The sequence below is a fragment of the Ochlerotatus camptorhynchus genome, unplaced genomic scaffold (assembly GCF_037179485.1).
Source record: "Ochlerotatus camptorhynchus isolate MF236.1 unplaced genomic scaffold, CSIRO-AGI_Acam_v1.1 ptg000241l, whole genome shotgun sequence".
Taxonomy (NCBI): Eukaryota; Metazoa; Arthropoda; class Insecta; order Diptera; family Culicidae; genus Ochlerotatus; species Ochlerotatus camptorhynchus.
In genome coordinates this window covers 1-72,089 of record NW_027040731.1, presented here as the reverse complement: position 1 = coordinate 72,089, position 72,089 = coordinate 1, and the positions used below count along the sequence as shown (strand labels likewise).

The 72,089-nt window shown below is 37.9% G+C and overlaps 3 protein-coding genes across 6 annotated transcripts in view; 1 reads left to right on the top strand and 2 right to left on the bottom strand.

Moving 5' to 3' along the window:
• Nucleotides 1–4,107, bottom strand: part of PlexB (plexin B) — a 122,689-nt gene extending 118,582 nt beyond the window's left edge. The window contains exon 1 of the mRNA XM_065225929.1: nucleotides 3,668–4,107. The gene's annotated coding sequence lies outside the window, so the exon portion shown is untranslated. The remainder of the gene's footprint in view (nucleotides 1–3,667) is intronic.
• A 2,594-nt stretch (nucleotides 4,108–6,701) lies between these two features.
• Nucleotides 6,702–8,257, top strand: LOC135704454 (uncharacterized). Its single transcript, XM_065225921.1, has 6 exons — nucleotides 6,702–6,763; nucleotides 6,934–6,985; nucleotides 7,046–7,304; nucleotides 7,398–7,693; nucleotides 7,751–8,089; nucleotides 8,219–8,257. Exons 1-6 carry the CDS (start codon nucleotides 6,702–6,704, stop codon nucleotides 8,255–8,257), a joined length of 1,047 nt encoding a protein of 348 aa, XP_065081993.1.
• Nucleotides 8,258–21,197: 12,940 nt separating this feature from the next.
• On the bottom strand, nucleotides 21,198–62,360 carry LOC135704455 (voltage-dependent calcium channel type D subunit alpha-1-like). 4 transcript variants are annotated; one of them, XM_065225923.1, is made up of 5 exons: nucleotides 61,441–62,360; nucleotides 61,074–61,366; nucleotides 42,134–42,846; nucleotides 21,871–22,004; nucleotides 21,198–21,806 (listed from the first exon to the last, which is right to left on the bottom strand). In XM_065225923.1, exons 1-5 carry the CDS (start codon nucleotides 62,239–62,241, stop codon nucleotides 21,594–21,596), a joined length of 2,154 nt encoding a protein of 717 aa, XP_065081995.1. In that variant the 5' UTR covers nucleotides 62,242–62,360; the 3' UTR covers nucleotides 21,198–21,593. The 4 variants fall into 4 exon arrangements, with proteins under 4 accessions (XP_065081995.1, XP_065081996.1, XP_065081997.1 ...); XM_065225924.1 differs by lacking the exon at nucleotides 42,134–42,846 and adding an exon at nucleotides 54,574–54,617 and having other exon boundaries at nucleotides 21,207–21,806; XM_065225925.1 differs by lacking the exon at nucleotides 42,134–42,846 and adding an exon at nucleotides 54,574–54,614 and having other exon boundaries at nucleotides 21,207–21,806.
• Between the last annotated feature and the right edge of the window lie 9,729 nt (nucleotides 62,361–72,089).

Here is a 72,089-nt window from a genome sequence, read left to right as displayed (position 1 = left end):
GTTGTAAAAAAAAGTACAGATTATACAGACGACAAACATATACTACAGTTACAAACGAAAATAACTAGGAAAGCATTGTCTAGTTACTAAAAATGTATAAGTCTTAAATTTTACACTTAGCTGTTGGGCATCAAGCGCCTTCGGTCAGCAAAAAAGGCAGAGAATCTTCGGCAAAGCATATTCCGTGTCAAGTGGAAATCGAACATCGACGCTACTCGGTTGAACACTAGCTGCAAGCCGTAAATAGCGCTCCCTATGCTATAATTAGTTCGAAGAAGTGGAAGTCTCAGCATAAGACTGTTGCGTAGTGATCGAGGTTGAACATTAATGTTCACTTGTTGCAGAATTGCTTCGCAGTCGATTCTTCCTTGCAGAGTATCGGCGACGGTTAAGGCTCTGAAAACATCTCTTCGGATACGTAAGGGCTCGATATTGATCAATTGGCAGCGATTCTCGTAGCTTGGAAGACGAAGTGGGTATCTCCAAGGCAGCTTACGGAGCGCGAAGCGAAGAAAACGTCGTTGAACAGATTCAATTCGCTCGACCCCATTATTGTAGTTTGGGCTCCAGACAGCAGAGCAGTATTCCAACGTAGATCGTACGAGAGAGCAATAGAGCGATTTCAAGCAGTAAATGTCCGTGAAGTTCTTAGTAATCTTGAAGACAAAGCCAAGCGTTCTGGACGCTTTGTCGACGACATACGATATATGGTGTGAGTATGTCAGCTTTGAGTCTAGAAAAACGCCTAAGTCTTTCACGCAGTGCATCCGTTCGATAGTCGTGCCTAGTAGTTTGTAGTTGAAAATAATCGGTTGTTTCCTGCGTGAGAAAGTAATAACTGTACACTTAGCTGGGTTGACCACCAGTCGGTTTAGACTACACCAGTCAGCAAAGATGTCAATCTGATTTTGGAGAGAACGGCAGTCGGCGAGTGAGCGGATGCGCAGAAAAACTTTCAGATCGTCTGCAAACGATAATCGTGGCTCTGTGATAACATGGTGAACGTCGTCGAAGTAGAGGAGAAATACCAATGGTCCCAGATGGCTGCCCTGAGGTATACCGGACTTTGCGCAGAAGCTAGCTGAGCGACAAGTACCCAAAGTTACTGTCAATTGGCGCTCCGTGAGGTATGAACGAAACCATCTCAAAAGATTTCCACCGATCCCTAGCCTATCAAGCTTAGCGATCGCAATTTCGTGGTTCAGCTTATCGAAGGCTGCCGTAAGATCTGTGTAGATAACGTCCGTTTGGGTCCGAGCAATCAAACTGTCTGTGATGTAACACGTTAGGCACAGCAGGTTCGTAGTTGTGGAACGCCCAGTTATGAATCCGTGTTGATCTGTACTTAGATATTGCCTGCAATGCGCATTTAGGGACTCTATGACAACCAATTCAAAAAGTTTTGATACAGCACTCAGCGACGTGATTCCCCGGTAGTTGTTTACGTCGCGTTTGCTTCCCTTTTTATGAACAGGAAACATATCCGCAGTCTTCCAGCAAGACGCAAAGATGCCGCTGGAAAGAGAGAGCTGGAATATGCGGCGCAGTGGATCTAAAAGACAAGTGATGTTCTTTTTAAGAATAATCGACGGAACACCATCGGGTCCAGCCTTAGTTGAAGTCTTAAGTTTAGATGCTGCTCTAGAAATCGTATCTGTAGTGGCTTCGACCATGCTGAGCGTTTGGTTGATCAAAGGAACATTACTGGCCGCGGAAGTAATGATATTAGCGGAGAGTTGCTCGGCTTCAAACACACTAGCAAATTTAGCTGAGAACAGGTTGCAAATGTTTTGTTGATTTCCAGCAGTTTCACCATTAAAAATCATGGAAGAGGGTAAGCCGACTTCCCTGCGTTGCTCATTTACGAAGTTCCAGAAGGATTTCGGGTGCATACTGAAGCATTAAGGTGATATGTGTCACTATAGGGAATCATCATCGTTGCAAATAGGGTAAATGTTGGCTTCGGCACCCATTGACTGTTTTCGGCAACCAAAATTTAAACGTTAATTTCACTATGTTTTCCCATCAACGCACTTCCCTGAATGTGTCCAAACGATTGTTTAGCCTTTCAGCTTCAATCTGATTATATTTGAACGTTCGAGCAATCCAGTAATGCTACATTTTTCTTCAAATAAAGCATACGCACTACAAAATGAGGTTGATTTCGAGTTGCCGATAATAGAACAGCTGGTTAACACGCAGTTCTAATGGGAAGGTTGCCGAAGAAAAAGAGACTGCCGACAATAGTCACACTCACCTGAGAAGTTTGGAGCGTTGTAAAAACGCTTTCAAAACGTTTTGAAAAATTCTGTCGATTGGAATGGATAGAGAAGCAAGCAGCAGATGAACAGACACATCATATATGTGCGTGACGCTGAGAAAATGCTAGTAGAAGTGCAGACGCTGCTTAGATTGACGAGAATACGTAAATTCCCCTATAAAGAAATTAAACATAACCCTTTGCTTCAGTACCGTCAACCTCCATGCCCATGGGGAGGGAATTTTGGGTAACTGTTACTTTGATTCTATAACATTCCCCAGAAAAGCATTCCACAGAATGTACCATTCCCCAGAAAAGATGATGAAATTAGTAATTTATCACTTTTTTGTCATTTGATATTATATATCAGTTTTATATTAGAGAACTTCCGATTACAAACTTATAACATAATTCCACACGTTACTATCGCAAATAGTCATTACCCCGAATCCGTTGCGAAAAGCTATTGATTATATATTTTCCTTATATACATATGAATAGAAAGGAATATTTCCTTCTTTATCGTATATCCAAATAATTAATTATTTCCTTTTGTTATATTTTCGAAGAAGGGAATATTCCCTTCTTTTTCATATATTTAACGAATTAATGATGTTCTCTTCTATATATTCAAATTCTTTATTGTGTATCCAAATAATTATTTCTTTCTTTTTGTTATATTTTCGAAGAAGGGAATATTTCCTTCTTTATCATAAATTTAAAGAATTATTCATGTACTCTTTTATATATTCAAAGAAGGGAATATTCCCTTCTTTATCGTATATCCAAAGAATTAATTATTTCCATTTCTTATATTGTCAAAGAAGGGAAAACCCATTGATCCATTAAGGTCTCCTAAAACCCCTTGACCCATTAAGGAAGTTTTTCTCTTCTTTTTATATACGCGAAAGAAGATTCCAGGAGTGACTATAATAAACAAAAATAGTCAATCTAATGCAATGTCATGGCATACTTTTCTGGGGAATGGTGCATTCTGGGAATGAGATTATGGGGAATGTTATAGAATCGTTACTTTTACTCATTTCTGTAGCAATAATTACTCACTTATACTTAGTTGTATGAGAAATTTCTAAAAACTGCAGTTACTCAGCGCTGAGTTCCCAGTTTTAAGAAATTTCTCCATACCTCTGAGTAGAAGTGATTCTCTGAGTTATTCTTATTGCCCATGTAGTAAATATTACAGTATTTTACGATCACCGTGTACTGCACAACACAAGGGTAGTTCCAATATTTCGAAAGTGCCTTACGAACGGCTTTTTGGACTCAACAGGACTCAACCAATCAAAATCATTTAAATAATTCAAATTGATATAACATAATCTAGGCATTTAAAATCGCGAAACAGTCTTGCCTTGCATTTGCTGAGTACCGAAGTTTGCTGCTCACCTTTCATTTATAAAGATCAATCCGGCGATTTTGAAAATATGTCTGCTGCCGACATATGAAGAAAAACATCACGATAATCTTTACCGGTTTTTTCTTCTCGGCATTTATACCACAATGTTTATATGCGAGATGGTAAAATTTAGTTCGATTGTTCTACACATTATTCATTAGCTTTGTATTATCATAGAATAGAATCACTCAACACTTTGTCAGCCATGTTGTTTTGATGGTTTTCCCGACGGTGATCAGCAAAGTTTAACAGAATTATCACACAGGAATCAGAATAATCACTGCACACAATACTTTGTCCGTCATGTTCATGCCAATCCAGTTTCTAAACACTGGTTTGATCTACAATTAAGTCTTTTAATGTTAAGAAAATCTTACAAAACTGCAAAAGTAAGTTTCTGCATTTTTCTTCTTTTTTTTCGACTCCATACGCTGCCACTAGTAGTGGGCGTTATGACATTGATTGAAACAAACATACGATGTTTTTTCTTGCGATGTATTGAACACGGAGATGAAAAACTACACAAAATTAAGTACTTTTCACTCAGAGCTTCTCCACCGCGGGGCGCTAATAGCAACAATCAATACGAAACTCGAGGGGGGCGACACATCTAAATCTCAAGTTTAGATGCTCAACAAATCTTACACTAGTGAAGCTATCCTCGAAAAATCTTCTTTCATTTGCAGCATCTACTTGCATCGCTCATCATCTTTTTGCAGGAAATCTTCAGAATCGTCATCAATCTTCTTTCTATCTACTCAGCGTGCGCGCAGCTAGCCACAGCAAAACACAATCTGTTTTGCATCTTAGATAGAGTCGTCCCCCTCGACGAAACTAACGATTTTAAATTGGCTCACTACACGGATAGAAATCTCCTTATACCTTTTGGCAAATTTCCATTGCTGATTATTCATAAAATGTATAAGTCAACTAATAAGCAGACGCCTTGCAAAAAGTTAATAAAGATCATGTGTCAAATGAAATGTATAAGCGGTCACACATACCTTTTATGCATTCTAATAGGACCTATGTGGTTTGTTTTATGGAATGTATAAGGCTGATGCTTTGGCAAAAATGTATAAGTGAAACACATGAATTTAATAATTGATTTTCGTTTTGTGTACCAGAGCTGGGCCAAAAAGTTGAGCACGTTATTTCGGGACCTTCTAGTCTTAGAGTTACCTCTATGCTAATAGCATGGACCCATGGGTCTATGCTAATAGCACAAACGAAGTGACAGACGACTATCTCGCGAAGAAATCCATTAAAATAATGTGGTTCACTGTAATAGAATTTTCTTGGAAGCTTGTGCCATCATCCACCAGATGGGTTAGTTTTTTTTGATTTGAACAAATTTGATTTTGTGTACAATGATTTTTTGACAGTGTGTATCATTTTGTCATTTTTTTTATGCATTTCAGTTTTGAGTAGAGTGAAAGAGATAGAACCAAAACATTCTAATACATTTGGTGAAAATGCTAGTACAATCCAGTAGTAGTGTTGCCATGTGGTACAATCCAGTAGTAGTGGTGTTGCCATGTGGTACACTGAAAAATTGAAATAGCAGGTTAGTCACCAAAGTTTTCGAGCCGCTCCGTCTGTCACTTCGTTTGTGGTTAGAGTACGGCAATGTGAAAATTGCATTTATTTATTTATTTATTTATTTACTTCATCAACCAACGTAGACTAGTACATATTAGAATACAGTTTTGTTTTCTTAAATTTATTTATTTATTTCGTCAGCTTTGGACAAAAGGTTAAAAGTATAATTTTTCCTTTAATAAAAATTAAGCAGTGTCAGCTTTCCTATTTTTTATGAGTTATAATGCCTTATGGAGTAAAAATATTGTTTTAGTTTATGCCGAGACATTGTAAAGTCAATGGTTTCGCAGTGTTTATTGTAAGAGGCCATCATGCGGTTTAATGGCCCATATTTTGCATAATTTGTGCGATGATGTTTTATGGCAAATACATTTCGATTTCGGAGTTGCCGAGTAGGTGCATGGAAATTTAATTTTGATAAAAGTTCTGTGGAGTCAATGCGCTGCGAAACGGTATCGTTTACAAATGAAACCATTGCATATTCACGACGCTCTTTTAATGTTTTTATGTTTATAAGCATGCAGCGTGCTTCATATGATGGAAGAGGAAATGATGTCCAACCTAATTTACGAAGAGCGTATAATAGAAATTGTTTTTGTACGGATTCTAATCTTTCTTCGTGCGTGATTGAAAAAGGAGACCATACAATGCTGCAATATTCCAGTATTGACCTCACATAGGCAATATATAGTGTTTTAATTGTGTATGGGTCCTGAAAGTTATAGCAAAAGTGCTTGCATGCTAGTAGATAGCGAGCTAGGACAACTTTTAAGGAAGGTGCAAATCGGTTTTTTCATCTCTCTTTACCAAACTCTCCCTTTGGAGAGGGATGGTGAGGGGTGTCCGCCCCCGTAACCACTGGCAAAAAGAGATGAACGCCGACCCGCTCAAGTACCAACGATGTGTTTGAAACAGTTCTACCGATTTTTACCGCACTTCAGTTGTTATTTGAAGAAAGGCATCCAGTCGTAGGTTTGGAAATTGCAGCTGTTGCTTACCCCTACCATGGTATGTGGACACCCCTCACCATCCCTCTCCAAAGGGGGAGTTTGGTAAAGAGAGATGAAAAAACCGATTTGTACCTTCCTTAAAAGTTGTCCTAGCTCACTATCTACTATCTATATGCAATTTTCACACTGCCGTACTATAACGGAACTATCATTTTTAGACTTTCATCTCCTCCATCTATCGTACACTACAAAAAAATCAATGTTTTTTTTTTATATATAAATTTCATGTGGGCTTTATAAACTACAAAATCGCTCAGATATGCTTTATAAACATATATAATAGGTATTACTAGCGTCCCATTTAAAAAATATGTGTGAGAACTAATGGTCAAAATCCATAACATCTCACACATAAATTTGATAACGATCGGAAACGAATCAAGAGAAGAAGCTTGAGGAACAAAACTATAAAATGGCAACTGAAAAGAGTTTTACGTTCGTCGTGCTTAACGAGTTGGAGCTTCCGGAGGATTTGTTTTCGATTTTTTAAGGTAATATTTATCCTAATGACATCAGTTTTTTGGTTTATTCTCATTATTCCGATTATTTTTAGGTCAAGGCTTTGATTTATTCTCTTTGGTCAATATTTCCAAAGACAAATTATCAGAAGCGCTATTGGAGACTCAGAGCTCATCTGGACAAAGCTGGAATATCGATGAAATATTCCGGCGGATAATTTGCTGGCGACAGAAGCAGGTAGATATTGCAATTTATACATTTTCAATATTTTGCTAACACAATCATTGCATCTTATAGGGTTACGATATCATTGGGTTTACAAAGATAGAAGTGCAAGAGTCTTGGCTTCAGTCACAAGAACTACATCCATCAGACGAGGAGGAGGAGGAGAAGGGGGAAGAGGAAGAAGAAGAGGAGAAGCTGGACCAGTTGGATGCGCAAGATCGACAGGCGGAAGAACTTCCGGATAGACTCGATGAGCTGCAGCCTATTGCCTCTTTCACTAAGAATTACTCTGGGGATATCGCTACGACCGGTTCTTCGAATAATGGTGTCGGTTTGAATGATAAACGAAAATTTTCTGCGTCAACTGGTAATTTTTTCATCGAACTTTCTTCTGACAACGCCGCTGTAATTGTTTTAATTCCAGCTGCGCCTAACACGTCTTCCGGAAGAGTGGAAATAGTCACTCAAAAGAACGCTGAGGATTGCCCATCATGTTTGAAACATTTTTCTCCTACGACGCTTTCACGTTTACTCGAATCCACTGTCACTGGAAAACACCTTCTTGAACGGGGAGCTCGGGGTCCTTTGTCCAAGGACAGCCAGAAAGAACTCGTAGCGATAATTGCAGACTATCACTGTCAAAGAGGAGCCGAAACAACCGAGTGTATCCTCGGAGAATACGTTCACTCAATCACAGCATTGTTCAAAGGCGAAAGCAAGGTAATTTTTTATAAATTTTGTTTAAAATTTAAAATATGACACCGTGTTTTTTTTAAGGATACATACTTTATTGCTCAAGGAGGATCGAAGAAAAATCCTGGTGGGAAGTTATATAATCGTATTGTCAACTGGAAGCAGAAAACGGCAAAGCGGAAGTGGAAGGAAGAAAAACATCTAAGCAAAAGTAAGAAGAAAGAAAATTCGCCAAGCATCGAGGACAAGGTGGCTGTCGATGCAGCTGTGTGGCTTCAACAAAATACTAAACCGTGGTCAACTACACTCGATAAATGGACCTTTTCGTTTCCGTTGAGAAAATCTTTTCTCATGAAATCCGATAACAAGGCAAGACTCTTCAAAGAATACCAGCATTACAGTGATGAATTCGGATACCAACTAGTAAGTAATTCTCAACTAATTTCAACTTAATTCGTAGAATTGTGAAAAGCTCAAAGTCGTTTTAATAATTCAAAAATCAGTGTAATGGTTTTAATGTTGATGCATACAGGAAATTGCGATACTTTCCAGATTATTTTCATCACCGATAATTTGCAGAATACTTTCTAGTTTGCTCTCGGCTGTTGCAATATATGCACCAACCGGTGAACACTCGTGTTTATTTCAGTTACCGTGTGGACGTAATTTGTGATGAGCCCCGGTCCCTTTCAAATTGTATCATTATTTATGTACGGTCCATATATTTGAAATGACGTTGCACATTCATCTAGTGATGGCCGATTTTCATTCGAATTATCGATTAATCGATTAACGAACCGAAAAGTAAAATATTTGTAATCGGTTATATCATGCCGATATAAGCATTAACTTCTCCAGAGGATCATCACCGATCGTTTCAAACATGTGCTGCACTCTCATTGGTGGAAAAATGGCAGCACAGTGAACAAAAAAAAATTGATTAGTTGTTAATCGAGTAATTAAAAAATGGGACATCTCTGATTTTGGTGTGTTTGTTTTGATAAAAATGAGCGCAAAATTTCATCTCTACCGAGGGGGCAGCAAAACCACAAAATTACCTTGAATACGAGGGGTATTCAATGGAATGGATGAAAGGGACCGTGATAGAGGACACTAATGGTGGTAAGCTCCAACCGGTATTATCCTCGGATTAAATCTCGATCAAGAATGTCCGGCTGGTTTGATGTCGACATCAGAGTTAATCAACATAACTCTGAGCAAACATTTTTCAGATCATACAAACAGGGACGGTATTAAAAGTTAATCCGAGTTGGAGCTTACCGCCATAAAATAGATAGTTTTTCTTCCGACAGTTTCATCAACCGGTGAACACTCGTGTTTGTTTCAGTTACCGTGGGGACGTAATTTGTGATTAGCCCCGGTCCCTTTCAAATTGTATCATTATTTATGACGGTCCTTATATTTGAAATGACGTTTCACATTCATCTAGGGATGGCCGACTTTCATTCGAATAATCGATTAATCGATTAACGAACCGAAAAGTAAAATATTTGTAATCGGTTATATCATGCCGATATAAGCATTCACATCTCCAGAGGGTCATCACCGATCGTTTCATACATGTGCTGCACCTTAGAGAAATAATTATAATAGAGAGCTCATTTCGAAGGAAACTTTGCATCACTGAAACAGCGCCTCTTTCGATTATGACAGCCAACGGGTGAACTAATTCACAGCAAGCGTGCGCATTTTACATGTACGATGCTGTCAACTCAAACAAGTAATTATTTATTGATACATTTGAAAACACTCCGGCTAAAATGGTCTACAAAAGGTGTGAAGTACGCGAATGTAAAAGTGTTTCAACGGGACCATGCTCGAAATCTTTTTTCAAAATATTATTGAAAAACAGGTACAGTTTGTTTTCGTTTACAAAATGAATGCGTTTCGAAGATTTTGTTTCTTACAGCAGCACGAGAGATTTGGATGCATGGAAATCATTTTGTGGCGTAAAACAGTTTTCTTCCGAAAGCTACATATGTTCTGATCATTTCTGTGATGAGGATTTTGCAAATGTTCTTAATAAGAGCCAAGGGTATTAAGTTGGAAACGCTATGAAATTATTAAAACAAAAAAATACATGTCATAAAAATACTCTCTTATAGACTCCGAACAACAGCATTTCCTTCATATGGACTATCGAGTGCAGCGTTGAACACTGCTTCATTTTGTGAGGATTTCGACAAATTGTTTGACATTTCAAATTCATTAAATTTCAACGATAAAAAGGTAAGTTAAACTAAAATACTTATACATAACCGCAGTATTAAACTATTCATATCAAGGTACATAAACGACCCATCAAATCGACTTCTCCACACTGGGTATTTTTGGATAATATGCAGAAGAAGCTCCGATCCCTTTACTTTGTTGATAAATGCTGCACCGATGCCAAACAGGTAAATAAAAAGACTTGAGTGATTGAGCAATAAATATAGTACATAATGATTATGTTATCTTTCAGGAGTCTCAATGCAAACCTCTTATGAAAAACTCGAAGCATCCTTATTTCGTTCAAGGATGGATTTTATACATAGCTGCATTGAAAGAGCTGTGGAAAGAATTGAACGCAAAGCATGGATTTTGGTTCTTGCGTACCCGAAATTTGTCTCAAGATTGCCTTGAGCATTTTTTTTCCGTGATCCGCTGGAGGAATGGAAACAACACGCACCCTGATACCTCTGAATTTTCATCTGCGTATAAGGCAGTTGTTATAAACCAATTACTTGTTCCCAAAAAAATTGGTAACGTTCAAGCAGATATAAGTAAATATCTAGTGTCCAGCGACGACATACGTAAACTCAAAATTGTTAACAGACAGTCATCACGCTTCAAGATTGAAAGGCAGGAGGAAACTTGTGAAGACGAAATCGATGAAAATCAGATATCGAGTGTACATTGGACTACCGGATGGGCTTGCAGCAAAATAAAACACGAAGCGTGTCTCAAAAGGGTGACCTCCGGTAGCGAAAATGTGCCCCAGAAGCATGCGTCCCTCTCAACGTTTAAGCGTTACAACGAACACGTTCGAATTAACACACCAGGTGAAAACATATTTAGGTATTTTCAAGGTGTTTGTAAAATTTTCGAGCGTTATTTCAAAATGCTGCTTACACTGGACACTGTAGGCGTCAAGGAAGAGCTGATGGATATCATCCAAGTGTCACACAAGTTTCCGAATATCCAAGTTTCAGCTGAATCATCTAACTGCATTTCTGAAGATGAATCCCTCGAAGACGAATGTCTTATAATGGATGTTATTTGCATTCCATGTGCTTTGAGAATCACGGATAAATACTTAAATATGCTGATTTTCTGCAAGCTGGCTCAAATGAATAGTGAATTCCATCACTTAAGCGACGAGAAGAAAAAATGCAGAAAAACTGATAAAGCTAAGAAACTTAACATCTCTAGACTCTCAGACCTGATGAATGAACCCTCATCGTCAATTAAAATAGAGCCTAAAAAGAAAACCGTAAGTTTTTTATCGTCGTTCTTAATTGAATACTAAACATTGTGATTCAATTTCAGCGCACAGTGACGAAAAATTCAAAAATCCGCTCGTAGCTGGTTCAACACCGAAGGAATCAAAGTACCGGGATATAATTTGATAATATTTATTTTTTTTAAATGCAAAAAATGCATTCAAATACACTTTTTTTTCCGTACAAGCAGAGATCTTTTTGTATCAATAATTACCACATAAATCTCGATGAACATTTTAAGTGGTCCTATCTCCTTTGATCGATTCTCTTCATCGACTTTCTATAACCTTTGCTCTGTAAACAGATTTTACGCTAATGTTACCACATAATTTGACAAAGAAGGTTCTTACTAACGTCAAATACAACAGAGAAAAGTTTTGTAGCTGAGTTATCTCGGAGTTATTAACGAAAGAGGAAATCGATGAAGAGAATCCATCAATGCAGATAGCACCCTTTGAAATGTTTATCTAGAATTAATCAAAAATGAGGAAAGCATAAAAAATTAAGGTTGTTTTTATTATTTTGGTAAAGACTTTTTTGACGTTTAATCGTCTTTCTCTATTTAGCACACAAGGATGAACGGTTGGTTTGTTTTCCCACTAATCTGTTTCTCTCTTGCTCACACTCCTTCAGTTTAAATGATGCAGTAGCGTGCGCAAAAAGCTTTATGGACGTGATAGCTAGATTGATTTTAGAATAGGTCCTATCTCCATTTTCGATCAAAGAATCGATTAAATTTATTCCGCGATGGATTTGCAATATTGACTCACGCAATCAAAAGCTCAAACCTTGAACTGTTGATTGCATGTATCAGTATTGCAAATCTATCGCCTAGATCGCGGTAGAAAGTGAATAAAATTAATAGATTATTGAACAACAAATGAAGATAGGACCTATTCTAAAATCAATCGAGTTTAACTTCCATCAGCTGATCAAGTTGTCATATCGGTTTTCATTGTCAAAGAAAATGCGCCGGTAATTAATATGCACGCGCACGGTACGATCACAAAATGCACAGGGCAGGAACAAAAAGCTTCACCCGTTTATCAATAGATAGCGCTCATGATAGTGTTGAAATTATTTTGTTCGGGAAATGATTAAGTGAGCTCTCTATTATAATTATTTCTCTAAGGCTGCACTCTCATTGGTGGAAAAATGGCAGCACAGCGAACAAAAAAAATCGATTAGTTGTTAATCGAGTAATTAAAAAATGGGACACCTCTGATTTTGGTGTGTTTGTTTTGATAAAAATGAGCGCAAAATTTCATCTCTACCGAGGGGGCAGCAAAACCACAAAATTACCTTGAATACGAGGGGTATTCAATGGAATGGATGAAAGGGACCGTGAAAGAGGACACTAAAATAGATAGTTTTTCTTCCGACAGTTTCATCAACAATCAATACGAAACTAACGATTTTAAATTGGCTCACCACTTTAGTAGCCTATTGGTCCCAAGCAAACGATTAACGTACCCTCCCTAATAAAAATGTTATGGTTAATTTGCTTAACGACGTGTTCGGGGTATCATACAAACCATCTGTGGAATAGTTCAATAATTTGGGTTATCGTTCGATTATGGTAATTTTTTATTAGGGCTATTCTAGTTGAAATTCTATTACTACACTATGTTTGTTTTGATTCGCTATGAAAGTTTGACAGATAACATCAGGGGTGTGTGGATTCATGCAGAACATGCAGGGGTGAGTGAAATAGCTTGGGACTGCTTGGGACCGTTGTTCTGGTACTGAGTGAGCCAAAAATAATAATGATTTTCTTCGGGACCTACTAGTCTTAGAGTTACCTCTATGGCTGTATTCTCTCTGGAGATTCTGCGGTTATCTAGCGATTGCCATCCGCAGCACAGTTCGACAGAAGATAGTGTTAGCCGTGTTAGCTTGCGCCTGAAACAACACACTGAATGGGATATTCTTTTGCAGTCGGTTTATTCACGAAAGAGAAATTCGATTAAGAGAATCGATCAACAATGAAATGCCCTTTTCTCGTGTTGCGCGAGCTATCTGCTTTGAGCAAACGACAGACTTTTCATGCTCCGTTGCGACTTGCGCATAGAGTGGCTCCAGGTGAACATCTCTTGCTCAAATTGGTTTTCCGGTGGAAAACTTGTGGCCACGTCAGGGGAGTACCTTACATCGCCGTAGCATAGAGATTAGTGACGTTTAACGCACGCACACTAGCGGGAGCATCGCCGTGTAAAGTTGTTTATTATTTTCCTTTGCCTAACCTAAAAAATGTATGAAAGTAGATCTGTCAAAATAAGTTTGACATCGATTTGTTATGTATTTTCCTCGGATATTCACTAACACACTCTCACATATCGCACCAATACAACCGTACGTGAAAATCTCTATTGAACTGAGGCGGCAGAAGACTGGTGAGCTGATATTGTTTGCCCCAACGGCTGTTGGGTCGATAACCTGATAGCTGCACGGTAACCGCAAAATACCCAATAATGACTACAAAGTAAGCATTTTCGAGGGAGACTGGGACTACCCATTAAATGAGTAAACATATTACCCATTTATGAGTATTTGTTACTCAAAAATGAATACTTACTACTTATTTTTGTAGTTGTAATTACTCATAAATGGGTAAAATTTTACTCATTTAATGGGTAGTCTCAGTTTCCCTCGAAAATGATTACTTTGTAGTCATTATTGGGTATTTTGCGGTATCCGTGTGGTATGCCTCGGTAGCCTCGTTAGCAATTTAACCTGCTTTCGTTGTTGCTATCAATGGGGTGATGGTGATGATTTTACAGATGTTGATGTTGCGATGATGATGTTAAAGCTGGACCGTAATCAAAGCGCTCGGCGTATGATTAACGGCTTCGTCACTCGCGCACTAGGGAGCCGGCGCCGGTGGTGTAGTGGTAAGCGTGACTGCTTTCTAACATCCCGATGGGTCTGGGTTCAATCCCAGCCGAAGTCGGTGGGATTTTTCTGAGGCATAAAAATATCTGGTCACGTCTTCCTTCGGAAGGGAAGTAAAGACGTTGGTCCCGGCCCATGTGTGTTGAATGGGTGCGATATCCTACGCAGGTGTGGAAGCTGCCTTCCTGCACATTCGATTGCCGTCAATGGATGACAATCGATGTCCGTCGGTGATTGGCACTAGATTGCGGAACAGAGACCGACGTTAAATAAAGGAAAGAAGACTCGCGTACTAGTTGTCTCAACACTATGCCAACTAAATTTAACGAAAAAAAAACCCTCGCGTGGGGAAAAACTCAAAAACTCAAATGATAGTGCCGTACAACGAGACCGATGCGACTTGACCGGCTCAGCGTGCGAGACGGAATAATAGAAGAACTCTTATCAAATATAAATTTTTATGTGTCTTCCCGACAACTGCGCAATGGGAATATTTTTTTTACAAACCACCATCGTACAAATTATGCTAAATTTGGACCCTTAAATCAAATGATGGCTACTTACAACAAGCACTGTGAAACTATTGCCTTTACAATGACAAAAACCAAACTAAAACACCACTTCAATTTAATTCGTAATTTTAACACGTAAAAATACAATATTATGAAGGCAAACGCTGCTTTATTTATTTTATATGTTTTTTATTCATTATTGCTATTAAAAAAAAAAGAATGCAAATATTAACGTAACAAAACGGTCTAAATATGATTGACGACAATAAATAAATAAATTCTTGGTTTTTGCCTTTGAGCTTAAAATTAAGAATATGTTATGAAGAAGTATGGATCATTATTATGAAATTACAATGTTTGACGATATATAAGAACAGTGCATTTGATGCTTCTGAATGTTTAGCTCTAGTTTGACAGTTCACACTGACTCCCTAGTGAAAAGCACATTGAGTGAAGGCTAGCGCACAATGCATAAGTTTCCGGGTTTTTTTTTGACAGAAAAACCTGAGAACTTATCCATTGTGCGCAGGCCTTGAGGCCGCAGGACCCAGGCCATGAACAGGTTTAAATACTGGTAAATCGGTATGTATAGCGACAGTGAGCAAGCATAAGGTCGTATACGCGATGATCGATAGTCTTCATCGATTTTCTCTTTGTATTGCTACAGCTAAGCGAAACAATTTTCTAGAATTTGTTCAATGCAGTGTTTTAACAGTTTGTATTGGCTATCAAAAGCAACAAAAAACGCACCGAGAAACGTTAAATCTAGCAAGTTATTAACAGAAGAAAACGGCGCCGGTGGTGTAGTGGTAAGCGTGATTACCTCTCACCCCAGCAGGCCTGGGTTCAATACCAGTCGGCGCCGCTACAGTTGTCAGTTGTCCAGACACAAAAGTTAGAGAGCGCAACAATTGTAAAACGGTCTACACTGATTGACGACAAATAAAAAAAAGTGAAATTTAAAATGCGTCCATAAGTATCTCCCATACAATTTCAAACGATTTGCGTGACAGGAAATTTATTGCTTTGCTGTGAAATGCACGCGCGCTTAATAGTTAGGAACACGATTGATTGTGATTTTGAAGATTTCCTGCAAAAAGGTGAAGAGCGATGCGAGTAGATGGGTTTAGATGCGAAAGATGAAAAAAGATTTTTCGTAGATTGATTCGCTAGTGTGAGATTTTTCGACCATTTAAAATCGAGATTTAGATGTGTCGCACCCCTCGCAATTAACACAGATTAATTGCACAATTATGCACAGATTAATATTTTGAAACTTTAAAACTTTTCGTATAACTACGTTTTATATCTACTCTGGAAATGTGTTAACCAAGATGTATTATGTATAGAAAAAGCGCGTGACAAGGAGGTGGGGAGTATTCAAGAATCCACTTTTTTGCGTTACATAATATTTGAACATGCCCTTACTGGGCTTTTTTAAAAGACTTATACCAACCGGTGAACACTCGCGTTTATTTCAGTTACCGTGGGGACATAATTTGTGATTAGTCCCGGTCCCTTTCAAATTGTATCATTATTTATGTACGGTCCTTATATTTGAAATGACGTTTCACATTCATCTACACGAAACGAAAATCAATTATTTAATTCATGTGTTTCACTTATACATTTTTGCCAAAGCATCAGCCTTATACATTCCATAAAACAAACCACATAGGTCCTATTAGAATGCATAAAAGGTATGTGTGACCGCTTATACATTTCATTTGACACATGATCTTTATTAACTTTTTGCAAGGCGTCTTCATATTAGTTGACTTATACATTTTATGAATAATCAGCAATGGAAATTTGCCAAAAGGTATAAGGAGATTTCTATCCGTGTAGTGATGGCCGATTTTCATATGAATAATCGATTAATCGATTAACGAACCGAAAAGTAAAATATTTGTAATCGGTTATATCATGCTGATATAAGCATTAACTTCTCATCATCACCGATCGTTTCAAACATGTGCTGCACTCTCATTGGTGGAAAAAATGGCAGCACAGCGAACAAAAAATAATCGATTAGATGTTAATCGAGTAATTAAAAAATGGGACATCTCTGATTTTGGTGTGATTGTTTTGATAAACAATGAGCGCAAAATTTCATCTCTACCGAGGGGGCAGCAAAACCACAAAATTACCTTGAATACGAGGGGTATTCAATGGATGGAAGGAACCGTGAAAGAGGACACTAAAATAGAAAGTTTTTCTTCCGACAGTTTCATCTAAGTATTCATCTTTGTTATAACTCTGTAGTCTGAACGTAATATCACAAACGAAGTGACAGACGACTTACTGGCGAAGAAATCCATTTAAATAATGTGGTTCACTGTAATAGAATTTTCTTGGAAGCTTGTGCCATCATCCACCAGATGGGTTAGTTTTTTTGTTTTGATTTGAACAAAGCTGATTTTGTGTACAATGATTCTTTGACAGTGTGCAAAGAGTGCGTATCATTTTGTCATTTTTTATGCATTTCAGTTTTGAGTAGAGTGAAAGAGATAGAACCAAAACATTCTAATACATTTGGTGAAAATACTGGTACAATCCAGTAGTAGCACAAACGAAGTGACAGACGACTTACTGGCGAAGAAATCCATTAAAATAATGTGGTTCACTGTAATAGAATTTTCTTGGAAGCTTGTGCCATCATCCACCAGATGGGTTAGTTTTTTTGTTTTGATTTGAACAAAGTTGATTTTGTGTACAATGATTCTTTGACAGTGTGCAAAGAGTGCGTATCATTTTGTCATTTTTTTATGCATTTCAGTTTTGAGTAGAGTGAAAGAGATAGAACCAAAATATTCTAGTACATTTGGTGAAAATGCTAGTTCAATCCAATAGTAGTGTTGCCATGTGGTACAATCCAGTAGTAGTGGTGTTGCCATGTGGTACACTGAAAAATTGAAATAGCAGGTTAGTCACCAAAGTTTTCGAGCCGCTCCGTCTGTCACTTCGTTTGTGGTAGTAGTGTTGCCATGTGGTACAATCCAGTAGTAGTGATGTTGCCATGTGGTACACTGAAAAATTGAAATAGCAGGTTAGTCACCAAAGTTTTCGAGCCGCTCCGTCTGTCACTTCGTTTGTGGTACTATTACCAACCGGTGAACACTCGTGTTTATTTCAATTACCATGGAGACGTAATTTGTGATTAGCCCCGGTCCCTTTCAAATTGTATCATTATTTATGAACGGCCTTTTATTTAAAATGACGTTTCACATTCATCTAGTGATATCCGATTTTCATTCGAATAATCGTTTAATCGATTAACGAACCGAAAAGTAAACTATTTATAATCGGTTATATCATGCCGATATAAGCATTAACACCTCCACAGGATCATCACCGATCGTTTCAAACATGTGCTGCACTCTCATTGGTGGAAAAATGGCAGCACAGCGAACAAAAAATCGACAGTGAGCATTCATAAGGGCGTATACGCGATGATCGATTCTCTTCATCGATTTTCTCTTTTGTTAATAACTCGCCAGATTTAACGTTTGTCGGTGCGTTTGCTGTTGCTTTTGATGGCCAATGCAACCTGTTACAACTCTACATTGAATAAATTCTACAAAATTGTTTCGCTTAGCTGTAGCAATGCAAAGAGAAAATCGATGAAGAGAATCGATCATCGCGTATAGGCCCTTATGCATGCTCACTGTCGAAATATTCGATTAGTTGTTAATCGAGTAATTAAAAAATGGGACATCTCTGATTTTGGTGTGATTGTTTTGATAAAAATGAGCGCAAAATTTCATCTCTTCCGAGGGGGCAGCAAAACCACAAAATTACCTTGAATACGAGGGGTTCTCATTGGATGAAAGGGACCGTGAAAGAAGACACTAAAATAGAAAGTTTTTCTTCCGACAGTTTCATCTTAGTATTCATCTTTGCTATTAGTATTCTTCTTTGGTATGAGTGCTCATTGCAAGACAGCCTATAGAGCTTTTTGACGTTTAATCGGCGCACACTACTGCACCATTTAAATCGAACGAGTGTGATCAAGAGGGAAACAGATTAGTGGGAAAACAAACCGTTCATTCATCCATGTGTGCTAGATAGAGAAAGACGATTAAACGTCAAAGGGTCTATATATATTACATGATATAAACCATAGTCTCTACGGGGTATTTCGTGAAAATATCCGATGAACTGAGCGGTTGATATCTAACAGGAGGGACAATAGGGGGCCTTTTATGAACCAATCTTCTGTCAAACGCGAACCAGCGCCTGATTGGTCGGGTGAACGTATTAGAAACGCGAGAATTTTTACAACAATGAATCTATTTTCTTGTATTTTGGCAGTTGACTGCGTCGCCCATAATGAAATAATTTTTGCACGGTCGCCTCCGCTAAAGAAGAAGAACACATCACAGACAAAAAAAAGTCAGTTGTCTCCTCTTCCTCTTAGGTTAATATCAAATTCGCTAACAAAAATATTAAAATTAATAGGGGAAATGCTCCTATAGTTGCAGTACGTTAGAAACGTTAGGTTCCTATAGTTGTGAATAGAGACTCAATACATTGGTTTTCAATAGATGAACTGTTGAAACAACAAGAAGATATATGGAGGAAAATAATGGGCACTCGTACAAGCTTAAACCAATGGTGACTATATTATGCGGACCGTTATACCCTGGACATACTATGGCTTATATCATGTAATATAGGCTGTCTTGCAATGAGCACTCATACATAGGATTTCCAGTGAAAACTAGATGTATGAGTGCTCATTGCAAGCTAGCCTATATTACATGATATAAGCCATAGTCTGTCCGGGGTATTATCATGTGTTTTTTTTATTTAAACAACGAAAAACCTTCTGGTGGGAAAACCTCACGCCTTCTTGGCCATATGATTACAATAGACTGGAACTGCAACATAACTGGGTTGTAGCGTGAGCGTACCCGACCAAAGTCGGTTAACAAAATGAAAGCATATCGATATTAATGTTTGCAGTTACTATCATAAAGAAAACAGATTTTGATTTTAATTCTGATTACATATTGTGCTTTCAGTTTTTTAAATGAAAGTAGCTTAAGTTCTGCTGTTAACGTCTTGTTGAAAGTTAAGCTAACGATTATTGTTTAATTGATTTGTTGATCACATTTAAGGTAATTCGCGACTACTCCAGGGTGAGATTTGAACTCAAGTCTTTCAGCGTGAGAAGCATGGATGCTTACCAGACTCAGTTAAATATTATGAATGTAAAATCAGTAATCAAATTGATTTCATTGAAAGCAGGATTAGTTTTCTGTTTGATTCAACAGTGTATAATTTTGCTCTCATTTTTGCTGTGTAAACCGTTAAGTCAACCAAAATGATATCAACTGGAGTATTCAAAATAAGTTACATCTTAACACCACATTTTGATTTCAATTTGTCCTCCAGCCTTGCTAATTAGGTTCTACAGCGTGACGTCACAAATAAACTGAACCTTTTTGACAGTTCAGTGGTACTGTTTACAAGCACTTAGTCGTTTTTTCGAAAAACAATATTCTAAAATTTCCGAATTTTAACTTGAAAATTGTCAAGGAACAGCGCGTTGAAAGGATGTTGGTCGTGGACATTGCAGAAGTGTGGTTTACATCTCACAGCAGTCTGAAAAATTATCGAGACAATCCACCCAAGAAAAAATCGACTAAGTCCACGTAAATAGTACCACTGAACTGTCATCAGATTGAGGTTAACCCCGACGGTGCAAAACCTAATAATACCTACAGTTAGAGTCGGTGTATAATGAGTCACGCCAAGAGAAAAACAGTTGAGCTCGCATCACGGTTTTCGAAAGATTCCAATTCTTTTCACTTGGCAACAGAGGACTTCTACAACAACTTCAAATGACTTCTAGCGAGAGAAAAAATACTGCGGCTGTAGTAAATCATTATATCAGTGATTTTGTCAAATTATCTTAACAAAAAATAGTAGAAATTCTCATTACTAATCATTACCGAGCGTATCCCATGACAATTTAACGCTCACTGCGTGTTTATGCTCATTTCTTCGATTATATTTTATATTTTATTGCAATACCTTTCGTGAACCTTTCATAGCATCGTAATGTTTATTTACTTTGCACGATAGGTAGCCGCTTTGACAGTTCAATAGGTAGACTTGGCTTCACTCTTGGCGTGACTCATTATACACCGACTCTACCTACAGTAAGTTAGAGTCGGTGTATAATGAGTCACGCCAAGAGAAAAACAGTTGAGCTCGCATCACGGTTTTCGAAAGATTCCAATTCTTTTCACTTGGCAACAGAGGACTTCTACAACAACTTCAAATGACTTCTAGCGAGAGAAAAAATACTGCGGCTGTAGTAAATCATTATATCAGTGATTTTGTCAAATTATCTTAACAAAAAATAGTAGAAATTCTCATTACTAATCATTACCGAGCGTATCCCATGACAATTTAACGCTCACTGCGTGTTTATGCTCATTTCTTCGATTATATTTTATATTTTATTGCAATACCTTTCGTGAACCTTTCATAGCATCGTAATGTTTATTTACTTTGCACGATAGGTAGCCGCTTTGACAGTTCAATAGGTAGACTTGGCTTCACTCTTGGCGTGACTCATTATACACCGACTCTACAGTAAGTATGTATCAAAATTTGTAAATCAGATTATTGCTGCGGTTATAGGGTATGATGAACTCTGGATTGTTGAAGTTGATTTACAGGTTATTACTAATGCTTTTGGTTACTTGGGCAGTTTTCAAAACCCACGAATATTGATCTTGCTTTCTCAAAACGCGATATTTTCTAATTAATTTAAGAATGAAAATGTGTGCCGGTTCGCGTTGAGATTTATTTTATTTTCTTTGCTCACCTCTCTCAAATCGAGTCTCAGGTAGTCATTTCTAGATATTCTATTTTACAGGCACTCTAGCAAAAATGAAAACAACAAGTTGTCAGACCAAATCCATTTGATAACGGTACACAAGTAAAAATAATAACGGAAATCATATGAAATATAACTTATGTTATCACTTTTAAATTCTGCTATAAAATTTGGTTGTCATTTTTTCTTTTTTGTTTTGGCTGTAGTTGTTTTGGCTGGCTATAGTTCCTGTTGAATCTTTCTTGAAGCATTAGTTCATGAGCAGCTAAATCCATTTCCTCCTGTGTCATTTCCAGGGCTTCTTGCATTTCCAGCTGAGCGCAATGCACAAATTCTGGATCACAATATTTACCTAATCCTTGTTCTAATAAAACCTGTTAAAAATAAATATTTTATTATTAAATATAAAAAAAATACTGCTGGTGTTTTAATATTTACTCGTCCAACGAGGCTTTCTGCTGATCCGATAACTTCAATAGTTTTGTTTCTTTTATCTTGTGGACTACTTGGCGTAGACTGAATCACTCTGGCTGGTATGAAGTTCCCTCTGCCAATGTTACCGCCATTTGTTGCTACAGGATAAAGAGTGAAGGTTTAAGCAAGGGTTTAAGTACAATTTTATGTTAATAGAAGTGAAACAAATTATTATAAAAGCTGCGTAGAAACTAATACAAAGCAGTTTTTCTCTGCTATAACAACACCAATATGCAATAGGGTGGATGTTCCTATAGTTGTGTAGCACTGACATTCACGTTGTGGTTTTTTTTAATCATATTCTGTGTTATATGTTTAATGTATATGTTGGTTTGTTTTCAATGATAATACACCAATGCACTGCCCATAAACGAATAATAGTTCCCTACGGAAAAGAGCAAGCCAAGAAAAACACAGTTTATTTTTTTTCTTTCATGGTTTCTTATGGCTGGGATCTCGTGACAGCTTATGTTGACTTGTGAAATTTCGAAATGTAATGCGAAGATGGTCGCTACAAGGAATCACCTTAATATCACTATTTGTTCTAGATTATGAAGTCATTAATAAAGTTAAATAATAATAATAGATTATGAAGCAACTTTTTGAAAGAGCTTAACGACACTTTTGGAGAGAACTTAACGACAAATGCAATCAAAGTATGGATTTTAACATTATCTACATATGTCTTTTACGAAAAAATGTATTGTCTCGTAAGAAACGCATGGGAAAGTAAAGTAAACTCTTTTCATTCATACGGGTCATTAAGTACCCCAGACTACATTCACAGACAAACAGACGCAACTCTTTGAATAAGTTTTTCTTGAAAACATTGTACCTCAAAAATAGGACCTCCGTAATGACATCTCTCTTCTCTTCTTATTCTTTCCTTTATTTAACGTTGGTTAGGTCATCCCTTATTTTCAGAAATTGGACCAATCTGTAAATTCAACCTCTTAAAATGTTTTTTTTTTTTTTGAAAACAAACATATCGTTCAGAGGTGGCTCATAGATATTTTCACCTCCGGTTGTATTGGTGCAATATGTGAGAGGAAAATAATAAACAGCTTTACGTGGCGATACATCCGCTAGTGTGTGTGTGTGTCAAACGTCACTAATCTCTATCGGCCCTAAAGCTGGGTTTAGACTAGGCAAGTCACTTGATCAACTCAGTTGAATTCAATTGGCTTGAAAAGTTGAGCCTGGTTCAACTTTTTTCAATTCAAGTGAAATGATCAAGTCAATTGAATGGCATGGTTTACACGTTCAATTCACGTTCAAGTCAGTTGAATTCAACTGACATGATCAATTGACTTGCCCTGTCTAAACCCAGCTTAAAGGAATGATAATGAAAGCAACCCCCCATGCCATGGTGAACACGCTACGTTCGTGTACGCTCCATATATATCACCATGAAAAGATACTCGCACACGTATGCTGAACGTCAACATAAAACCACAGACAAACAGACATAACACATTGAATATTTCTTACTGTAAAACATCGTCGCTAAAACATTACCGCCATCTGTTGAGTACACTGTGGTGGGCACTACGCTGAACAGATGGCGGTAGTGTGTAAACGTCAAACGCAAGAGAATTGACTATGCGCGCCACAGTTGGTAGTACCTGGGTACTGCGGAGTCGACCAATTTTATTTTTCAAGCCAATGGAAAACTGCTTGCAAATTTTCTCAAGTTTAAAATTGATTTGCTCTTTCTCAGTTGATTCCCGCCAAAACCTCTGAGCCAGGAGTGCTCGAGCCCCCATGACTCTATCAAAGTTTGTTTACATACATGTTTCGCCAAAGTATGTTTTACTGTAATTGAAAACTCAGCTGCCTCATAAAAACTATGCTGGTTTTAATACTTTCATCACTAAGCCTGTTGGTTTTTATCTTTGAGCTTAAAATTAAGAACGTGTTATGAAAAAGTATGAATCATTTTTATGAGATTACAATGCTTGACGGTAGATAAGAACAGTAACTGCATTTGCTGCTTCTGAATGTTTTTCTCCCGCTTGACAGTTCACACTGGCTCCCAAGTGACAAGCACCTTGAGTGAGTCCGCAGTACTCAGGGTAGTACCATAGAGGTAACTCTAAGACCACTGGGTCCCGAAGAAAATCATTATTATTTTTGGCTCACTCAGTACCAGAACAACGGTCCCAAGCAGTCCCAAGCTATTTCACTCACCCCTGCATGTTCTGCATGAATCCACACACCCCTGATGTTATCTGTCAAACTTTCATAGCGAATCAAAACAAACATAGTGTAGTAATAGAATTTCAACTAGAATAGGGTACGTTAATCGTATGCTTGGGACCAATAGGCTACTTAAGTGGTGAGCCAATTTAAAATCGTTAGTTTCGTATTGATTGTTGGTAGTACTACCAAAGATGAATACCAACTACGATACTTTTTAATGGTCTATTAAATTCTTGTTCGATGAACAACTTGCGAGTGTTATTTCTGTTTGCCTGTGATAAAACAGTATGTTACATAGTCACTCTTCTGCAATAAAATGTAAGAGTGTAAATGTAAGAGTGTAAATGTAAGAGTGTAAATGAAAGCACTCTCTCACTCTCTTTCTTGAAAAATAGGACAACGCTGTCATGCGTTGAATTTAGCGTAAAACCAGAGTTGAAAATGGTAAAAAGGTAAATGAATCATTAAGCAATGACGATGTTCCTCAATAAGTAAAAAAAAATCTCCTAAAAATAGATCGGGTTGCTCCTTAAATGATTGATCAAAATACGTTAAAAATCTTAAAATGCTCAGTAAATATTTGAAGTACGCTCCCTAAAATAGAGAAAACTGTACATTAAGCATTTGAAAATGCTCCTTAGTTTGTACCGCTTAGCACCATTTTGAAGTGTAATTGTACCATATATCATCGGAAAAGCTGCTGTAGAAAGGTTAATAAGTACCATGAAATCAGCTGAAATGTTCAGTAAAAATGCACAAATGCACAAAATGATTTACTGAACATTTCATCTGATTTCATGGTACTTATTAACCTTTCTACAGCAGCTTTTCCGATGATATATGGTACTGTTTTATTGAGCAAAAGTAGGGCTGCCAGTAGACAAACTGACTCTGTTGCGTGTGAAGTATTGTTATCGAAACTAGAGGAAACCTTCACAACCTGGTGAAGTCATCCGAGGTGTAACAAAAACAAATGTTGCCAATATTTAAAAATGCCCATTGATCGACATCAGAGTTGCAAGCTTCACTCAGCGTAACTCTTCTATTATCAACTCTGCGTAAAACGTGACAAAATTGAAAGTAGACGTTGCACAAGTAGTCATCTGATCCGAATCTTCTTGGTTTGTGAGAGGAAATTCCATGGCAACTAACAGTGCTTCGGAAACAAGTGGAAATTTAGCTACATTTTTTTCCCCTTGGTTTGTTTTTCGTCGATATTGTTTTCCGTGCTGAGCACCAATGCTACCGACGCCAGGAAGGCAGCTCCCACACCTGGACCCTACCTATCGACCCATCAACTCATGAACCGGGGACCAACGGCTTTACTTCCCTTCCGATGTTATGCTTAAGAACATCCCGGCGACGCCGACTGGGATTGAACCCAGGCCATATAAATATAGTTTACCAATGCCTAATGAAGTCATTCTTGTAACGAACTTTGAAGCAGACGGACTAGCAGCAACGAACTTTGAAGCAGACGGACTAGCAGCAGTAAAGGCTGGCGCACAATAGATACGTTTTCAGGTTTTTTGACAGTTAGCCCATGCATTATCTGTCAAAAAACCCGAAAACGTATCTATTGTGCGCCGGCCTTAACAGCAGTAGCAGCAACAGTAGCAGCGGCAACAACACAGGTAGCTATAAACCAGTTGCTTTTGTGTAGCCGTGACAAAGGTTTTACGCTAAATTCAACGCATGACAGCGTTGTCCTTTTTTTGAACAAAGAGAGAGAGAGAGAGCTTTCATATAAACTCGAACATTTTATTGCAAAAAGAGTGACTATGTAACATACTGTTTTATGTTGACGTTCAGCATACGTGTGCGAGTATCTTTTCATGGTTTATACCATGGATTCATGGTGATACATATGGAGCGTACACCAAGGTAGCGTGTTCACCATGGCATTGGGGTTGCTTACACTATCATTCCTTTAGGGCCGATGAGCAACCTCTAAACGTTAACTTCAAATTTTGATGTTTGTTTTCAAACCAAAACGAACATTTTAAGAGGTTGAATTTACAAATTGGTCGAATTTCTGAAAATAAGGGACGCGTCTTTCTAGACTGCTTTCTCACCCCGATGAGTCTAGGTTAAATCCCAGCCGAGGTCGGTGGAATTTTTCTGAGACATAAAAATATCTGGTCACCCCTTGGGAAGGGAAGTAAAGCCGTTCGTCCCGGCCCATGCGTGTTGAATGGTTGCGATATCCTTCGCAGATGTGGAAACTGCCTTCCTGCACATTCGATTGCCGTCAATGGATGGCAATCGATGTCCGTCGGTGATTGGCACTAGATTGCGGAATAGAGACTGACGCTAGGCCGCTTTAAAAAAAATAACAACAAAAATACATTAAAAAACAATGTAACAATAAGACGAAAATTATTGTCTTAATAATGATTTATTATTGTTACGTCTACAATAAATTTACCTTGATTTATGTTGAACAAAACAATAAATTTCATGGTAAATGGAAAATTTACAATAAAAAAGGGGGGTTGTTAAGTATCTTAACAATGAAATTTTCGTGATTTCCCCATAAATTTTTTTTTCAATAACATTATATATTATTGTTATTTTACTGTTGGTTGGCGAATTTATTGATTAAAAAAAATAACAGTGTACTTTAGAGTGTATGTGTTGGCTTGACAGATCTACTTTATCGACTTTAAAAATAAATCGAAAAAATAGAACATCGTCCCGGGAAGGGAAGGGGGTGGTATATGTCTGTTACGGGTGAGTCCTTTTTTTACTGGTTATGGATTGAGATTCGATCCGGAACTTGTGATAAATGGAGGCCAATTCCCCTGCACTCGATCTCTCTAGGTCACGTCTCCTTGGTGGTTGAGCGTCGCTGATAAGTTAATGCATTCTACTGGAGAGAATCGCCCATGAAATATGCTTCCACCTGAGAGTTCCTTCCTGACATCTTGAAGTGGTGGAATTTTTTATTATTATATTGTATGATTATTGACTGCACGGAAAAGGTCTGCATTAAGCGGGATTAAGATGAGGCAGGTGAGTTGAATTCAACTCAAACCAATCTGGTCGTAGGCGTTCAATTGACTTGGCAACGAATAGAGCAAGTCCGATATCGGTCAGATTCCTGGACGTTCATTTCGCAGTTCAAGTGAGTTGAACGCTGAATTGAACCATCTTAACCCAGTTTTAGAAAGGGTCTAGGATAAGAGATGAGCGGACGCGAACTGGCTGGTTTTGAGCAGGGGGCTGGCAACCCTATATCAATCCTATACGTTTGACAGTAGGCAACATCACGGGCCTTATTTAAATACGGCCCGCCTGACGTATACATGGTGGAAAGGGACGGAAAATCGTGTTATAAGGAGAAAGACAAGAGCGGATGATAGCATCAAAGACATTATTATTATTATTATTTAGCTTTATTTAGGAGGCTTTCAGCCTTAGGCTGGTTCGCCTCCACCATCAAAGACATGGCCGCTAGCCAGGCCCCTGGTTTTGAGCCAAACGAACTGTCAAAGCCAGAGCCATATGAGCAGCGCCTATCTTGATTACATTGGCAGTGTTGCTGACCCTCTCATAGTCTGCATACTTCAATCAGATTTATTTTCATTGTTCGTGAAGTAACCCACAATGAAAACACACCAATATTTAATGTAACAACAATTTTTATTGTAATACAGTTGTTCATTATTGTTCATGATCGAATCATGTTAACAATAAAATAAATGAAAAATACGATAAAAATCATTGTAAAAACATTTTATTTTGTACATTCATTGTACAACTAGGTAGCAGTTTTGCCGTTTTCGGAAGAGTACAACATTATAACAATCATTTTTATTGTCGACAATAAGTATTAATGTTAGAGCATTGTTTCCACTGAAAATTTCACTGTATTTTTTTTCGGGCAGTGAGTACGTTAATTTTTTCCTATAATCCGTCCAATTTATATCGAAAGTATTAATTATATAATTATTTTTCATTTCTGGGCCAATTGTTTTCAGACGACATGGACATTAAATGGCCAAATGCCACACACAAACCTCGTCCACAACAGCAAAAAGCGAATTTGTGCACGGTTCGCTACTGGGTCGCTGACCACGGCCAGGTTCTTATTTACTTTATATACGGACGCATGATGAAAATTTATGTTTATAGATTATAAATAAATGATTTGTCAAATGAATCTTCAGGTTTGTTGTTAGAAATAATAATTAATTAATCAATAACAATCATGTTATTAATGATTATTTCAGGCAAATTAAGTACAGCCAATTCGGTAAAATTATACCGAACGCTATATTGCAAACTTCACCGATCATTCAGCAAAATTTACAGTCCTGGTCAGTACATTTTGACAGCTCACAAGGGAACAAAATTTACCAAACGGATTGTAAATAAAAAAAATTACCGAATAGATTACCAAATGTTCAGCTGTTCCATATTCGGTAAAAAATTACGGTATACTGTAAAAAAATCTTAGTGTGTACATCAACTTCAAATGAAATTATAGCGGCTGTAGTAAATCATTATATCAGTGATTTTGCCAAATTATCTTAACAAAAAATAGTAGAAATTCTCATTACTGATCATTACCAAACGTATCCCATGACAAATGAATGCTTACTGCGTGTTAATTATCATTTCTTCGATTATATTTTATATTTTATTGCAATACCTTTCGTGGACCTTTCATAGCATCGTAATGTTTGTTTACTTTGTACGATACGTAGCTAGTTTGACAGTTCGATAGGTATACCCTGGTATACCTATAGACTTGGCTTCACTCTTGGCGTGATTTATTATACACTGACTCTAATTAATGTATTAACGCTGGTTACCGTCTAGGCGACGATTGTTCTTATTTGACAGTCACCTCCCCCCCTTGATTGAAAGAGCAGTGGGCAAGGGGGCTTTTAAAGTTTACCCACCCGTGTTTGCATTTTACTGAATGTTTCACAAACGTCTATTTTAATTGAATCAATGCTTTCAACAACAAAAAATCGAAATAGGACATTAGTAACCTTTTGTCATCTTTACGTATATCCCGAGAATTTCGATATTCGCGAGAAATCGGGGATTGCAGTGTTTGTTTACAAAAGCGATTACGCCCAAAGCCCGGATGTATGATCTGTATACACACATCTGTTTTCCTCCCTGTTTTCTTTGTTCAAGTGTTGAAAGTTGGTTATAGTGCTCCTACCTACAGCACATTCCTCTCAAATCGAAGGCCGCCCACACAAACCAACACCATCATCGTGTAGGTAGAAGTTTCCCCTATCCGATGATGGTGTTGGTTTGTGTGGGTAGCCTTCGCTTTGTGAGTAAAGGGCTTTGGAACAGTTTGTTTACAAATGCTGATGGGCCCTTTTCTATTGTTGATCCAGTACCATTTTCAATCTTGGCACCGACGTGGAAACAACAGCACTATAGTTTTCACCCAGATTGCTTTCAATACCATTTTTCACATCATTTAGATTAACTGCTTTTGCACACTCAACAATAATAAAGCCATTTTTGCCGTTCCTAAAATTACTATGTTTTTGTATGTTTTTGATCCAACTGTGTTATCAAAAACATACGAGTATCTTGGAAAGCTTGTTTGAATTTTTTCGGTTTAATCACAATGTCCTGACGAGTCTTACCATTATCCGGTTTGTTACTGTTACTAATATTTTTACTTGTACTAGCACGACTAGGTATTTATTTTTACAACATCTGCAAAACTCACATTTTCTTAAAAAACATCATTGTCACTATTTTAAAATTTAAGTTTTTGCCGTCTGGGATTTTGGTACGATTCAGAATGAATCTACTTAGGTGCACTGCGCTACATTCGTTGCAGCTATTTTTTTTCGTAATAATTTAAAAAAATTAACACGATAAGTAATCATGTAGAAAGGAGTCCTCAAAGCTGCTGATACCATTAGTTATTCAATGTCCTTTATCGTAGATTCAATTTACCTACGGTTTACGGTACTATCAAAACTTTCGTACCTTTCAACAATGATCCTAAGATACAACGTCCAAAATTGGTTCAGAAATATTCAATAATATCAAGAACTGAAAATTTGCCTAAACAATTGGGATACTCTAATGCAGGTGTTCTACTGGCAATTCAATCTTTACATATACGCAGGTCTTTAGTCGCAGTGCAGTGCAATTCCAATAATTTTAGACCAAAGGAGCTAACTGTAAACTTGGATACAACTTTATGTTTGGAATTTGAGCATTAACTAATTAATTAAGTAAGGAACTTTGAGCTTTTTTTCGCACTACTGGAACATCTTTCCTAATGTTTACATGATTACAGATGATACTGCATTTTTTGACAAAAACGGCGCCAATTAATTTATATGTTTGCAACAGTTTCAGTATAGTATATATTTTACTTAAATTATTATTATTATTATTATTATTATTATTATTATTATTATTATTATTATTATTATTATTATTATTATTATTATTATAATTATTATTATTATTATTATTATTATTATTATTATTATTATTATTATTATTATTATTGTTATTCAATAGACGGTTATATCTCCACAACTGGAACATCTACCCTACATGATTTCATTGAATCTATATTAAATGGTTGTACATTAACACAAACACACACATTTATGCAGTTTTTGTTTTTGAGATGTTGGGTGCAGTACTATTCGCAGCGAACTTGACTTGGCTATACACACCGGTTTAGCAGACGAAGTTCTTAAGACTTGTCACAAGTATGCACAGCGAGCCTAGTTTGCTGTAGATTGCTCTTATACCATCGACAGATATGATTGTAGCACCGTTGTACTCTTTAATCTAGTACCGCAAACGGCTAACTAGATTAAAGGAGTACAACCAGTACAACGGTACTACAATCATGTCTGTCGACGATATAGGGCCAACGCACATTGTATCATTGTACATTGCGGAAAACCTGAAACTTAGACATTAAATTTAGCTGTCATTTTGCCGTAACGTACCACTGACGGATGCAATGCGCGTGGGCCTTAAGACTAATTAAAGTTACGTGTAGCCAAGCAACATTCAAATGCCAGTTCGGGAGTTGACAACCCTTCAGCGCACGTCAATGTGACTCGTAAAGGTTGGTTCATTTGCACCAGCTACACCGCAAAAACGAAAACGACGATACCTAGGATTAGAAGCTCAATGGGACCATGGGCACATAATCATAATTTATTTACATGTGCTGAAGCACAGGAAAATATAAGCACTTATGACAAAAAACCATATTTCCTTTTTTTTCGCACATTAAACGACAATTATACATAATAGGGTAAAAGTGCATGATTTCTGTTTATTTTGCCTGTACCCAGAATATTTTTTTTATTTATCTTTCAATTGAATCTATTTGAATCAGCCCAGTGGCAGGCACGTAGGCAACATGTTGTACCGTGACAGCGGGCCCAGCACAGCAAAATAAATTATTTGAGCCCGGAACATGCTGCCTACTGTCAAACGCTGCTGTTGGTATAGGCCTTGTCACTGGCCTGATTTGAATACGTTATTTGCCATACTTCTCAAAATAATACAGTATCCTTATTCTATACCCATCGAGATACGTTTGTGAAAGTTTGGTAGAAAATTTTAGAATATGCAATGAAAGAGTTATTGAAGTCATCGATCAAAAGTTTGGGGTCACCCCACAGTATGGTTTGTCGCTGTTGTAAGTTTAATTGAAGTTCTAGTATACAAAAATGGGAAAATATGATGAGCCACATGCCAATATAGCATGTTACATTCATTGCCTTTCAACTACTGCAAAGGGAACTTTGGACAAAAAATGGCAGAGGCCGTCCTCAGGCCTGTTATAATGTTGTAATGAATTAGCCCATAAAAAATTTAACATTTCTACATTGGAATATTAAATAGAACAGCCTATTTAAGACCTTATTCAGGTAAAACTATGCTTCTGCTTCTTAAAAATATCATTTTAAACTTTTTTTTTAGAAAAATAGCATTTTTAGCTTTTGGTGCCCCTTTGCATTTTCCAGTGGTCAATTATCTGCTAAAAAACATATAATAACAAATCTGCTTTCCAATGTTTGCAGTGACGAAGCAAATATGGTGATGCAAATTTAAGGCCTGAAATCGCAATTATGCCCGAGATGAACTTCCTAGAAAACAAGAAGTGACAGTGCCAGTGTAATCAGCTCAAATTGTTAGGTTTTCTTCTTACTTTAGGGTGGAGGTGAGGATTTGAAGCATATAGACGAGTGCACGGGTGAACTTTTGTTCATCTACTGAAAAAAATGACACAACAGCGGGGCCCTGTTTACTAAAAATGAACATATGAATAATGCTTATGTCACTTTTTGTCGAGTGAGTGAACTCAAATCCATCCGTGCACTCGTTTATTAAATCAAGCATTATTTTACTATTGGGAGATTGCCGTAAAAGCTCACCACTGCATGATGATGATAATGTTGACAGACTGCATATAAAATTCGTGAAAATTAGCATTAAATCATAATTTTCATCAAGCCTGCGTAAAATTTTTCCAATATAACATTCGAATTGAAGAAGAAATTTTTTTCACGATCAGACTGATGTGCATCTTTGACTTCTCCAGATGAACTTTCATAAGATATATTCATTTTATTTCACAGTTCCATCAATGCTGCACGCAGAAAAAAATATTTTAAAAGTAATAATATTTGACGTAAAATCAATAAGAATTTCATTTTGTTTTGGCTGCAAAAAGAAATCATTATTGTTTCAACAATCCAGTATTTTTGTTTCTAAAAACCCATGGATTGTTAAATCAAAAAGAAAATCTTTTAGAATTTACAAGAGCTTAGATGGTTTTGACGTAAGCTGTCAAATTTGGCAGCTGGGTCAACAACAAAAATATGTTTGTTTTTAAAAGAGATTTCTTGTTGATTCAATCATATTTATTTTATAAAGTCTGACAATTCACGCAGTAGAAATAAAAATGTGTTTATTGATGTAATAATAATATGGCATTTTTTTTATGTTTCGTTTTCATTTTGAAACAAAATTGCAGAAATTGTAATTGAATTTCTGAGGCATAAAATAAAAGCCCCCGGTTCATGAGCTGATGGGTCGATATGTAGGGTCCAGATGTGGGAGCTGCCTTCCTGGCGTCGGGAGCATTGGTACTCAGTACGGAAAACAAGATCGATGGAAAAAAATAAAGGAAAAAAAAACAGAAATATTGATTATATTTATCAACTGCAGCTCGAATTGCAGCATACTTACTTAACTCAAGTCTCAAGATTTTCGAAAATCTTGCACTTATTTCCCGAAATTTACAATTAAAAACAATACTTACGTGGAACGCGTAGGTATTGTTATTGTTTACATTTTTGTCCGGGTGAAAACGAGGGAATGGTTGGTAGTTATTTTTGCTTTCATGGCCCAGAGAATGGACACAGCAAATAAATGCTAAATTAAAATTAACTATTGTTGGCTTAATAATAGAATATTGTTATTTTTACAATAGTTGCATTTGAAAAGTGGCTGATTAAAACAAAAAGAATCCTATTTTGAATTTATATGAATAAGTATTATTGAAACAACAAAAAGCAATATAATTTCAACTGGAATTGTTTGCTTAAATACAATAAATTAAAGATTTTTTTGGTTCAATGCAAACAATTTTCTGTCCGTGTGCATCGTAAATATGATGTAAACAGAAGTAAATTGCTCAATTACTCAAAATGAAGATGATTTGTCATCTTGTTATCACTTTATAAACCATTGAGCACCATTTTATAGTATGGTGCGTATTGAGTAAATCAAGTTCCGTTGCGTTTTCCGTCGAAAATTGTGAGTATCAATATGTTTACCTAAAAAAGGCCAAAATGAACATTTATTGAATATTGGCGTCCTACACAACCATTTCTCCAAGTAAATTCATTTAATATCTACTTTCATCCTAGTGGAAATCGCACATATTCACTATTTTCCGAAAAATGCAGCTGCGCAGGAGGTAACCTCTACCTGTGGGTGCAAACTTGTTATGCATAATTTTCCTTGAAAACATCTCCGATCCATACCGAAATAATAACAGTTAGTTTGCAAACACGTTTTCTTACACGATTCAAGCAAAAGTTTCCACCGGAAATTATTAGTTTTTCTTTATGTACCGATTTGCCCCAAAAATCGCCTGTTTTACTTGGAGAATTTGGAAACTATCCACCTTCTAGTAGTTCTCACTTCGAAATGTAGGTAGTGAAATCTTGGAAAAGTTTCACTGCAAGACGCCAACCCAGCATTTTACGATCGCTTATGGCCGCCGCAATCTGGCTGAGTTTTTGGTAGGGAACATATGATTTGTCGTTTGGGTTGTGTCGTTTGACGAGTAAACGTTCAAATTTGATCGTTTACACGTCAAACGACACAACCTAAATTTCAAATCTTATGTTCCCTACCAGAAACTCAGCCAGATTGTGGCGGCCATAAGCGATCGTAAAATACTGGATAGAGCTTCGTCAGGAGGCAAAAATAAGAACAGCATTTTTATGTGCTGTATTTCGATCCCTATTTGAAAACCAAAAAGTATAATAGGTTTAATGTTCTAGATCTACATTATCCGATCAAATTTTTAAATTTGTCCTGCATTTCAAATTTTTGCTTTCTCCTTTCAAAGTGAAAGAATAATACATTAAATTTTGAAATCTATAATTTAAAGTAGGGTTGCTTCTATTCACTTTGCTATAAAACTGTTTGTCGGAATTATGAAATAATAAGATGTTATAATGTACTCACCAGTAACAAGAAGAATTTGATACTTAAATCCTTTCAATTTCGCTATCAGAGTGTTACAATCAGCGATTTTACCAAAGAAGAATGCTACGATGAATCGGTAGGAGAAAAAACTTTAAATTACTTTTCCGTTTTCTTTTCAGCTACGTACCAGGCTTTAGATAAAAGAAGAGGTTGAAAGGCAAGTGTTTGACACATAAAACCTGTAAATTTCACTTCCAGGGTGCTACAATCAGCGATTTTATGATTCTTGAGCGTTCACTCAGAGTGAGCGCTCGCGAGTCGTAAAATCGCTAATTGTGTCTATCAGAAAGCGAATTTGACAGGTTTTATGCGTCAAACAATTGCCTTTAAACCTCTTCTTGTATCTTACAAGTACAACATATCGTTATAACATCTAATGATTTCAAAAATGAGAAAATCTTTTTTTAAAGCAAGTGAGTCGAAGCAAGCCTGCTGACCGGTTGATTTTACGGTTTGCTGAATGTAGCTCCCTGAAAGCAAAAGGTTATTTTTTATACTTAGGCTTAGAGCTCCACAATCGTATATATGTGTTTGTAGGTATGCGTGGAGCACTTGGCCTAAAGTAAAAGGTTACTAAGGTCACCCTGAAGAAAAAAAATTAGATAATAGTGCTTATTAACGTGGGCCATCTATACACCCTGTAGAGATGACCCACGTTAATAAGCACTATTATCCGATTTTCTTCTTATAACATTAAATTTTACACGGTAACAAACTATGAATGATCGATGGTGTAGCTGGGGATTTTTTATGCTCAACATTTTATGAAATTTTGCCCACAGGTAGAATTTATTGTTATATTTTCTTTTGGTTTGTTTTCCGTCGATCTTGTTTTCCGTGCTGAGCACCAATGCTACCGACGCCAGGAAGGCAGCTCCCACACCTGGACCCTACCTATCGACCCATCAACTCATGAACCGGGGACCAACGGCTTTACTTCCCTAATGTTATGCCTCAGAACATCCCGGCGGCGCCGACTGGGATTGAACCCAGAATTTATTGTTACATAAATTAAAAAAAAAAATTAAAGGGTTGTGTCCTAGACACGACCGCAGTATGACGTAGAACCACATAAAATTGATGTTTTTCATGCATTTTTGACTATTATACTTTATCTTTTAGGAGAGGTATTTGAGGTGTGGGGGGTGTTAGGAAAGGTTGTTGATGAGGGGGGGGGGGTAGGAGAGTGTTGAGGGGGGGGGAGAGATTGTTGTGAAGGGGGAAGGGGGAGAGATTGTTAAGAAAGGGGGAGGGGGTTTACATCATTACTTTTCCTCATTGTGGTCACGCCGTGATCCACGTTTAGCCGCTGCTTTGGTCCTGCTTACTGCAAACGCATGATAGCAGCGCTGTTTTATATCTTTTCAGGTTCAGAACCAGATAGGATTTCCCACCGTTTTTTATTAATGGGGCGGAGCAAAAAGTTTTTTTTTGTGCAGAATATGTAAAAAAGGATGGATGTTAATATAATTGCATATATAGAGGTAACAGATATGTTTTACAGTTAGTTGTTGGTAATTCATCGAGTGTATGTCTCCTATTAAGCAATATTTTTTTTGAAAATGTTGGCTCTGCATGTAAAAAATTAATTGTTCATACATTATTAGGGTTTGCTTAAAATTTATTTCCCGAAAAAAATTATCGTTAAAGTACATGTCTTTTTCGGGTTATTGTTAAGGGGTCGGGGGAGGGGGTTGTTAAGCGGGAGGGGGTTTTACATGCACGTTTTTTCAAGTCTCATTCCTCATTGTGGTGGACACGCCGTGATCCACCTTTAGCCGCTGACCTAGTCCTGCTTGATGCATGACCTAGTGCCACGCCGTCCGAAGCGGTAATGAGGAGAGGCATGAGAGCAGCGCTGATTTATATTTTTTCAGGTTCAAGCAGAATGATGTGCAACCAAGTGGTATTCGTTTATGATGACTGGGTTTGGGAAAAAGGCTTATTTCATGAAATCAGTGATAAAATTATCATTTGTACATTTTCAATAGTTTAATTACCGAAAAATTGGAAAAATATTAAATAGGTTCGTAATGTAATATCCTATCGATTGGCGTATTTGGATTTTAATTTCATCTATAAATGACAAAGTTACAAGCGTACAAAACCTAACACTCCTTCACCACACATATTTTTTGATTTGCACCCCAGTATAGTCGACAAAGACGTAGTTCTACGTCAAAAAATGGGGTGGATAATTTTCCCCGAAAATTTGAGTTGAAGGTTTTGGATTTTCCTGGACATAACGTACTTTGAAAATAAAATTAAAATTGAAATTATGAACCAAGTATCGTGGATCAAACATTGTGTAATGAAACGATAAGGGAAATTATCTCAGCAATCCATAAACAATATTGTCTGAAAAATGTTTTGCACGAAATTTTTCACGGTGGTGGAAATCCACAAGGTAAATCAGGAAAATCAAGGGTATTTAAAATTTATTTAATAATTTTTTTCATTTTTGAAAGTTTCTTATCTTTCACTGGTTAACATTTCAGAGTGGTCGCACTTACCTTTTTTGCGATATGACCGATAAACTAAGAAAGCTTACGATTGTCCACCGTTAAAATATTCATGGAAAACATTTTTCAGATTATATTTTTTATGGATTTCTGGGATAATTTCCCTATCATCTCACTACACAACGTTTTTTCTATGAATTTTCAAAATACGTATTGTCCGGTAAAACCGAAAAACTTCAACTAGAACTTTCAGGGAACACTGAAACACATACCTGTTAAAAAAATTCACAGCTGGTTGAAGTTTTTCAAATCAGCTTGAGAATTTATGATAACAAGCATTTCTCAAACGATTATAAGCTTCATGAGTTGGTACTATTGAACACTAATCCAACAGTACAGTGGCAAGGCTAAAGATTCTTTGCAGTCCATATACCTTTTTCAGTCACGCACGAAGAACGAATATAATCAGTATAAAAGCTATTTTTATTGTTGCAATTATCATTGTTTACAAAATGGTCTACTTTTTATTGACGACAAATCTCGATGAACATTTCAAATGGTCCTATCTGCTTTGGTCGATTCTCTTCATCGACTTTCTCTTTTTATAACCACTAATATGCAAACAGATTTCGTGCTAATTTACCACATAGTTTGATAAAGGAGGTTTTCATCTAGCGTCCAAAACGTCAAATACAACAGAGAAAGGTTTTGCAGCTGAGTTATTTATTTATATGACTGATCATAAACAGGCTTTATTTGCCCGAATGATGTAACTTAAACTAAACATGAAAAGTATTAAAACAAAACATCAATAAGTACATAGATAGTCATCTCGTAAAAAAAAGGAACATTACTAAACAAACTAAACTGATCTAGAAAAAAACGAACTAAACCTCCGGCGAAGCAGCTGGCGAGTCAGGTCAAAATCAAACAGTGCGGAAACCCTATTGAAGAGTCTCTGTAAACCACCGATTACACCGAACATGCTATAATTAGTTCGCTGTATGGGCAGGCGCAGCATTGAATTATTCCGTAGGGCTCGGGGTTGAACATTGATGTCAATTTGCTCAAGGAGGACAGGGCAATCGGTTGCGTCCTTGCAAAATATCCGCAATTAGCAATGCCCTTGCTGTATCTCTTCGGACCGACAGGCGCTCCAGATGGATATTAACGAAAGAGAAGGTCAAATAGGACCTTTTGAAATGTTTATCTAGAAATAACTAAATAAATTACTAGCGGGTCACTTAGTCACAGTTTGACAAAATGCCAGTTTGATTGTTATCATTTTGTTTGCGAAACTCGATTTTTATGAATCATACAAACATACATGCATCAGTGATTTAGTGGTGTTTAATGGAAGGTGTTTTATCAATTTACTATTATTGCCTTTCTCGTACACCTAGGTGTACAAATTTTCGCTGTAAGGCCTGAGGGTCAAAAGTTATACACCAATCGACTCAGCTCAACGAGATCTGAAAATGTCTGTCTGTGCGTATGTGCAATGTATGTGTGTGAACTTTATTTGGTGTGCTAGTCACTCACTATTCTCAGCTATTACTGATTCGATTTGAGTACAACCAGTTTAATTTTAATCGTATTTGATTGCCATAGGTTCCCATTTTCCCTTTTTTTGAATCGGAAATTTAGCTAAAATTTTAACTATTATTGTCACTCACTTTTCTCGAAGACGACTGACTGACTTGGGTGCAATATTGTTTTGAGTTCCATAGAATTGTATTGATTTTCATCCCGATCGGACATTTGGTTCCGGAGATATGACTAAAAAAGCAAAATTTTGCAATAACACTGTAATACTCACTCCTTTTTCTCTGTGATGGCTGAACCGATTTGAGTGCAACTAGTTCCTATGTATTTATTTTCCATAGAATCCTAGTGAGTTTTATTCCGATCGAACTTTTGGTTCCAGAGATATGACCAGCAAAGTGAGATTTTGTAATAAAACCGTAATACTCACTCACTTTTATTGGTGATGGCTGAGGTAATTTGAATGCAACCGGTTTAATTCTGACTGTGATAGAGAAAATGGTTTTTGTAATATTAAAATGATGAAATGCCTTGGAAAAATGCTCTTTTATTGCGTAGCTACTCAGATTTACTGTTTTGCCCGTGGTTCCGGAGATATGACAAAAAAGTGAAATTTTGAAATATAGCACTTTTCTCGGCGAAGGCTGAACTGATTTGAGTACAACCGGTTCCTATAAAACGCTATTGAACTTCATTCCAATCAGATGTTTGATTCCGGCGATATGTCCAAAAGCTTGATTAATCCTCCTAACAGTGAAAAGTGCCTTTCTTGCATAATATTAAATAGCTTCATTTCCTATTCTGATAACTTTTGCTGGAGTTCCCATAACATGACTGAATGTTGCCAATGTCAGCTTTTTAGATAAATTTAATCACAGTAGTTGCATATTTCACCTTATAAGAAAATATAAACATAATTAGAAGAAAATGGGGCTCAGTCAATAACAGCGCAGCTATAAAGCAAGATCATGCTGGAGCTGGCACTAAGTTGAGCGCCGGCGTAAAGTTCCAGTGGAGACGAAATAAAGCCAAAAGCAGAAGATAGGAAAACAATTTCAGTGCTTTTTTTTTCATGAACCGAGTTGCCTTCTATTTATCTGTGAATTTCTTTATGAAGTCTTATATGAGGCATTCTATCTCAAGTAACTGAGCAATTGCATCAAACCTCTCCAACTTGAACCAAATTTGGTGGGTCTACTCATTTTAGGCCAAAAAAACTCCAATGTTTTGCGTTCCAAACCAGACGAACTTGCTTCAATTCTGAACATAGCGAAAGGTCAAAATAAGAAACATAAGCCTAATTCTAACTCCTGTTATCAGAGATTTACAAGGACAAAGAAACTAGTTATTCGAGACCTGTTTCAAGAAATGGAAAAAACGTGGATTTTTAGCACTGTGCATAAATAATTTTTTTGGGAATCTTTAAAGTAACCTAAAATATGCTATGTTATTTAGGTATCCTCCCTTAATGGGATATCTCCAAAATCAATTGGTTTCACTGGAAATTATTTTTCCATAATTATTGTTATATTCATCTATTAAGTGAAATGCGTGCTGCGAAATGTTATTTGATGGCATAGCGTTCCTAAAACATCACCAAATTACTACATGCTTAATAATAATCGAGTTTCGTAAAATAAATGTTATCAAATTGACATTTTGCCAAACTGTGATTAAGTGACCACCTAGTGGCACATCGATACCTATAGAGGAGTTTACACTACATTTACGTGCTTGCCACTGAATGGGGGGTCACCAATACTTATTCTTAAGGTCCGTTGAGCGACCTATAAACATCAACGTATGGACTTCTAATTTGAGTACGTTTGTTTTCAAACCAAGATGATTTGCCATACAATAGAGCAGAGCTGTAGATTCATATTGGAGTCGGAGGCCTTTTCAAAGTTTCCTGGGCCAAAATCAGAGGTATTTGCTCTATTCCATCGTTAAAATCACCACTGCCAGAGACTCCAACCCGCCGGCGCCGGTGGTGTAGTGGTAAGCGTGACTGCTTTCAAACACCCCGATGGGTCTGGGTTCAATCCCAGCCGAGGTCGGTGGGATTTTTCTGAGGCATAAAAATCTCTGGTCACGTCTTCCTTCGGAAGGGAAGTAAAGCCGTTGGTCCCGGCCCATGTGTGTTGTGAATGGGTACGATATCCTACCCAGGTGTGGAAGCTGCCTTCCTGCACATTCGATTGCCGTCAATGGATGGCAATCGATGTCCGTCGGTGATTGGCACTAGATTGCGGAACAGAGACCGACGTTAAATAAAGGAAAGAAAGAGACTCCAACCCGACTCGGCTACCGCAATATAGAAATACAGAAATTGCCTGATAAATCTCTTAGCTAACAACTGTGCAAGTGCTCAAACAATACATAGTTTAGCTCTGATTACGAAAACGAAAAAGACGAAGAATAAAGAAAGAAACGACTGTTTCTGCAGTGAAAGAGAATGGCGATAAAGAGAACAATCAATGTAGTTTGGACTGATGAGTAATTAACCATTAGGTAAAGCTTCTGCATTCATTTTCCATCAGATGTCACTGCTGTTGTTTGCGGTGACATCCATGATTTTCCATTAATTGCTCACAGAGGACAATACAGTGAAAAACATGTCTGGTATCTCTATATATATATTTAGATTAACATCCGAAATCCACTCTTTTTTATACACTTTGGACAAAGAGAATTTGCTCTCTCAAATTTGAATTTTTTGGCACTCTGGGGAATCTATTAATACTAATTGGATCTTTCGAAATTTTCATCTGAACATCATGTTCAAACTACTCAAATAAACGGGAGATGTCATTTTTTTTAATAGGAACAAATTAATCTTGTCGTGCAAGCAACATACGTTAATGTGTTCTATACGGGTGAAAATCGGATCACTTTACTGCTGGTGCTAGTTTGTACCTGCAAAGTTCGGAGGTCGTGACTAACACGTGGGGTGCAACTGCAACGACAGTAAGTTTAATTCAGTTGCAGTAGCAGTATACACTGAAATGTGGCGGTCTCGAGCACCGAATTTTTACACGAACGGCAATCATACTTTCATTCGCACAGAACACAGTTTGAAGAGGCTGGACAGCTATTTGTTACCAACAAACACGAGCTGGTTCATGCTAGATCGAGCTACGTTACTGAAAACATCTATTGTTTATAATTAAAATCAACGCCTACTGCACATCGAACAACAAATAGAAACACATCGCGAACGCCATAGTTATACATCGTACATTGATTATTCAATACCTAACCTCTTCTACCATGAGAGAACCGTTGGTTTTTGGGGTATATTCGGCTGCTGCATTCTTCAGTTCGTGAAGCTGTAGTACATTCTTCAGTTAGTGATGAATCAGCCAACTCACAAGACATAGAATTAGCCTCGTATGATGCTGAGTGGCCTATTATAATGGAATCCGATTTGCTATTAAACAATAGACCTGACTTTTCCGTATCGATACTCTTCGTGTTTGAGTGTTGTTCCGCGTTGGGTAATACTTTTGTCATTAATTGAATGTCATCACACACGATTGAGTGAGTGATTTCCTTTCTCAAATTGAGTGGGCTACTTTGGAAGGCATTTTGTCTCACGAAGAATTGATATTTGCCAACGTTATGTTCGTTTGCTGATCTGATGTATGAAAGCGGTATACTCTGCTGGTCAGGTTTACTCCTTGCTGGAACTATCGAGTTGTACACAGTTTTGAAACCGTCACACGTATCATTGGTAGAGGACGTTTTTGAAGTCATTACAGAACCTTCTGATCCTTCATCTAAACTGTCGTAACAATATTTTTCTTTCGTTTTATCATCTACCATTAGCATCAACATGTTATTAAAATTGAGTCTATTTCTTCTACGTATCGATGAAGATGAATTTGATTCAACATCGTCGTTAAGCACAGTCGTCGTAGATTTAGTGGATGTCACGGATGTGCTCGTTGTTAATTTGTTTCCTTTCGGTAATCTAAATAGGATTAAACATTCATATGTAGAATACCATTTTATTATTAGGTCAGAGAAATATGCATAAAATAATATTCCTATTACTTCTCTGAAAGTAAGAAGATTTTAATTACGGAACAAATATTTCATGGATTTTTTATAATGTTTTTGTGGCTGGCATATAGATCCTAAAGAGCATTCACTTTTTTAATAATAGAACGAAGGGCAAAGCAGTTCGAGAAACTAAACAAAATCTCATTGGAAAAATAACCATTATCAAAAATTAACTTTTTTTAGGATTCATCTATTTGAAAAAAATCATATTAATTGTTATAACCCTAGAGATGACATTGAAGTGCTTTGAGGGCTATTTATAACCAGCGGGCCGAAAGGTGGACACCACTGATTTAGACATTCAAGAAAACATGAAAACAATCAGAATAGGACAGGTACTGCAGATTGCTAGGAGAGCCAACTCAATCGGATCACTGAAAACCTTATCGTCTTGAAAGGGGAATAATTAAAAAAAAGTCTTTATAGTAGGTGTGATGGGAGTAAAGTGGGCACCGTAAAGAGATTGATGTTGTTTATGGTGGAAATAAAGAATATTCACACCAAAAATTGATCATGAAAAATTGCATAAAAATATTGCAGCAAGTTCATCCAAAACTACCATCCCAATCTTGATGGATATCATGTTGAAGAAATATAGTCAGCGTTGAACCATCGTATCTATGCTCCATTTTCATTGGAGCGATTTTTGAATTAAAGATATCAGTTTGACTTTGCACAAGTCCTTTTTTTTCAGAAATTCTTCGTTTGTGAAAACTTTTCTTTGTCAGTTATTTACTGTATATTAAGCTCAAACCTTGATTTGACGATTCATTTTGTCCAATGTCAACAAAGTTGTGAAATTAGAAAGATATGATCAAAAAAAAAATTACTTTCTCAAAAAAACACACCTTTTATTCTCCGACATTTTTTTCAAAGGCACTTTTGCAGTCCAAATCTGTGTAGCTGAGCGTTTATAAACTAACAAAATTTAACATTATTGGGCTTTTTTAGTTTTTTAGTCATACATTTCTTCAGATGGTTGGTTGCTGATAATTGAATGACTTTATTTTAAAAAGTAAGGAAGATGATTTTTGAATATCAATTAATTTGAGGACCATGCTATTATTTACAAACACTAAAAGAAAGGACTTTTTAAGCACAAAAACTTCACCGAGGATCAAATGTCTAAATATTGAAAGAAAAGTACTAGCACATTTCATTTAAATTATCCCTCTGAAAACCACCTTTGGACTTTTTATTTAAAATTTTATCATTAAAGTCATCTTCAAGAGACATTTGAAGCTTCTTAAGACGCATGTTTATCAAAAAACATGTCTGTACAGTAAACCCTCCATTTGTGCTATGGGTGGTACCGTCCCTCCACCACTGTTTCTCGGCTGTCCCTCAACCAATTACGCAGTATGTGATTAGTGTCAACCATAAACTAGTTATCTACTGAAAATCAGCTTAACTGGTTGAAGAAAAGCTGAGAAATAGCGATGGGTGAACGATACTACCCATCGCATAAATAGAGGGATTACTGTATCGTTTTATAATCTAATCTAATCTAATCGCACACTAATGCAGCGGATACACTTGGATGACAAGCTATAAGCATGAGCATTATTTGTATAATAAATCATGAGCACATCCATGGTCGCACTTGTGTAGTTTGTGTATAGTTGTTGTATAGTGCTCATAATTATTATACAAATAATGCTCATGCTCATAGTAGGTCATACAAGTGTATCCGCGGAATAACGCAGCCAATACTTTGAAAGCATCCTGGAAAATGACGACTTCATGAATCCGTCATTTTTCTTGTCAACGGCCAAGGCCAACTGAGCAGCATGTGTCGCAGAGAGGATTTAAAGAAGTCAAGCGATGTCAGAAATAAGTATCTAAAACCACTCCACAACTTGAGATCAAGGAAAAGAAAGAAAGCGTGAACCTCCCGTACCAAACGCTTCAAGTTAAATTGAATAGTACTATTTCTCGATGAACATTTCAAATGGTCCTATCTGCTTTGATCGATTCTCTTCATCGACTTTCTCTTTTCATAACCACTGCTATGCAAACAGATTTCGCGCTAATTCTACTACATAGTTTGATAAATGAGGTTCTCATATAACGTCCAAAACGTCAAATACAACAGGGAAAGGTTTTGCAGCTGAGTTATTGACGAAAGAGAAAGTCGATGAAGAGAATCGATCAATGCAGATAGGACCTTTTGAAATGTTTATCTAGATTTATTTGTTTTCATTGGGAGCATAATTCCTATTTATGCTCCTGGCGCCTGTGGATGAACTTTTGGCATTTGAACCATAAGTCAGGCTATTTCTAGGTTAACATTTCAAAATAGGCAGACCAACCATCTGTAAAACAACGGCCCCAAACGCAAAACTCCTCAAGCATCAGAACACTCCCACATAATCTAACGCCAGCATCTGACAGATAAAACTCCCTTTGTCGAATGTCAATGTCAGCGCGCGAGCGCCCTCTGAAACCTGACATGACCTTGTCGCTCCGCCCACCTCAAATACTAACCTAGTTTTAATGCCAAGGTTATAACGCCTTATATTATATATTATATAAAAAAATAATAATAAAGTAAAGTGAAGTAATGAAATTGGGTTGTTAGCGGAATGCTAAATAAAACAGCAAAAAAGGTTATCTTCCATTTAATTCCACTTAATTAATTTTGGTATCCATGACAGATACGTATTTCGACTACAATGTGCAGTCTTCATCAGTGTCATTCCCACTAAAGAACTTATCAAAATCTAACCCCCTTAAGTACTCATCCCCTAGGTAAAAAAGTCAAGATCATAGGTATAAAAATGAAACTACAATGTGTTGAATCGGAACCTACCTAACTAATAAAATCCAAAGATTTAAGTAAGCTAAAGGAGAAAAATCTATACAACTCTCTAATAAGGAAAATCCCCAAAGGCTTGGTAGCCATCATAATGAAGTAATGAAATTGGGTTGTTAGCGGGATGCTAAATAAAACAGCAAAAAAGGTTATCTTCCATTTAATTCCACTTAATTAATTTTGGTATCCATGACAGATACGTAAAGGCTACCAAGCCTTTGGGGATTTTCCTTATTAGAGAGTTGTATAGATTTTTCTCCTTTAGCTTACTTAAATCTTTGGTTTTTATTAGTTAGGTAGGTTCCGATTCAACACATTGTAGTTTCATTTTTATACCTATGATCTTGACTTTTTTACCTAGGGGATGAGTACTTAAGGGGGTTAGATTTTGATAAGTTCTTTAGTGGAATTAAATGGAAGATAACCTTTTTTGCTGTTTTATTTAATAAAGTAAAATTGAATTTATATGAGTTTAAAAATATCGTCTCTAATTTTTTTTGTATCATATACTTCAAGATGTGTTCTTTCAAATGCTGACTTGAAAATTTGTGTTTATTTGCCCCATACTTAGTAACATTTGAAAATGGCGTATTTGATAGAGAAAAGCGTGAAACAATCACACGATCACATCTGAAAAAATGTGTATTTTAAGAAGTTCTAAAACTATTTTTTCAGGTACCTCTCCTAGATTGTGCAAAGCACTTTTGGAAAATAACCAAAAATTTAAAAAATAAGCCAAGACCCATTCCACCACTGACCCCACTGGATCGTTACGGCAACCCAGTGGTTCATCTGATAACTCCTGAAGAGAAGGCAACACTTCGTCAGCTCACATAATCTTGGACAAAACATCGGTAGCCCTCACGAAGCTGAGGTTGCTGAAAACGCATCCAACCTCCATCAGATTCCCAATATATTTCCGAGCAATTCGAGATTATGGCTGACTAACTGTTGGCTTATATCAAATCATCTAAAAATATGAAGGCCCCAGGTTTCGACAACATCCTGAATCAGGAACTCAAACACTTGAGTTCCAGATTCTACAACCATCTGATTTTTAATCTGTGCCTCCGACTGGAAGTCAGCTAAAGTCATACCCATCCGGAAATCTGGGAAGGATCCGTCCTTTCCTTCAAGTTATTGACCAATCAACCCTCTCTCAGGGTTATCAAAACTGTTCGAAAGAGCAGTCTACCACCGGCTCTTAACATCTGCCGAAGAAAACAAGTTGTTACTCGAGGAACAGTTTGGTTTTCGGAAAGGACGTTCGACCGTCCACCAGTTGACTCGAGTAACAAACATTCTCAGACGGAACAAGTCTGTTTTAAAAAAAAAAGCGGCTATGGCGTTGTTGGACGTTGAAAAAGCGTTCGACAATGTCTGGCATGATGGCCTGTTGTTCAAATTGCAGCACTACGGTCTTCCAATCTTCCTAGTGAAGATAATTAACAACTATCTATCGAACAGGACGTTCCGAGTCTTTCTGAATGGCATCACACCGGATGCTTTCAACATCGGTGCTGGGGTTCCACAAGGTAGCATCCTTGACGTCCATCGTCTACAAGGGTAGGGTCATCGGAGCTCTGACTGTCAAACTTCAGAGAGGCCTGGACGTCCTGTCTGAATATTTCAACAGCTGGAAGATCCGTATCAACGTGGCAAAAACCCAGGTCATCATCTTTCCACACTCTAAATCTCCTAGACTTGTTCCGTCGGTGAATAATAAGATCTGCCTGAACGGCACAGTGGTCTAATGGTCGAAAGAGGTAGTCTACTTCGGCTTAACACTAGACAGCAAACTGATTTTCAGGGTGCACGTTGACAAAACCAAAACCAAGTGTAACATCTTGATAAGATCACTGTATCCACTCATCAACAGGAGGTCTACTCTATCCCTGAAAAATAAGCAAATCATCCTTCCCGTAATAGAATACGGGATGCCAATATGGGAAAGTTACGCCAAATCCCATCACCTTAAACTCCAAAGGATCCCGAACAAGATCCTTAGGACGGTCCTAAACAGTCCCCCGCGGACTAGAAATTCTGAGATCCACCTCCTGACTGGAATTCAGACATAAGAAGAACGGAAAGCATTCATCCGGAAAGGTTCAGAGACACCTGTCTGAGATCAAATCATCAGATCATACGTGATCTAGCACGTTAGGTTAAGTTAAACTCGTAGTTAGGTAGGTTTTCACTTTTTTTTCAATTCAAACAAAACATACTCACAATAGAGGTATTCTGTAAATAAGTTAGAAAACGCAAATACTAAATTAGAATATAAAATTAAACAAGGATGAAGAGCCAGGTATGCTAATAAATTAAAATTTAAAATCAATGTACTAACATAATAAAAAAAAAATAAACATAATTTTACTACTACTACGCGTAGGGATTAGTATTAAAACAGCTGTATAATAAACAAGGAATAAAATTGTCGTATCTTCAACAAACACTAAAATAAAAACTATTGAACATTCCGAGGATCTCTAAGGACCTAACAACACATTTTTCGGCCGTTACCGATATTTTCAAGGCGACACCAATAAAACTGCGCGTTACCGTTGATGCCGGAAGCAGGCTAACCAAATTGTTGCGTGCGAGCTTTTTTCATTGGAATACCGAGTCTACATACCCAGAAGTGATGTAGACATTGAAGGAGTGGTCACTGAAGCGAGTTTGACTAGTGATGATTTCTTGGGTACCGATTCCTTCGGAATCTTTAAAAACCGTGCTCTCCCGAAGGTTGAAATTTAGTAAGTATCCGTCGTAGGCTCCAAAAAATCTTATTCCTTGTCAAACTCGTTTCATGTAACCTTTTCGGGTTCAGCGTTGCCTCACTATGTAACTATTGGCAAGGTTCGGCTGCCTGTACGTCTGTTTGTATCTCGGAGAGTTTTTGGTTTCAGGCCTGGAGATGGCGGACTTGGATCTTACGGGTATGTGGAGACCTGCTCGGTGTAATTTGGGGTGGAACTCGAATCACGCGGGATAATTATACAATTACTCCAAAGCGAGTCCAACCTCGGTTTCGTCGATAGGCCAGTTCTCCACAAAAAGCTACCGTCACAACTAACGGGTCCTGACTCTCTCTCTCCACTCCTGCTACTATGACACTCTTACTTTTCTTCAATATACTTTTAACGGTTTTTAGCTTATTCAACTGCTCTCGTTTAAGCAAGTCGCGGAAGAAGTTTCCGTGCTACTCGCCGTTCCCTTTCTCTGTACTTCTCGTACCCATTCTCCTATGTTCCACTGAACTCAAATTGTTGGCTCATCACCTATTCCAGCAGTTGGTAGTACACTGTGGTATTGTATAGTGTACTAAAACTAGTGGTATCAAATTGGCAATTATTATTCAAATTCAAATGAACATGCAGAACATACAGAAATACAGCAACAAATGTTACAAACGGTAACACTACCACATACTCCCTCTAGAAAATAAATCTTTATCAACGATAAATTTTATTTTCGTTTAAACTTTCTTTCAGCAAATAAAGCCCAGGTTTGAGACAACACCTTTATGTGCTTGACTCGACTAATGTGAAAATAAGCATTTTGAACGCGAAATAGTAAATTCGTTCCCAAAATGGAACAAGTTGTATTTTACGCGCTTTACCCTTTTCCTTTAGAGGGTGTATGTTCTAAAAACAGTTCGAATTAATTTATATTCCTATCTCGGTCTTGCTTGTCGATAGAGTGTCTCTCAAGCTACACAATAGCCATTTGTTACTCAAATAGCTTCGTGCGGTACTCTGTGCTAGTGTTGTTGGAGATTTTGTTGGGAAATTGATTATTGTAATTCGTTATGGAGTTTAATTCCTACAGTTTAGCGTCTCCTTTTCGAGTGTGGAGCCTAACCGGTATAGCTCAAACTATTTGGAAGATTGCATTTTACAGTTTTATTCAACGGCAGCACAATTAATCATCAATAAAAAAATCGAAATGAGCAATAAAAAATCTCAAATTGGCCACTAAATACTACAGGGGTGCACCAATAAACAAAAACAAAAGTTGCAATAGAAGAAAAGGGCAATAAACAAATAAAAAGCTTCTTTTAATAATTTGAATGTGTGCGGTGAAAATGGCAAAAAGGGCAACAGTAAATAGAATACGCTCAATTAAATAAGGATCAATCTCCACTAAATTAGGAAATTTGAGCACTAAATAACTCACCGACGTCACCTGCAGTTGAACATATTTTCCCATAAAAATGGCAAAATGAGCAATGTCATATTGAATAACCGCGATAAATAAATCTAAAATGTCCCACACAAAGCGCACAGTTATCACTGTGTAAATCCAAATATGCTGTAAAATCGTGATTATTTCCCCAAAAAGAAAATGAAAACATCTTTTAAAAACTGAAAAAGTTCCAGAAACCAGGAGATAAATGTATGCTTGAACATGAGGATGAGCCATCGTAAAATATGAATCGTTCTTAAAGAAAGGAAAATAATTCATGCAGGAAAGTAAAACTGAGCAATTAAAAACGAACAGTGCGCAATATAAAATAAAAAAAAAAAAATCCAATGATATTCAGGAAATATTCTATTAGATTGAAAGTTTATGAGCCAATAACGCAGATCAATTTCCATATGGTATTTTCTAGACAGCGATAAGTAATGATACTGTGTCTTGGCTAACAAAGGCGATGTCGATAAAGAAGATTAACGTATGTGGGTCTCATTGAAAAAGGTACCATTAAACAAAATCAAAAGAGCACTAAAAACAACTGTTTGAGCAATATATACGTCACAAAAGAGCACTAGAAAATGCCGTTTGAGCAATATAAAGGTAAAAAACCCGAATTTATCCACCTATGGTGTGATCAGACCCTTCTTACTTATTCAAGTTTATTTATTTTATTGTCATTATCAGTGACCAAGCCCCCCACCTCCGTGTCATCCAGTGACGCTACGCCACTGCCTGGGGGTACCCGGAATATATCCGGGTGTAGTCTATTTGGTGAGGCTACCAATCACCTTATCATCGTATTTTAATGTGATTTAATGGGTTTTAATTCAATTCATATTCAAGCAACTTCCCCGGGGTACCCGGAACATGTCCAAGTGTGTCTAATGTGGTCTGGAACACTTAACACGACTTGCATTGATCTTATTTTTTAATTCTGTAGTAATTTGATGTGTCGCATGATGGTTTTGATACGTTTTCCGTTAAATCCAGCGTGAAGGCCCATATTCACCGGATCTTATTCCGGCCATATCTCCGGAACCGGTTCACCGATTCCAAAATTCAATGGGACTCCAAGACCTATCATTTGGCGCCGAGTTTGTCCAAATCGGTTGAGCGGTTGGTAAGAAACGTGAGCGCATTCATTTCGTTACATACACACACACATACACACATACACACGTACACACATACACACACACACACACACACACACACACACACACACACACACACACACACACACACACACACACACACACACACACACACACACACACACACACACACACACACACACACACACACACACACACACACACACACACACACACACACACACACACACACACACACACACACACACACACACACACACACACACACACACACACACACACACACACACACACACACAGACATGTTCCGATCTCGTCGAGCTGAGTCGAATGGTATATGACACTCCGCCCTCCGGGCCTCGGATCGATAGTCGGTTTTTCAAGTGATATCTATACCCTTCTTTGTAAGAAGGGTAAAAAGACACAAAAAGCACAATGAATGTCCCAGGGAAAATTTCAAAAACGCTCAACAAAAAATAAGAAATGAGAAAGAAACGTATAAAATTAGCACTTTGAAAAATACATTGAGGATTTTATAGGCCATGAAGGTCACTAAGAACGAAAACAATATCTTTTAAAAACCTGTGGCGGCTTTGCTTTGTTTACTACAAGACGCGCAACAGCTGTTGGGCGGGCGTGAGCTTCTGAGAGAAGTATGCGACTACTTTCTCGCCCTCATCATGCTGCTGAGTTAGAATCGCCGCGATTGGCGTTGACGGCGACTCTGTAGCTCTTTACTCCTATGAGAAAATCCATAAGCAAACGTCAGACTGTGCGTGAAACATGGCGGACTTTGTACTATCCTTTCACTCCACCGAAAATTCCCATAAGAACTGTCTATATTTGCTGAAAGAGCAAATTTTTCGACGGTGCCGTCAACGCCAATAGCGGTATCACTGGCGTCGCTCTGAATTTGAAATGTTCGGGTAAAGTCTGGATTGCACAGAACGGGCGCAGATATCAGGCATTATTTTATGCGTAGAAAAGCCTTCTCAGCTTGTTCGTTCCACACAATCGTTTTGGGTTGTTTTCGAAGCAAGCAAGTGGAGCTAAAATCTCACTGAAATTGCTAATAAATCGCCTGTAATAGTTTGCCATACCCAGATACCGGCGTAGGGCGCGAATAAAGGTCGGTCGCTCGTAATTCACGATCGCCTTGATCCGATCGGGATTGGGTTTCAAACCATCAGGTGTGAGTAAATAACCCAAATACGGGAGTTCATTAAGGCAGATTTTTGATTTTTGCAAGTTAACGGAAAGATTTGCATTCGTCAGACGACGTGCTACTTCCCGCAGACTTTTGAGATGCCCTTCGAAAGTTTCGCTTACGATGACGATATCGTCAAGGTAAACGAAAACTTCCGGTTCTAGCTCTCCGTACCCCAATACTTGGTCCATTAACCTGGAAAGAGTGGCTGGGCTGTTGATGAGACCAAAGGGTAAACGGGTGAATTGAAGTAATCCCCTACCCAGCACAGAGAACGACGTATACTTCCTCGAATTGGGCTCGAGAGGAATTTGTAGAAAAGCTTTCGTGAGATCTATTGTCGACAAAAAAGTCAAAATATTCAGCTGACTCTTCTCTTATTCGACAAAACCAAAAATTGAATTATCAATCGTACCTGTCATCATGTGACATTGACAATTAAACAATAAGTAAAGGAAACTAATATAGCTTCCAACGATAAATCATAAATCAGAGTATCTGAACGTCAGAAGTCATTTAAAAAATCTCGAAGATAATATAATAATAGTTTAGTGAAAAATGAGTGTTAGGTTTGGTGCTCAAAGAGTGAACTAAAGCTGCTCAAAAGGAAGAAACGATTATTTATCGGAATTAATAAATATAACAAAGAATAAAACATACTTTCCACTTTTTTAAAAAGTCTGTAAAATCTGTATATTTTTAAAAATCAGTAATCTGTATATACAGATATCTGTATTTAAATATTGAGAAAAATCTGTTGCATGCTTGATGTGTCTAGACATCGAATTGAAAACAAGAAAATAACATAAAAATTTGCTAATAGTTGTCATTTTCAATTACTCGAATCAAGTGATTAGTACGTACCGTCCAAGCAATCAGTTTTAAATGAGATTTGAACTTTAAGTCGAAGTTCGCATTGTCCATGGTTTTGATAAAATTACTATTAATTAGCTACACTTGTATGGATACTTATTGGAAATATACATTATTATGCTTTTCAGAAGGTGTTTTAAAGCATTTTGAAATAGGAATAGTCAAATGATGCAATCTAATTTCCCTAATTATAGGCAAAGGTCATCACTGCATCTTCAGCATTGCAAACAGAATAAATATACAAATAAATAAATAAATAAATTTCAGCTCAACTGTCACGATAAAACAGTTTATGCTTCACAGAGCTGAGTTGTTGTGAAGTTGAAAAAAGTTTGAGAGTTGTAAGTTTGGTAGAAGTATGAATTTGACGGAATATTCCTTAAGGTGTTACCATCTGCACAGCTGTCAACCTCCATACATTCAGTTTTAATCCAACCAAGGTTGCAAATACTCATTTCAGCTAAAATAATGTTTTTCGGAATAATAAAACCAAAAGATGGTATGATGGCATGTTTAACTTGTAACTTACAAGAAGAGGTTGCAAAGTATGCGTTTGAAACATAAAACCTGTAAATTTTGCTTTCTATGAGTCACAATCAGTGATTTTCTGATTGTGACTCTCATGAAGTGAAATAAACAGGTTTAATATGTCAAACACATTCTTTGCAACCTCTTCTTGTATCCTACCAATTCAAAATTTGATCATGGCATCTAATTATTTCATAATTTAGAAAAACATTGTTTTAGCTGAAATGAGTATTTGCAACCTTGAATCCAACATGTCTTCGATTTTGACGTCCCTGACGATACCTTATGGGATTTGACGTTTTTGTACACAGCTGAGTGGTGCGGACTCGATCATTTTCTATTGTCAAGTAATTTATCTTGAAAAATAATAACTTTCTTGCATTTATTTACACCTTATCACTAACGCTCACAAGTTGACAGCACCTGTTGGATTTTTTAGACTACTGCACTGGAAATAATACCACAGATTTTTATCCGCTGAGACATATTTTTAACTATGTTACAGCTAGTATGTCATTAAATTGTAAACTGTACCATTAAAAATGGTAAATTTAAATTTTTACTAGCCTGAGCGAAAAATTTCTGAGGGATTATTTTTAGCGCAGGGGTCTACTTTGGTGCAAAAAAAAAATAAACAGGAATGCTAAAAATTAATAAATATCAAAAGTAATATCAATATCAATTTCAAGAACAGCTTTAGAAGGTGAGTAGTGGTAGCCAAATGGTCAAGTTTAAATTAAAAGTGTTCGACAAATGTGAAAAGAAAAGATAAAAAAATACTATTATTATTTTATTGACGCCTACAATGGTCCATTTTAGTTTCTGATTATATTACAGGAACTTATATTGTTGTTTAGTAATAAAAATTGAAAAGTTATCGTTAGTTGTAATTCTTACCGTTAACTGTGGGATCTTCCACATCGTTATCACTCATGCCACTGCTGAAAAATATTGAAAATTTGATTCTTTTGTTCGAGGCAAGCATTGAAGTCTTTTACTCAAACAAACTACATTTTTAAGCTTTCTTTATTAAGTAGTTTTTTAGTAACGATTTTAGATGAAGTAACAAAAGTGCGTAGAATAATGTTTTTTTGATAGTGTTAAGCTGGTGGTTTATCATTTGTGTACTTTTGCTAGAATAGTTGTTATTCTCGTTAGTATTCGTTAGTCTAGTTAATGTGAATATTCAAAATTGTGCATTGCCTTTCTTCATTATTATGCAGACATTTTTAGTAATAACTAAAAACTAAAATTTAGTTAAGCGTTAAGGTTTACATTGTAAATTCATGGAAACAAAATTAGGGCTGTAAAAGATATTCCAACCTCTTACATAATTGAGCACCTGATTCATATATTACTAGGCTCCCATGATGAAATATGAGTAGGATAGTTCCTTGAATAGTATATTGAAATTGTGTTAAAACTTGCAATTTTATCTATTTTTATGAGGTTTGCAAAAGTTACAGTATTGATTTACTGTAGTCCATTAATTTTTCAGATAAACGTCTGTTTGCTCAGTTGTTTGTATAAGGTATTATCAGAAGGTTTATGAGCTCTATATTATCAAATATGTCTTGGAAAAAAAAAAAACAAATCGTAATCATTAGATATTCATTCAAACTACCACGATCACAGAATCCAACAAGAAATATATGTAAGGTACATTTGGGGAATTAGGACCTGGGGCTAAGTGGGATCATTGGCTTGTGTGGCAGAAATCTTATAATTTTTTTTCTGTTTTTACAGGAATGTGGAAGTTAATTCGAGTACTAACAAATAAAAAAAAAATAGAAATCGCTCCAAATAACCGGCTTAAGCGATATTTTTAAAATTTCCATTTTGGAATATTGAAATCAAATTTAATTTTCCATATATTTTGTCCGTATACAATCATAAGAAAACAAACCCATTTTTTGCTGAAATTCTACTATGGCAATCAGAATAACTATTTCCTATTTCCTATTTCTGATGGAAAACCGTGGAATTGTGTTTTAAGATAGAATAATTGCAAATCTCACGTAATTTGAGACTGTATAGGGGTAGCCCGAGTAATGCTGGAGATGGTGTTATGATGGAACATTTTTTATTTCTCCAGCTGATCTAGTTGTGTATGGATTACCGTAATCAACAGTGTAAAATTATGCTCTCAATTTTACACTGTTAAATTACACAAAAAAAAATCAAAATCTCGTTGTGTTATTAAAAACAAAACTTAGAGCATAATTTTACATTGTTGGATTAAACGAAAGACTGATTCTGCTTTCAATGAAATCAATTTGATTACAGAATTTGATTTCATAATATTTAATTTGTGCCGTAATCGTTAGCATTCATACTTTTCACGCTACAGATCTAAGATCTAATAGTCAACAAATAAGCAATTGGCGAATCCAAGCAAAGTCATCTGCGAGTCGATCGTCACTTTGATTCTTCAATAATATTGTCGCTATAGTTGAAAACTGGAGGTGTGCTAGAAAACTTTAAGAAACTCAATATGACAATTTTATTACCAGTGCGAAAATATTACTGTGTACCGTAAATCGGTTTATCTTTGATAATGCATAAGACCCTGTATATAATGATTAAATTTACTCTCTGCACTACTTCCGAATTGGAAACATTGCTTCCATGTTGTAGTTTAGTTTATTACCCTTGATATCGTTCAGAGTTTTATATAGTATGTGTTACATATTTTTCAAATATCTGAAAAATCAATTTAATTGTTTTTCGCCTGTTTGAAAAGGCACTCAAACAATCACTTATTACATGTATTTCCGATAAAGCCATTATAAATTCAATGTTGTCTTCATATTGTCAATGATGTTTTCTGATTATATTCGCATTCAAAGTTTCATATTTCTTGAACTAAATATTTAAAAACATAGTTTTTCTAATAATACACAAAATTAACAAAATTCAGACATAATTATATCGCTTTTAGGTAGCCCAGTCTAGAAGTTAGGTCGACTCCGATGTTATGAATTGACCACCATCTATCAAAAACCTGTTCACATTCGTAAACAAAACATCACGTGTGCCTGTTTAGTTCTGCAGTTTCGGAAGATTTTAGTTGGATTTCGGTAAAATACTAGCCCTTGCGTGTGCAAAATGCCTCGAGTCTACGTGAAAAAAGTGGATGCAAGAACCTATTCACGATACACATCCGAAACTTTGCAAGAAGCGGTGGATGCAGTGCAGAAAAACGGGTCATCTATTGTCGCAGCCTCCCGTTCTTTCGGAATCCCGTATGGTTCTTTGTACAATAAAGTTCATGGATTGCATATGAAGAAACCCGGTGCCAGTACTGTGTTCACCGAAAAGCAAGAAGATGAGCTTGCGGAAGTGATTCGAGTATCTGGCATATGGGGGTTTCCGCTTACTCCGGCTTGCATAATAAACCTCGTGCAACAGTTTGTGACTTGCAACAAAACAGCCACCAAATTCCGAGATAATGCTCCCGGGAAGGATTGGATCAACTCGTTTCTCAATCGACACAATCTAGTTGCCCGGTTGTCACAGAATATTAGACGAAGTCGGGCCAAAGTAAGCCACAAAGTGATCAACGATTTTTTCATCAACCTTGCGGAAACAGTGGATGGCGTCCCTTCCGAGAATATAGTCAATTATGACGAAACAAACTTCAGTGATGATCCTGGATCAAAGCGAGTTGTGGTGCAAAGAGGACAAAAACATGTTGACAGAATTATGGACCATTATAAATCATCGTTCTCTGTTATGTTTGCTGGAGCCGCCAACGGAAAGATGTTACCTCCGTATGTCGTTTATGCTGCGCTACACTTATATCCAACATGGATGGAGGGAGGACCGAAAGGCTGTCGCTACAACAGAACTAAATCTGGTAATTTTTAAAATACATTATTTATATCAATAGTTGATTGAAACTATTGTTTGCAGGTTGGTTCGACTCCGTGGTATTCGAAGATTGGTTTTTCAAAACTGCCGTTCTTTATTTTAAAGGCCTTGAAAATGACCAACGAAGAATAATCATTGGAGATAAAGTCGCCTCTCATCTCAGCTACCGTATCATACAATTCTGTATGACGAACAACATCTACTTTGTACTTCTACCACCCAACGCAACTCATTTGTGCCAGCCGCTTGACGTAGCGTACTTCAGGCCATTGAAGAGGGCATGGTCGAATACATTAGGGGATTGGAAAAAGCGTAACAACGGATGTGTACCGAAGCATATATTTCCAGGGCTCTTGAAGAATACTTTGCTCTCGATTGAAGCCAAAAGTGCTCAAAATATGAGAGCTGGCATATACCCACTTAACAAGAATGCAGTGCTAAAAAAGCTTCCTGATGATGTTGATAAGAAAGATACCACAGCGATCACATCATTTTCCGAGCAACTGATCATTATGCTGAAGGAAGAGCGATTTGGAAAAGTTGAGGAACGGACCATCCCGCGTAAGCGACGGTTGATTGATGTGCAACCTGGCTCAAGTATAACTGAGGAAGAAACACAACAACTACTGGTGAAAAAATTAAAGATAAAAGAAGATCGAGATGCTGCCAACAAAACCAATGGTGGTTCCACGCACTCTTTAAATTCTGCTGGAACGATGAAAGTAAAGCATACGAAGCAGAAGATGTCACCTGTAGCTAAGAAAAAGCGCCGTCCATTCGTGGATAGATCAAACAAGGAAGAGAATGATGAAGAATCATCCAACCTTATCCCTGAGGTAGTTGTGAAGCAAGAAGTTGCTTGGACACCATCAAAATTCGCTAAGAACAAACGCAAAATGAATCGAAGCAAACTTTCCGGTTCAAAGAAACTACGAATTTAATCGGTTTGGGGTTTGTTATATTATGCAGTATTTGATTAAAAAAAAACTTTTAAGACAGATCTGATATGATTATAATCATGAATTTTTCAGTTCAGTTATTTTTTTTATGGCTTTGTAATACTATTTGTAAAAAATAAAAAAATAAAAAATAAAAATTTGTTTTCTTATGTGTTGTTCAAGCTTGATTCCAGATTAAAAGAACCGTACATTTCTGAATCAGCGCATTTATTTAGTACGTCATCTAAAATTTGGGAATTTTCTCCTCTTTGACACGGTTTTTCCAACACATAATGCATTGCTGGTTTCGGAACAGGGATCCTGCCGTCTTCCCTAGGAGCGTAACATACCTAATGAATGGCCCCTTGTATTTGATAACTGCATCGTAGGACGTGATTTTGAGATTATGTGAAATGTGGGCGTGTATTTCTCTTTCTCTCTCTATGTGTGAGTGTGTGTGTGTGTGTGTTTTTGTGGGTGTGTATTTGTGTGGGTGTGTTTTTGTGGGTGTGTATTTGTGTGGGTGTGTTTTTACACATGTTTTTCTACATTCATCGAGCATTATCAAAGTAACCCCAAATCAAAATACTGAAGTTCGGTCATAAAACTAAAAAAATAGTGCAAATGCTTTAATTTTCGTTCAACATATTACTAACGAATTAACTCTTGGATCCTCAGTACTTGTTTTAAAAATATAAAATTTGAAAAACAGTCATTGCTGTAGAAAATATTTAGAATATACTTTAAAAAACTATCAATGTTACCCCGTTTTATGGTACTTATTTTTAGCACAGTAGTCTAATCAGGTACGAAATCTGCAATACAAGCAGTCATAAATTTACAAAAATTACATATTGAGTTTCTTAAAATTTTCTGGTACAAACTCATTAGTGTAGCTTGCCAGTACCGTTCTAAAGCTGCTACTGCTTTCAAATTAATTGGTTTTTCAATTGTTGGCATGGGCGCAACTATTACTGTGCAATTATTTAAGTAGTGCAAAACGCACAATAATGCTCTGGAAGTTAGGGATTCCTGGGGTAAAATGCAACTGTTCCCCATCAAATGACGAATCAGAAAAACTCGTCCTCCTCAGATTTACATAAATTTTGCATAAAACTTCGCATAATTGTGTGTTAGGGGCAATTATTCACATTTTTACAAAAATTCAGCCATTTTGGATGATGTATTTTTTTCACCAATGTTGCCTGCTGAACAGTTGATTGAGCATAATCATAAGACATCAGTGACTTAAATCATTATTAACTTTTGTTCCATACATTTGATCGAAAATTGGTCTTCAATTAAGTTGTAGCTGAGAATTCCCTACAAGTGCACACTTTTAGATTAGATCCAGCAAATAAAATGCCGAGCTGCTCTGCGGTGCCCATCTCGGCAAAAACATTTAAGTGTGCAGCTATAGTTTTTGAAAGCAGAGTGGAAAATTGGTTTCTTCATAGTTATCTCCTTATAAACTTTATAGGGTTTGTACAAATCAGTTTCTAAATAAACGAATTCAAATTTTGGGAGGCTAATTAGGCCGTTTGAGTACCATGGAGCGAACATTTCCATTGTTGCATCAGTTTAATATACACTGTCGTAAAAATTCCACGATCCATTGAAGTGTAATGGAAGTTTACGCATGGGCTTTTATACAGCAGAAGATGACGATGATACTCGGCGCATGGCAAAGACTGTTTTTCGAAGATTTGCTGCGACCAGCACTACTAAACATAGGACCAACAAAACGAAATGAAATTTTGAAAATCTTTATATTATACATCACCTATGTTAATGAAGTTAACGATAGAATCGATGTTAGTGCACTTGCATTCTATTTGAGATGCGAATTGTAACCATTTGTAAATAATCTTTTAATAATACAGAAATAAACGATAACTTTAAAAAAATGTGTATACTTTTACGATGCGCGTGGTAAAGTGGAAGAAACAGTCCGCCATGTTACACGCATAGACTAACAGTTGATTATGAGATTTTCGGGATTTTCCCATAGAAGTAAAGAGTTACGAGTCGCCGTCATCACAAATTCCTTTGAATGCCGACAATGAGATTGCAATAGCAGTTTGTTTTTATTTTGCCTTTAGATTGTAGGATTTGGGTGGTAAATATAAATCATTTTGTGAACTCCTTGAAAAGGTGTATCTCTCTCCAAATTCAGTAGGTATATCTTTTGCAGCCTTTCTTAATCTTCAACCCAGTTGCATAAAGCAAATTTTGTAAACAAACTGTCTTAAAATGTTAGTTAACAAGGTTTGGAAACAAAAACTAAGCTTTAAAAGATTATATATAAACACATTTTATTTTTAAAAAGAATACCTTAAGTTCGTCCATAAGCCATGCGAATAACTTTGCGAGGAGAGGTGTGTTTTTTAAACGAATTTTTGCGGAGAAATTCAATTTTTTTCACGTGGCTTTTGAACAAATTCCCTACTTAAAAATGGTTCAGCGTTGGAAATTTTAATTAAATGCAAGTATCGTTAGTAGCAAGCACATGTTGTAAAATTGACATCATATTATAACGTAATAAACAGAATATGTATTATATGTTTCTGAATATCTGACACTTACTCATTTGCATTGAAGACGCGGCCTGTCTGTGTGGTATTACTACCGTCGAGCAGCAATGGATGTAGCGGAATATTGTCATGCACTGGTTCATTTTTCGCTATACGGTTGAAACCATTGTTGATTTGACAATATGGTGCTTTGTAAGCTTCCGCTCCTGATAACACCGCATGCATGGCGGCCGATGCAGCGGCAGAAGTTGCTGATGTTTTTGGAGCTACATTGTTACCCTTCTTTGGAAACTGGCCTGGTCGTCGTATCGATGACCACATATTGCCGAATAGCGTGTGGTTTCTCTGGAAATAAAATATATTGAATTTAATTATATTTGTTGTGTCAAAATACAACAATTAACAGTAATTATACTCACTCTATGCATTGGTTCTGGATTGTCGTCACCCATATCTTCAAGATTACCAGAGATAGCACGTTTCAGTTCAGGACCTGCTTCATGTAGTGTCCTTAACCCTGCTTGTAATGTCATTGTGCGTCTATTGTCATAATCTACATTCTTATTGTCGTTTTCTTTGCGTTTCTTAAATCTCCTAAAGTAATCTTGAATGAGGAACGTGGCGTAGAATTTACCAACTGTCACTTCATCATCAACTCCTGGAGGGGGAACTACTTGATCGAGTAATTTTGGAGCAGTTCGTTTCCATATTTGTTTAATAGTTGCTCTCAGTTCCGAATTTGCGTCATCGATGTTACCTTCTGTTTTAATTTTCAACGATGTTCTCACGACAGCAAACAATGTTGCGTTGAAGAGAACGGTGCCATCACTGTTTAATGGCATATTCATCGAAACAAGCCTTTTACAAGCAACTCGATGAGGGCAAAGTTTACCAAATCCTAATGGTGGAGATATTTTCCGTAGCAATGTCACAACGTCCAAGTGCTTTATCCTTCCTTTTGCATCAGGATCATACTCGCTCCATAATCTAACGAATTCGTCCAAATGATGCGGACCCAGGATAGACCAATCGCGAGTAAGGTAATCAAAGTTATCCATAATAACAGCAACGAACAAATTGATGATTAGAAATGAGCACAGTACGTAGAAGGAAATGAAATATGGGAATGCTATACTAGATCCACAGCCTTCCGGTGAATTAGCATCGTCTGATCGTGGATCACACAATACTTCGCCCGGCCGCGATGAACAATCCAACATGATGTCTTGCCACGCTTCTCCAGTTGCTGATCTGAATAGTACGAGCACAGCTTGCGGAAACGTTTGAAAGTTATTATTTCGATGAATTGAGGTTGCGTCTTCCAAAGCTATTTTTCCAAATACCTATTGATGATATAGAAAATTTCTGAATGAGTATTCATAATATTCACAGGTGCACTCTATTGAGCTCAGCGAAATAAACTATCGAAATTCATAAGTTTTGCATTATGACGAATGGATTTCATGAAGCTGCCTTATAAATGATATCGTACCATGAGCACTTCTTATATGCCATTAGCCTCTCCTCTTACCCAAGCGTTGATAGACGTGTGGTCTACACACCCATTTTATATTGCCGTAAGTCAGTAAAATTTTGCCTTGTTGGAAATCCAGCAAAATATTATTGCTGAACGACCAGCTCATTTGACAGCTCCTTGCTGCAAAACCAGCAATATTTCACTGGTTTGTTCAGTAAACCCGTAAAACTGCATAATAAACATTTTACTGAATTACCAGCATTTTTTTAAAGGTTGTTCCAAAATAAGACTTAAAAATAAAAATAATCGATATGTACAGTACATTTATTTGGTAAATCCTATTTTATCACAATTGCTTAGTGGAATAATAATCCATGTGTTTTTTTTACATTCCAATAACACATTTCAGCAAAGATTCAGAAGCACTTCTCGCAAGGATTTTAGCTGGAATCAAAATAATAAACTTGGTTAAATTCAAGTAGTCATAATGTTGATGCACTTACTGGTTCGTAGAGAATTTCACTAGCATGAGCACTATAATTCTGAAATCTAAATCTCTGAAAATCGTTAACTTCGCGTATGAAGTAACATAAAAAACACTTTGAATGTAACAACTCAAGGCGGGAGTAGCCGTCAACAATGCTGATGATGGTACAGCACGCAACAATCACCCTACTGCTTTCTCTCTGAGATGATCACGTTGGTCATGACGAGAGGAACAACACAATAGTTGGGTAAAGAAGAACTGCATTATAACACACCATCGACTGGAAATGCTCTCGCAACGTGGGGCTTTGGGTAGTGATGAAAACGTCGCTAGAACTATTCCACAGCCGCAGTCAGTTTATGAGCAAAAAGAGGGACGCACATTTTTGCCTGTGGACTTGGAGACATACTTCAAGTCCCCGCGTACATCGTACGGGTTAGGCAAAAATGTGCGTCTATCTTGAAAAACTGACGCATTAATGGCCCTTCGCTCATTTTCAACTTCTATTCAATTTTCATACTGCCGTACTCTAATGGAACTATCCACCTACCCTCTTCTAAAGATCATTCTCTAGCTAATAAATCATCACACTAAAGCTTCATGTTAGCATTTCCAACCAACACTATAATTCTGTTAAAAAACACTTCTTGATTCAAAAAATAAAAATAAAATTTAAAAAATGCCGTGGGAATGTGAAACATAAAAATGATCCCGTATTCGACAGATCATGCATAATATTGGGCTTCCAGCAAACATGTTTATATTGTTGGTTGGCCAGAAAAAAACCTACTTTTGCTGGAAGCAGCTCAGCAATCTTTTTGGCTGGAACTCGATTTTAATCGCTGAAAACCAGCAAAATTTTGCTGGATTTTGCCGAGCTGAAGTGCAGCAATCCAGCCAGCAAAGTGATTTTGCTGGAAGGACAGCAATTTTCGAATGTTTATATAGGGGAATTTGGGTCCATACATAAATTGAGCATACGACTAATTTTTCAATAGCGACCAAAAATATCCATTAGTACCATCCCAATAACGCGTTATTTTTTTCCTTGATTTGTTTTTCGTCGATCTTGTTTTCCGTGTTGAGCACTGACGCCAGGGAGGCAGCTCCCACACCTGGACCCTACCTATCGACCCATCAACTCATGAACCGGGGACCAACGGCTTTACTTCCCTTCCGAAGGAAGGCGTGATCAGAAAGGTTATGCCTCAGAACATCCCGGTGGCGCCTACTGGGATTGACAATCACGCTTACCACTACACCACCGGCACCGCTCCAATGACGCGTTCATCTAGATAAAATGTAAATCCTTTAAATTTGTCGAACCTTTTAACGGAATCCCTTTATCAAGAGCTTTCAGTGGGTTGGTTTATTTCCTTTAAATTCCTCTTAGCGATACAGGCAAATCAAAGGAAATAGCTCACATTTTTTAAATCGCTAGACTTAATGGGTATCAAGAAAAAACAATTCAAGCAGTAATCGATAAAAGAACAAGGGATCATTTGAGGCGTATTTCTACAACTCTTACTACAGTAACTGAGGGTTTAAACCGGGTAGCGGTGAATTTTGACAAAACACATTACCAAACCATTGATTTCAAAGTTTAAAAGTTTTGGCCTAGATTTAGTATTTAGCAGCAGGACAAATCAGCTGAAGTCACTGTTATGATCAACAAAAGATTCAATAAATGTGTTAGGGAAAGCCGGAGTCTACAAAATCTATTGCCCAGATTTCAATAAAATCTACATTGGTCAGACGAAAAGGACTTTGGAAACAAGGTTTAAGGAACACATCGCAGAGGTAAAAAAGGCTAACAAAGAGATGGATAAAGGACTTCATTATGAATTTAAATCCAAGGTTGCAGAACATATCATTATAAAAGGGGACTGTTCGGACTGGGAGGGAACTTTCCCTTTCGGTAGTGGACTGTATCGGCAGGGTGGTGGAGGAAGCAAGCGTCGATCGGAAATCAACTCGTAAGGGCTCTGAAAAGAGCTGGTGGGTTCGACGCTGCTCCAAACCAGGGATGTGTGCAAAATAAACTTGATCGGGACGGCTACGCTAACAACTGTTTATTCTCTCCTCTTTCTCTCTACAAATTCTGCTTCTACTGATGCTGATGTTTGCTGGTGCTTGGTCGGAATAGAACTCTTGTTTGCACAGTGTAGCATGCCTCTTTTAAAGCGGCGAGCGTTGATTTGGTCGTCGCTGATTGGTGGATGTTGTAGCCTATTGATGGTCTCGTTCTTCGCTGCTTGTTGGTTGTGTTCGTATCAGTTGACTTTCGGCGGAGACGGAACATACTCCCCCGGTTGAGGTAACTCAACGATTAACAACGATTGTCTAGAATTGCTGATTGGACGTCGGTATCTAGAACTTCCTGCAACGGTTGTGATGCGACCCAACTTCCAGTGGGGCTGATTTTTTGATGGTAGTGGAACAACCAGGGTTTCACGGATGATCGGCATGGTTCGTAGGTTCTTTTTCCTGTGTAGTAGGGTAATTTCTGGGTGGGTACTTTGGAAAATAGTACAATTATCCGAATGCTGCTGCTGCTTCCTCGTTGTCCAATGAAACGCTTGAAGAATGCCAGGAAGGCATCGGTGCTCAGATCGTATAACGCTTCCAGGCCATCAGTGTAGATCGGATGAAGGTTTGCCAATTTCTTGCAAGCGTCGTGGGCAACAACTCGCTGAATGTCTTCCGCCAAATGGACAAACTGAACCACTTGGGTGATAGTTTCGGTTGCCTGGCGTGGTTGCGGGATGATCAAGAGCTGCTTTTTCTTCAGGTCGACTGGGTCATCTGGGTTGACGATAACTGCTTTCAGTGCAGGTAGCATCTGGTCTGGAACATTTTCGGGTAGTTCGATGTTGTACCTTTCTCTCTGGAGGAACTCAGGACCACTCCACCAAGACACGATATCAGTTTGTTTCTGGATCACAGCGTTTCGGTTTCTTCCGAATGACTGTAGTTGGTTGAGCGGTTTGTTGATCCAGGCCAGCACTATCGTACTTTCGCACCATAGCACAATTTCTCGGAACTCCATATCCAGGACTGGTAATACCTTCTGTACTAACCGGGTTAGCAGGTGAGCGGCGCAAAGTAGTGTTCTCAGTCTGAGCTTGCTGGCTCGATGTCGAATAGAAAGATCCTGTGGCGGTGGCTCCTCAGGCTTTGGTATTGGAACGATATCAATGGAATCACGATAGGGCATCTTCGGTACAGGATTAGCTGAGCTTGGCTTGTCAGGTGGATCTCTTATTTGTTGTTCCTCAGATGTCGGTAACGGAGCGAGTGCACTTGGCTCCAGAACTGGCCTTGAGTGAATTCCAGCTGACATCGGGACCGGCTTGAACATCGGACAGTTTTCGGTTGGCATCAGATACCGCTTGAATACCGGATACTTTTCCATTGGCTTCGGGTACCGCATGAATACCGAACGGTTTCCGGTAGACATCGGAAACATCTTGAACACGGGCCGGTTTCCGGCAGACGTAGGGAATAGCTTTAGCACCTGATGATTTCGAGCTGGCACCGGATGGTCTCCTGTTGACATCGGTAACGGCTTGTTCACCGGATGGTTTCCAGGGGACATCAGAAACGGCTTGTTTACCTGATGAATTCCAAGGGTCATCGGGAATCGCTTGAACATCGGACGAGTTCCAGTGGACATCATGAAGGTCGTGACCACCAGACGGGTTCCAGTAGACATTTGAAACGGCTTGAACACCGGACGGGTTCCGGTGGACATCAGGAAAGGCTTGATTACCGCTTTGATTCCGGCGGACATCAGGAACGGCTTGGTGACCGGATGGGTTCCAGTGGATATCATTAATGGCTTGACCACCGGACAGGTTGCAGTGGACATCAAGAACGGTTTGACCACCGGATTGGTTCCGGCGGACATCAGGAAAGGCTTGATCGCAGGCTGGATTCCGGCAGAGATCAGGAACGGCTTGGCCACTGAATTGGTTTCGATGGACATCGAGAACGGTTTGACCACCGGATTGGTTCCGGTGGACATCAGGAAAGGCTTGATTGCAGGCTGGATTCCGGTAGAGATCAGGAGCGGCCTGACACTGAATTGGTTTCGGTGGACATCGAGAACGGTTTGACCACCGGATTGGTCCCGGCGGACATCGACAACGGTTTGACCACCGGATTGGTTCCGGCAGACATCAGGAAGGGCTTGATCACAGGCTGGATTCCGGTGGAGATCAGGAACGGCTTGGCCACCGGCTGGATTCAGGCGGACATCTGGAATGGCTTGACCACCGAATTGGTTTCAGTGGACATCGAGAATGGCTTGACCACCGAATTGGTTTCGGCGGACATCGATAATGGCTTGACCACCGGACGGATTCCGGTAGACATCACGAAGAGCTTAACCACCGGCTGGATTGCGGCGGACATCTGGAATGGCTTGACCACCGAATTGGTTTCGGCAGACATCGAGAATGGCTTGACCACCGGACGGATTCCAGCAGACATCGGGGACGGTTGGACCACCGGATAGGTTCTGGTGGTCCTCAGCAATGGCTTGATTACTGGAAGGATACCAGCAGACATCGGGTAAGACATCAACACCGGATGGTTTCCGACGGGGATACAATTCAAGACCGGTCTGGTTCCAGTCGAGGTTAGGATTGTTTTCGGAACTTCACCAGCTGCGACGGACTTCGGTTCGATGGCTTGAAAGTCGTCTTGGAATAGCTTCGGATTGACTTCGGTTGTTTCGGGAGGTTTAAACCGTTTCGGTTTTACATCCATGACTTGAGGTGAGTCCTTATTGACATGGCACTCGGTTGGTTCACTTGCCATGTTATTAGGCTTGACTTCTACGAACTTGGCTGAATTCTCGACGTAACGGTCCTCTGTCAATCCACGAGGAAGATAATTTGGCTTGCACGCAGAGTTGAGCTTAACATAGTCAGCTTCGGTTGGAACCTCATCTTCAATCGTACTTGTCAGCTTGGTTTCAGTATCGGCAGGATTACCGTACTCGGCCACATTGGTAGGTGGAGGTGAATCATCGACTAGCCGGACCTCGGTCGGTCCACAATGGGAGTTCAACGGCATAATCATGGGTTTCGCCTTCAAGAGTTCAGTTGGATTATCCACTTCAGTTGACTTCTTGATCGACTTCGTTTCGGTGGATTGATTCACAATCGTCTTCACATCGATGGTTTGGATCGGGTACGACATACGCTGCGGTGGCAACTTTATCGTCATTAACGTACATGGCAGTTCCATCGCGTGTGGAATCGGAACGGGCTGTTCCGTCATTCGAGTCATTGGTTGATTTTGGACGATCCGAGCGTATGGTTTGCTTGTGGCCGGTGATGGTGTTCGGTGTTGGTGGTGCCTGATATCGGTAGTTGGAAAGGCAAGCAGCAATGTTTCCACCAGTATACAGGCCTCGGTGTAGAGATCATCGAAACGCAGGTAGTCCTCATCCTCCTCATCAAATCTCTCTGCAGAGATGGCGGTCATAATTCTGTTGTGCAACCATTGATACTCCTGGTAATACCGCTGGAGGTTCCTGGCGTGCCTGTTGCACAGCACCGGATGCATGGTGATATCGGTTTCTTGCACTTCCTTCAGGATTCGCGTTACCTTCGCCTCTACTAAGCCACGAAGTACGATCAACCTTTCCACATCGGTCATCTTTGGAACGCGTAGTAAACTATCACACGCATGCGATTCACTTTTCGGAATATTGTTTTTCGCGATATGATTCACTTTTTTGTATACTTCGCACACGATGCTGTCATCGGCAGCAGCGGAAGTAGTTTTGTTTGTTTGGTACTTGGCTAGCGTAGCACGTCCGTTTCTTTCGGTGGGAAATCGGCTTCGTTCCAGTTGGCAGGAACATCTATGCGTAAACTTTCACGGCGAAAGCTTCTTGGCTCGTGATCCGGTTCGGATGGACCAAATTATGTTCGGACTGGGAGGGAACTTTCCCTTTCGGTAATGGACTGTATCGGCAGGGTGGTGGAGGAAGCAAGCGTCGATCGGAAATCAACTCGTAAGGGCTCTGAAAAGAGCTGGTGGGTTCGACGCTGCTCCAAACCAGGGATGTGTGCAAAATAAACTTGATCGGGACGGCTACGCTAACAACTGTTTATTCTCTCCTCTTTCTCTCTACAAATTCTGCTTCTACTGCTGCTGATGTTTGCTGGTGCTTGGTCGGAAAAGAACTCTTGCTTGCACGGTGATGCATGCCTCTTTTAAAGCGGCGAGCGTTGATGTGGTCGTCGCTGATTGGTGGATGTTGTAGCCTATTGATGGTCTCGTTCTTCGCTGCTTGTTGGTTGTGTTCGTATCAGTTGACTTTCGGCGGAGACGGAACAGGGACACAATTTGACTAAGGATAACATTAATACCCTGCGGACTGTATCTTCGCCTTGGAAACTAGACGTAGCTGAAAGTTTAGAAATATTTAAACATAATCCATCAACATTGCTTAATAGAGATCAAGGAAACGGATACTCGAGACTCTTTAGCATGCTACCTAAAACAACACCTCGTAGCATGCCTCTATAGATAAAAGATGGATTCTTCAGTGGTGTTGAGTACTTGGCACTGATGAAGTCTGAAAGTAGTAGACGAAATACGCTTACCTGTCAAAAGATAAGCAATTATAACGGAAATAAACCAACCCACTCAAAGCTCTAGATAAAATCGATAAAAAGCGATGGGCCCAATCTTAGATCCATAGGCCAACATTAGAGCCATTTCCCCTGATTTTTTTTTTAAATAATTTTGGTTTTTGTCAAATACTCTCAAAAACATCCTTTTCCATATTTGTGGACGAGAGTGGTGAACTATATAGTTCATTATATAGTTCACAGTGTAAATATCCTTCTGTCGTTCACGAATATGGAAACGGATTTTTTTTTCGTTGTGAAGCAATGAATCCTTTGGTAATAGAACACTTTGAGGTTGGTCCTTCTACATTAATCTCCAATCGTGATTGCTTTCAAGCCTTCTATAGTTCCTCTGTAAATTTTAATCTGGCCATGATGCAAGAAATTCGTGGAATACCAGATCATCGATGGTTGTTCCCTCAATTTTTGCAATCAAGTACCACCATGTCAGTAACGATAAAAGATTTTTCACAACCATAAATGCTTCCACTGGATTTGATGTATTTAATCAATTTAATAGCGCCTCCTATAAACTTCAGAAACCATGCTCCGTATACGTTGCGGAACTCGCAGCTATATTTTACGCAGTAGAGCGACCATTATTTCATTTTTACGGATAGTCTTAGCTCATTGGAGGCTATTCGTTCAATGAGGCCGATGAAGCACACCTCGTATTTCCTGACCGAAATCCGAGCTAAATCGAGTACTTTATCTAACTGCTCCTATACTATCACCTTAGTTTGGGTCCCATCTAATTGCTCAATTCCGGGTAATGAGAAAGCGGACTCGTTGGCTAAGGTGGGCGTTATGGAAGGCGATATTTTTGAGCGACAAATCGCCTTTAACGAATTTTTCTCCATTGCTCGTCAGCAAGTCCTCATCAGTTGGCAACAAAAATGGAATGATGGTAAATTGGGAAGATGGTTACATCAACAATCAATACGAAACTAAAGATTTTAAATTGGCTCACCACTTGACTAGCCTATTGGTCCCAAGCAAACGATTAACGTACCCTATTCTAGTCGAAATTCTAGTACTACGCAATGTTAGTTTTGATTCGCTATGAAAGTTTGACAGATAAAATGAGTGGTTATTGGTTTTCCCTATGTTTCGAGGGGTGAATCGATTAGCTTGGGACCGAAGAGAGTACCAGAGCTGAGCCAAAAAGTTGAGCACGTTATTTAGGGACCTTCTAGTCTTAGAGTTACCTCTACGGTTACATTCTATTCTCCCACAGGTGTGGAACATACCATGGTTCAAAGGGTTGGACATGAGCCGCGACTTTATACGCGTTATATCAAGGCTTATGTCCAATCACTGCTCGTTAGACTCGCACTTCTATCGAATTGGGCTCTCAGGCAGCAATTTATGTGCGTGTGGCAGTGGTTATCACCAGGCATGGAAAATCATTTGCATTCATTTCATACATTCATTAACATTCATTTGCCTCTAACTTTTGTCATCAACAGCATTTCGCTAAATGATGTATAGAGCTTTTGTAGGTTTTGTTATTAGCTACAACTTTTGCTCATAACTCAAATCTGTATCTTTTATGCATCACGAACTAGAGCGGGCAGAACTTGTACTGTTTTTCAGTGAATGTAAAATACATTCACTGAAAAACAGTAGTGGCTTCTGTTCGCTCTTGTTCGTCATGCATAAGAGATACGGATTTGACTTGTTAACTAAAGTTGTAGCTAATAACAGTACCTATAAAAGCTACATACATCATTTTGTGGAATGCTGTTGATGACAAAAGTTAGAGGCAAATGAATGTAAATGAATGTATGGAAATGAATGCAAATGATTGTCCATGCCTGGTTATCACGATATCGAGCATGTTGTTTGGTCATGTACCTTACACCGTGTTGCCAGATCTGAGCTATCCACACCCCTAAGGGCCCGAGGAAAACAACCCGCGGTACCCGTTAGAGATGTCTTGGCGAGCCGAGATCTCGACTATTTGAATTTAATTTATGTGTTTTTAAAACGGATAGCTCTGAGGATTTAGTAGTCAAGTGTCATCTTGTGTTTTCCCAAGTTGTTAGCTGCCCATCATTGTACCCTCATGTTTGTCTTTTTCATTAGAGTGTCGCTTAGTTCGAGATCAAGAGCACATTGCTCTCCAAACCTTGTGTTCACAATTCCTACCCTGCCATCCATTTGTTACAATTTATTACCCCTAGCCACGAGTAATCAGCCCCCGCTTTACTAACGTTAGTTTTAAGTAATTTTGTAATCTAAACAATGAATATCGGCTCCGCAAAGCTACAGCAAATGAGCCTGGAAAAATAAACGCATTATAAAAAAATGTAAACTAGTGTGATTGATTTGTTGTATACAAAAATTATTCTTGAAAAACCAGGTCCATGTTTCATTCAAAATGTGGTAAGAAAATCTGAATTCAATTAATTCTTCTCAAACTTTGTATTTACCTATATCATCACCAAA

Bases quoted from the DNA above. Each gene is read 5' to 3' on its own strand.
- LOC135704454 (XM_065225921.1), top strand. From the start codon at position 6,702: ATGGCAACTGAAAAGAGTTTTACGTTCGTCGTGCTTAACGAGTTGGAG. The intron at 7,694-7,750 runs GTAATTTTTTAT...GTTTTTTTTAAG, and splicing joins TGTTCAAAGGCGAAAGCAAG to GATACATACTTTATTGCTCA. The intron at 8,090-8,218 runs GTAAGTAATTCT...GATACTTTCCAG, and splicing joins ATGAATTCGGATACCAACTA to ATTATTTTCATCACCGATAA.
- LOC135704455 (XM_065225923.1), bottom strand. From the start codon at position 62,241: ATGTTGGATTGTTCATCGCGGCCGGGCGAAGTATTGTGTGATCCACGA. The intron at 42,847-61,073 runs GTAAGTGTCAGA...AATCCTATTTAG, and splicing joins CGCGTCTTCAATGCAAATGA to ATTACCGAAAGGAAACAAAT. The intron at 22,005-42,133 runs GTTAGGTATTGA...TTTATCCTGTAG, and splicing joins GTTCTCTCATGGTAGAAGAG to CAACAAATGGCGGTAACATT.